Consider the following 66,653-nt stretch of genomic DNA (forward strand, 5'->3'; position numbering starts at 1 on the left):
TATTCAGACTTAATAAATTGATCAATAAAGTCAGGAAACAGCTTGGTTTTTAATGACGATGAATGAAAAGATTTTATTTTTATTTATTTCATTGATTGTCTTCAGTCTTGGTTTTAACATCTCCATCATTATGGATGTTTTTAAAGTAGGCAGTTTAAATGTTAATGGTGCTAGAGAGATACGAAAGAGGGCAGTAGTATTTGAAATGACAAAACTGAAACACATTGATGTCCTCTTTCTACAAGAAACACACAGTGATGTTGGGAACGAGGCAGATTGGAGCAGAGAATGGGAAGGAAAAGTAATTTTAAGCCATAACACAACCCTCAGTGGAGGCGTGGGCTTCCTGTTCTCTGGAGGTTTTACTCCAACCTCTCTGGAGGTCAAACATGTTGTGGAGGGGAGGTGTCTTTTAGTCAAAGCCCGTTTTGAACATTTTAATGTGGTTTTTATCAACATCTATGCTCCAAACAACGGTACAGAGAGGAAACACTTCTTTGAAAAGGTGAATGATGTTTTAAGCAGCTGTGACTCGGAGGATTATTTATTCATGGGTGGGGATTTTAACTGTACTGAAAATGAGATTTTAGATCGCAACCATGCAGAGCCTCATCCAGTATCCCAGCATGCCTTGAGGCAGCTGGTCTCCTCCTGCGACCTGGCGGACGTGTGGAGAAGGATGCACACAGGCTGCAGACAGTACACATGGTCCCACGTTAGAGAAAACAGAATCTCTTTGGCCAGACTGGATCGTTTTTATGTTTTTAAACATAGAATCGGTATTGTTAAAATGTGTACAATTTTACCAGTTGGTTTTACAGACCATTCTTTGGTTTTATGTAACGTTTTTATCAGAAACATTTTACCTAAAAGCGCCTATTGGCATTTTAACTCTGTTTTAACTGTTGATAAATCTTTCGGAGAGGCTTTTAGCTATTTTTGGAATGATTTTAGACAGAAAAAAACCGAGTTTGTCAGTCTGAGGCAGTGGTGGGACCATGGAAAAGTGCAAATTAAACTTTTATGTCAGCAGCACACGCTCAATGTCACACGTGACATCACCAGATCTATCAGAGATCTGGAGACTGATATTGTGGATCTCGAGTGTGTGAGTGAGTCCACAGGAAATCGAGGATATATTGAAATCCTCAAGACTAAAAAGGTTACTTTAGCCAACCTGCTGGACACTAAAGTACAAGGTGCTCTGGTCCGGTCCCGGGTCCAAAACATCACAGAGATGGACGCTCCATCGAGTTTCTTCTTTGGACTCGAGAAGAGACAGGGACAGAGGAGACAGATCCACTCTCTACTCTCTGCGACAGGACAAGAGCTGACGGAGCCGGGAATGATCAGGAAAAGGGCTGTCGAGTTTTATGCCTCACTGTTTAAAAGTGATTACAAGTACAATGGAGAACTGATGGACGAGGTCTGTGGAGGGCTTCCTCGTATGACCAGAGAGGCCAACTCAGAGCTCGACAGCCCACTGACACAACAAGAACTGTACGCTGCGCTGCAGAGCATGCAGGGGAAAAAGGCTCCAGGCATCGACGGCCTCACGGTAGAGTTCTACAAGGCTTTCTGGAACATCTTGGCCCAAGACATCTTGGACGTGTTTAATGAGAGCCTGGAGTCTGGATCACTGCCTCTGTCCTGTCGCAGAGCCGTCATCACCCTCTTGCCCAAAAAAGGAAACCTGCAAGACATAAGAAACTGGCGTCCTGTCTCCCTCCTCTGCATGGACTACAAAATACTGTCCAAGGTCTTGGCCAAGAGACTCAGAGGAACCATGGAGCAGATCCTTCACCGGGACCAGACGTACTGTGTGCCCGGCAGGTTTATGGTAGATAATATCTACCTCATTCGGGATGTTTTGGAGGTCTCTAGTTCATTAGGCATAAACACTGGGTTGATCTCATTAGATCAAGAAAAGGCTTTTGACCGCGTTGAACACGACTTCCTTTGGGAAGTCATGGAGAGGTTTGGGTTCAGCGCTGGTCTCATAGCCAAGATCAAGGTGCTGTACAGTGACATTGAGAGTGTGCTGAAGTTTAATGGCGGCTTGTGTGCTCCTTTTAGGGTGCATAGAGGTGTCCGGCAGGGCTGTGCTCTGTCGGGGATGCTCTATGCACTCTCCCTGGAACCCCTCCTACAAAAGATAAGATCATCTGTTCGAGGCCTGGTTTTACCTGGTTTTAACAGTAGCGTTGTTTTATCTGCTTACGCTGACGATGTCGTCGTTTTTATCAAAGACCAACAGGATGTGTGTATTTTAAACTCTGTGATCGAAAAGTTTTCTGTTGTGTCGGCTGCGAGGGTGAACTGGAGAAAGAGCGAGGCTCTTGCTGTTGGTGAGTGGCGTGAAGGCCTCCCTGTTCTCCCTCAAAGCCTGATTTGGAAAAGAGAAGGCTTGAAATATCTCGGCATACACATAGGAAACAGCGACATGGAAAAGAAAAACTGGGAAAACATTACAGAAAAAATTGACAGTAAACTAGCAAAGTGGAGATGGCTCCACTCACAAATGTCTTTTAGAGGGAGGGTCCTAGTTTTAAACAACCTGGTGGCCTCTCTATTATGGCACCGGCTCGCCTGTCTGGACCCTCCGTCGGGTCTCATTGCTCGAATTCAGGCAAAGATGGTCAATTTTTTCTGGAGTAAAATGCATTGGGTTCCACAGTGGGTGTTGTTTTTGCCCAGAGATGAGGGGGGCCAGGGCCTGGTCCACCTGGCCAGTAGAACAGCCACCTTCAGGATCCAGTTCTTTCAGAGATATCTGACTGGACCTGAGGATCTGGTGTGGAGAGACGTGGCCGGCTGCATACTCAGGCGTGTCAATAACCTGGGGCTGGATGCTGCTCTGTTTTTAACTGATTTTAAATTTCTAAAGTTAGGTGGGTTACCTCCTTTTTATCAGGGTGCTTTTAAATCCTGGGCGCTGTTTAAAAGTGAAAGAAGTGAAAAATGTGACTCTCTGTACTGGTTGTTAAAGGAGCCTCTGATCTGTGGTGCCAGGCTGGATGTGTGCTGCAGCGCCGTGCCTGGGCTGATGGGGGCGCTGTGCAGCTCAAACATCATCTGCCTAAGTCAGCTGGTAGACGCAGCAGTTCCGGCGCTCACAGACAGCCAGGCTCTTAGCTCAGTGCTGGGGGTGCGGTCTGTCCGCCTGATGCAGAGGAGCCTGGAGCTCTGGAGGAAGAGGCTAACGGGGAGGGAGAAAGTCCTCCTCCTCAAACACAGCAGGGGAGAGGCCGAGCCCGACCCGACAGACCCCTACCCAGAGATCCACCTGTGCCCCGGGTTCACTGAGCTCAGCGGCCCCCTACTGAAGCACAGCAATGGAAAAAAACTAAGCCTGCACAAGGCCGAAAAAAAGTCTCTGTACACAAGCTGTGTAAAAACTATTAACAGAACGCGGCTGTGTGACAGAGCGGAGAGCGTGTGGACTGAGAGGCTGGGTGGGCTGAGCCCTCAGTGGAGAACTTTATACAAACCTCCTCTAAAAAAGAGAACTGGAGATCTCCAGTGGAGGATTTTACATGGTGCCATTGCAACTAATGCCTTTTTATCTGTTATTAACCGTAGTATTGTAAATGAGTGCCCATTCTGCAGGCTGACCGAGAACATTTTCCATGTTTTTACCGAGTGCAGGAGATTGGCAGAGATTTTTAATGTTTTAACTCGTGTTTTTAACCTATTTGGTGTCTTGTTTACTGCCCCCGTTTTTATCTGTGGAGTTGGTTTTAAAAAAACTGAAAAAACAAAGTGTCAGCTCCTAAACTTTTTAATTGGCGAAGCAAAAATGTCGATCTACCTGACCCGTAGGGACAAACTGCAGGGTGGGCCGACTCTTGACCCTGTGATCCTGTGGAGGCACAACGTGAAGGCCAGACTGAGGCTGGAGTTCTGCTTCCACAGGATCACAGGGAACATAGATGTGTTTGAACAGCAGTGGGCTCATGAGGAGCTGCTGTGCCGGGTGACCGGTAGAGAGCTAAAATTTGCGTCATTCCTCATCTGAATGATTGATTGCACAACTGTTTTCTAGTTTTTAATCAACTGTAAATAAAGTGCTGTTAAAAATCAAAAAAATCTTCTTCTTCTCCTTCTTCTTCTTCTCCTTCTTCTTCTTCTCCTTCTTCTTCTTCTCCTTCTTCTTCTTCTCCTTCTTCTTCTTCTTCTTCTTCTCCTTCTTCTTCTTCTTCTTCTTCTTCTTCTTCTTCTTCTTCTTCTTCTTCTTCTTCTTCTTCTTCTTCTTCCTCCGAGAAGCACAAAGACACGAGGGCTTTTGTTGAGCTACCTGACAGAGTTGTGAGACAAGAAGAGCGTCTGCAGAGAGAGGAGACAGGATCTGTTCTTTAAATTCTCCTGCAGGTTCTTCATGATGGACCCGGCAGAGCGGCCCGGGCTGGTCCAGGATCCAGAGCTCCAGATGGGGAGCGAGTCCTGAAGGATGAGGCTGCTCCAGAACCGCCACATGCTGTCCATGTCCCCCTGATGTCTCCAGAACCTGCTTCATGTGGTCCACTCTGTCTTCACGTCCTCTCTCAGTGTGGACCGGAACCACTGCAGCTCTCTTCACGTGCCTTCAGGTGCTGGTTCTGTCTGCTTCCAGAGCTGGACTGTTGTGGTACAGCTCAGTGACCAGAACATTTCAGAGTGGACCAGAGTGATAATCTTAGAATTGCAGCTCAGATCAGATCTAGTCTGTGTTCTTGTCTCTGGACTCTTTCATTAAAACACATCCAACACATTTACAGTCTGAGACACCTGCAGTAGTTTAATGATGCTCACAGTGGGCCGCCGTCACTCACACCACTCAGAACCTTCTTTTATCAGGACCAGACGAGCACTAAATCACCGCTGCCCCGTCAATGTCTTCCACTTTGTGACGGAGTGAGGAGACTTCACCTTCAGCTACCTGAGCAGCAGTCACCTGTAAAGAAGAACAACACCTCACTGACAGATGGATCGTTCATGTTTATTACAAGAGTGTACATGTTCTGACCCGGCTCAGAGAGGTCCAGTCAGACTCCTGCTCTGTGTCTGATGACAGAACTGTTCTGCATTCTGTGTGAAAAACACACTCATCAGTCTGCGTGTTGTTAAATGCTCATCTGCTCTGAACAAACCCATCAGTGATCAGAACCATGGCCCGGCACAGGATGTTGGACGGTACCACATTCATTCAACACATCAGCAGCAGCATCCAGAACTTCTTCTGTGGTTCTGTGGGTCACCGGGCCTGCAGGCACCTTCAGAGCTTCATCAGATCACTTTTATCTTCCTCGTTTGGGGTTGTAGAACTACGGTGACCATATTCTGAATCCCCAAAAAGAGGACACTACTACGCGGGGTTTTTCGGGTTTTTTGGGTCGGGTCAAGTGTTTTTTACTTGCTTCTAACTCAGTTAAACAGATATTCTGAATTCCCAAAAAGACACTTAACCTTAACAAAATTATCAGTCACATACAAATATGGTCTGTAATAGTTCTGTATAAATATTCAGATTTTTAACAAAATACAATACATCTCTCTTCTACTCTAACAAATCTTAGATCTTACATTTCATCTGTAAAAGTGAATTTGTACCAAAGCGCATTGCATTCACAGGATTAGAAAAAAAATAGTCGTCTTTTATGAGAAAAGATCTCGTAATTACGAGATCAGGATCTCGTAATTATGAGAAAAGATCTAGTAATTATGAGATAAGGAAAGGTGCGTCGTTGATTGTGAATAACCTTTACGGTAATGGCACTGAAGCCGCTCTGATGAGCTGCTGGTGGTGACTGTGTGGGTCAGACTGCAGTCTCACAGTCAGACCCATGAAGCATACGAGGATAAGGATTTTGACAGAGGATTACTTAAATAGTACACAGTAGAAGTACTTCATTATAGTTACACAATAGGGAGTACTCAGTTCAGCAGTATATGAATCCTGGTCTACTCATAGAAAATACGTTTTTTAATAACACATAAAAGTTGGGCGAATGTCCTTATTCTTTTTCTCTGTTAAGGATTTTGACACAGGATTACTCGAAAAGTACACAGTGAAAGTTCTTCATATTATGCATGCAAGTAGTCTAGGAAGTGCTAAATCCATCAGTTTATGAATCTTGAACTACTTATGGAAACAATGTTTTGTTGTTGTTTTTTCTCATGTCGTCCTTTACTTTGAAATCCGGATACCTTCGTGATACGTTCAGTTTATTACCGGGAGTATTTACTGTAAAAGTATTATCTCATAATTACCAGATCTTTTCTCATAATTACGACATCCGGATCTCGTAATTACGAGATCTTTTCTCATAATTACGACATCCGGATCTCGTAATTACGAGATCTTTTCTCATAATTACGAGATCGTTTCTCATAATTACGAGATAAGGTGTCTATTTTTTTTTTTATCCAGTGAATGCAATGCGCTTCCGTAGTACATATGCGTTTCGGCATTTCTCCCTTTTCTTTCGCTCACCGGCAGACAGCGCATGCGCGCGTCGCGTCAGTGGCTTTGCTTCGAGCTGAGCAGAGAGCACTGATGCGGAGGGCGCGCAAGATGGCGGCCGAGGCGCAGGGAGAACTTTTTCACTAACAGATGGAAATGGCTTTTTTCACCCTAAAAGTGGACTTTGCTCACTCAGAACAGTTGTCGCCTGTTATTTTTGTCACCCTTTGGTAGAATAAGCAACCGTGGAGTGACTTCGACGCTTTTTTGAACTCTACCGTCAATTTGAAATGTCAACTCATATAGGAAGAAGTGGACTTTTACACGGTAGTGGACAGCTTGATAACAATGGCGGAGAAAAGACACAGAAATCAAGGTAACAAGGCATGCAAGTCGCTTTCATTCATTGAAGATTCAACTGAAAACGACATGGAAGTTGTGAAGACGGGAGACATACACTCTTATGCCGGCAGCTCCGAGATGGAGGTGGGCGGCGGCCCGCGCCCGGATTCGGCGCCAAGTACCCCAGTTACAAAGAAAGGCAAAATTGAACCGACACTCTCCGAACTACAAGACAACATTGTGAGGTTGGTGGCGGAAAAGATAAAAGAAAACGCCGACAGTCTTGCATTACTGATAAAGAAAAACACTGACACCATTGAGGCCCTGAAGGAGACGTCAGAGTTCCTCTATAAAGAAGTCCAAGACGTGAAAATGGTTGTTGCAACGGTCAAGCAAGCCAGCGACGTTCATCAGAAAAGAATAACGGCCGCGGAAGACAAGATAAACGACATGGAGCGCTATCACAGGAGATGGAACCTGAGGCTGTACGGTCTGCCGGAGCAGGAAGGTGAGGACGTTAAACAGCGCATGGTAGACGTCTGCAGAGCAGTCATCCCGGACGCAGGAGGAGACCTACGCTTCCACATTGATGTGAGCCATAGGATTGGAAGAAAAGAGAGCGGCAAGACTCGACCGGTGATAACAAGATTCACATGCAGATCGACGAAAGAAATGTTGTGGAAAGCTGCAAAGGACTCTGGCTTTCTCAAGGCTAAGAAATTGAAATTCGGAGAAGATCTAACTACAAAAGGCAAAGAAATACGCAACAAGCTGTGGCCACAAATCGAAGAGGCACGTAAGCAGGGGAAAAAAGCATTCTTTGTAGGGGCCAAAGCCATCATTGATGGCATAGAAATTAGAGTGTGAAACAGTAATACATGTTTAACATCTAAAACAAAGAAAAAGTTAAAATGATAATACCTTGCCTTACAGGTTACTCACTACCGTTCATTTGTTATTATATATGTTCATTGAAAGTATAGTATTACTCTTAAACCAGAGATTTCGAAGATATGGGCAATGTTATGGTTAAAGATACACAGTTTAATTTAGCCCATACTTGATTGTTCAGCTTACTAATATTTGGGGGTGAAAAGGGTCATTTCCATATTGTTTTGTTTTTGGAAAACTTCGAAACTATCTAGATAACCTAGTGTTTTTTTGATTCATATGTCTTTGTCATTTTGTTCATTTAATGTGAGGGGTATTCGAGAACAGACTAAGAGGAAGGCTGTTTTTTTGTTTTGTAAAAGCTTGAAAGCAGATTTTTATTTTCTACAAGAAACACGTGCATTAGCTGCAGACTTAAATTTTTGGAAAAATCAGTGGGGTGATAATATTTGGATGGCTTATGGCAATAGTAATTCTGCTGGTGTAGCTATATTGAAAGGATCCTTTCAAGGAAAAATCCTCAAAAACATTGCTCATAACTCTGGAAGATGGTTAATTTTAGTTATTGAATTTATGAATGAAATTTTCATTCTGGGAAATATATATGGGTACAACAGCAGTCATAGAAACACAATCCTCTTTGAAGAATTTGAAGAAGAAATCACTGTCTTATTAAACTCCTTCATGAATGCTAAATTGATATTTGGAGGTGACTGGAATTGCATCAATGATCCCATAATTGACTGTCACCCACAAAGACCTTTGAGGAGCCCATGTGGAGAATTTAATAACCTATGTTTACAATTAAACTGTTGTGATATATGGAGATTAAGGAACCCATCTCAAATCCAGTTCACTTGGAATAACAAAGATTTATCAAAGAGATCCAGGATTGACTTTTGGCTTATCTCAAATGATTTAATAGATAAAGTAAAGGAAACCAAAATAGAACCTTCAATACTCACGGATCACAAAATTGTTTCGTTGACATTGTATATAAGGAACCTTCCAGTTAAAGGTAATTCTGACTACTGGAAATTAAACAATACACTTTTGTGTGATAAGTCTTTCAAAGAAAAAGTCATAGAATTCATACATGATAATTGGAAGAAAGCTCAAGAAGAGAAAATATATGGCAAATACTGGGAATATACAAAATTTTTGATTCGTAACATGGCAATTAAAAGGGGAAAGGAATTGGCTAAGGAAAAAAGAACTAAACAAGAGACTATTTTAAAGGATATAATTTCTATTTATGAAAATAACACACTCTCTCAGATTGAAATCAACAGGTTAGCTGAGCTACACTCTGATTTGGACAATATATATCAAAATATGGCACGTGGTGCATTTATCCGTTCCAGACGGAAATGGATGGAACACGGTGAAAAAAATACCAAATATTTTCATAATCTAGAAAAAATAAATGCTTCTGTGAATAACATGTATAAACTCAAAGTTGATCAGCAGATCTCTGAAAACCCTCAAAAAATTTCTAAAGCTGTGGAAGAGTTTTATAAAAACTTATATTCTGAACCAAATGACATTTATAGCCCATCTCATTTTTTTTCTTCTATATGTAACAAGGCACGATGCATTGACCAAACGCAGAAAAAATTTTGTGATCAAGATTTATCCCTAAGAGAAATTGAAAATAATATTAGATGCTTAAAAGATAATAAATCCCCAGGGAACGATGGACTTACCAGCGAGTTTTATAAGGCATTCCAAGACCACATTTCTGAATTTTTATTATGTGTTTTTAAGGAGGCCATAGAAATCGGTAAGCTTCCTGCAACAATGTGCCAAGGCCTAATCACCTTGATACCTAAGCCCAATAAAGATCGACTACAGATTGAGAATTGGCGACCAATAACTTTAATTAACAATGACGCAAAATTATTGTCTCACATCTTTGCAGAAAGATTAAAATTTTGTTTAGACACACTTATAGACGATGGTCAGTCTGGATTTATGCAAGGCAGACACATAAGCAACAATATTCGTCTGATCTTAGATTTGATTGACTACAATGAATACATCGCAGACAACAGTTATATATTATTCATAGACATATATAAAGCTTTTGACACTGTAAAGCATGAGTTCTTATCGGAGGTGTTAGATTTTTTTGGGTTTGGTCAGTACTTTAAAAGGGCAATACAAACTTTATATAGTGAGTGCAACAGCTCAGTTAAACTTCCATGGGGGACCACTCACAGGTACAACATCTCTCGGGGCATAAAACAAGGAGATCCAGCAGCCCCTTTCTTGTTTCTTTTGGTCATGCAAACAATGGCCCTACATATATATAATGATTCCTTTCAAGGTATTCAAATTTTAGGTAAAGAAATTAAATGTTGCCAGCTGGCTGATGATACTGCTATCTTTTTAAAGGACGAAATGCAGATTAAGAAAATCATAAATTGTCTTAATCTGTTCTCTAAAGTGACAGGTCTAAGTCTAAACATTAAAAAGTGCACTCTTTTTCCTCTTAAAGATGGCAATATTCAATCAGAAGAAATTGAAGGTATTCCTGTTAAAGAGGAAGTAACATATTTAGGAATAAATATTTGTAAAAATCAAACAAACAGAATAGAATCAAACTTCCAAGCCCTTATTCCAAAAATTAAAAATAAATTTAACATGTGGCTCATGAGGGATTTATCACTCAAAGGTCGGGTACTTTTGTCCAAAACTGAAGGTTTATCACGTCTTGTTTATCCAGCGAAAGTATTAGATGTACCCAAATCAATTGAAAAACAAATAGATTCTACCTTATTCAACTTTCTATGGAGAAACAAGTCTCACTACCTAAAGAGGAGTGTGTTATGTAATTCAGACTGTCAAGGAGGATTAAATATGCTGGACTTTCATTCATCTAACATAGTCTTTAAGGTAAACTGGATTAAACATTACATCCAAAATAAAGATAAATTATGGTACTTATTTCCCAATCTTATTTTTGAAAAAATAGGTGGTATAGAATTTCTTCTCAAATGTGACTTTGACATAAATAAACTCCCGATTCGGCTATCTAATTTTCACAGGCAGGCGCTTTTATATTGGCTTCTTATATACAAACATAATTTCTCTCCCCACAAACACTTAATTTGGAACAATAAAAACATCAGATATAAAAATAAATCAATCTTTTTTGATAACTGGGTAAAAAACAAGATTCTGTTCATATCACAATTGCTCAATGAGAATGGTCAATTACTTTCATACGCAGAATTTTTAAAGACCTTTGGTATTCCAATACCGGCACGAGAATATTGTATAGTGTTTGATGCGATACCAACATGCTTCTTAAGACTATTACAAGGCAGCATTGTGTTTACTGAACAACCAATTTGGAAGACTGATATCCTGCTGAATGGCATCAATATTAAAGATAAAAAATGCAATAATAAATTGTTTAGACATATGTTGCAATGCTCTATTAATTCTCGTGCCAAAAGTTATTGGAATGGTCTTTTGGATGGAATTAATTGGAAATTGGTATGGACTTACTATAAAAAATATTTGATCAACAATAAGGTGAAAGATGTTCATTATAAAATGATACACCTAATTTACCCAACGAACCATTTTCTCAAAAAATACAGACCTGATCTCTCTGATTCCTGTGTATTCTGTAAAGCTGAGACAGAAACGATTGTACATTTATTTTTTGATTGTATCTATGTAAAGTTCTTCTGGATTGATGTTGAAAATATGTTTGAATTGCTATGTGGAATTAAGATCAGCCTGCAAAAAAGGGATGTTATTTTTCACTTTGGAGAAAAAGTTATGGACCAAAGTCATGTATTTTTGTTAAACCTTTTTATATCACTTGGACGATTTTATGTACATAAATGCAAATGGACTGAAAGAAAACCCAATATACACCAATTTAAAAATGAAATGAGGATATACTTTGAGGCACTATCAGGACTAACGAACAGAAAGGCCATCCGGACTGTAGCTCTCTACAGAGCCTTAAGATCCTCTTTGTGAATTTTTATTTATCCACTATATCTTCTCCACAAAGCCTTTGGATCCCCTTATTGAGTCGAATATATGTACCCCATGTTCACTATTGTCTGTTTGTCATTGGTGATGAATTTAAATAAAAAAAAAAAAAAAAAAAGAGAGCACTGATGCGCTGCACTGTTTTATAATGAATGAATACACGTTCCGGGGTTCGGCGTGGAACTCCGCCTCTCAGAGTGTGTTTCCAAATGAACCATGGAACGTGTGTGGTAAATACAATGGTCTGTGATGCGAAGATAAAGTGCACGCTACACAAACGCAAAACCCCGGACTTTTAAAGGATTTCATAAACTCCCCCCGGACAGGCCGGAAAGCCCCCCAAAAGAGGACATGTCCGGGCAAAAGAGGACGTATGGTCACCCTAGTAGAACTGAGCTGGTTCAGAAAGTCTCTTAGGAGGACTTCAGGTGGGGCCATGAGGTCAGTGGACCTCCGAGAGAGGACCAGAGGGCCGTTAGCTTAGCACGCTAACTTTATGTTGGACAGCAGGAAGTGTGTGTGTGTGTGTGTGTGTGTGTGAGTGAGTGTGTGTGTGTGTCTATATTTACTGTCTGTGGTTCTGGAAGGCAGATAAACAGTTTCACATTCAGCTCAACCTGACTTACAACAGACCGGAAACACAAACACACAGTCACACACACACACACAGTGGATGTTTGTGGTGTGACAGCGACCACACAGCTTCAGTCTGGACAGATTTACTTATTCTGTGTACAGGAGCTGCTAACAGGAGCTAATAGGAGCAGCTAACAGGAGCTAATAGGAGCTGCTAACAGGAGCTGCTAATGGGAGCTAATAGGAGCTGCTAACAAGAGCAGCTAACAGGAGCTGCTAACAGGAGCTAATAGAAGCTGCTAACAGGAGCTAATAGGAGCTGCTAACAGGAGCTAATAGAAGCTGCTAACAGGAGCTAACAGGAGCAGCTCTGAGGTCATGGTATCATGCTAACAGACAGAGGCTAAAGCCAGCAGGTCTGAGGTCATGGTATCATGCTAACAGACAGAGGCTAAAGCTATCAGGTCTGAGGTCATGGTATCATGCTAACAGACAGAGGCTAAAGCCAGCAGGTCTGAGGTCATGGTATCATGCTAACAGACAGAGGCTAAAGCTATCAGGTCTGAGGTCATGGTGTCATGCTAACAGACAGAGGCTAAAGCTAACAGGTCTGAGGTCATGGTATCATGCTAACAGACAGAGGCTAAAGCCAGCAGGTCTGAGGTCATGGTATCATGCTAACAGACAGAGGCTAAAGCTAACAGGTCTGAGGTCATGGTATCATGCTAACAGACAGAGGCTAAAGCCAGCAGGTCTGAGGTCATGGTATCATGCTAACAGACAGAGGCTAAAGCTATCAGGTCTGAGGTCATGGTGTCATGCTAACAGACAGAGGCTAAAGCCAGCAGGTCTGAGGTCATGGTATCATGCTAACAGACAGAGGCTAAAGCTATCAGGTCTGAGGTCATGGTATCATGCTAACAGACAGAGGCTAAAGCTAACAGGTCTGAGGTCATGGTATCATGCTAACAGACAGAGGCTAAAGCTATCAGGTCTGAGGTCATGGTATCATGCTAACAGACAGAGGCTAAAGCCAGCAGCTCTGAGGTCATGGTATCATGCTAACAGACAGAGGCTAAAGCCAACAGGTCTGAGGTCATGGTATCATGCTAACAGACAGAGGCTAAAGCTAACAGGTCTGAGGTCATGGTATCATGCTAACAGACAGAGGCTAAAGCTAACAGGTCTGAGGTCATGGTATCATGCTAACAGACAGAGGCTAAAGCCAACAGGTCTGAGGTCATGGTATCATGCTAACAGACAGAGGCTAAAGCTAACAGGTCTGAGGTCATGGTATCATGCTAACAGACAGAGGCTAAAGCTATCAGGTCTGAGGTCATGGTATCATGCTAACAGACAGAGGCTAAAGCTAACAGGTCTGAGGTCATGGTATCATGCTAACAGACAGAGGCTAAAGCTAACAGGTCTGAGGTCATGGTGTCATGCTAACAGACAGAGGCTAAAGCCAACAGGTCTGAGGTCATGGTATCATGCTAACAGACAGAGGCTAAAGCTAACAGCTCTGAGGTCATGGTATCATGCTAACAGACAGAGGCTAAAGCTAACAGGTCTGAGGTCATGGTATCATGCTAACAGACAGAGGCTAAAGCTAACAGGTCTGAGGTCATGGTGTCATGCTAACAGACAGAGGCTAAAGCCAACAGGTCTGAGGTCATGGTATCATGCTAACAGACAGAGGCTAAAGCTAACAGCTCTGAGGTCATGGTATCATGCTAACAGACTGAGGCTAAAGTCAGGAAACTTTCAGTAGCCCTGGAGTAGAGCTGGTAAATACGGCTCCTTTTAAGGATTCGAGTCATTATGAGTCACTCACTTAACTGAACCGGGTTGTGCAAATCACTTGAGTCACTTGAGTCAGTATTGCCTAATGACCATGGAATCTCAGTCCTAGCCCACTGTCTCTTAACCACTAACGTAGTAAAAAAACCCACAATGCAATAAAACATTATATATACATGATTGGAAAAATAAAAGAGATACTAAAATAAAATAAAACAAAACAAATAAAAATCCTGAGTTAGGAACAATGTAAATAAAGTTCTCAAATAGAGACGATAATAGCCTACTTACAATATACTACTTAATATTTATATATAATATTTATATATGAATTATTTTATTTTGCAAAGATCGACCTAATTTTATTTTATTGTGCTACATCTATACACCAAACCTACATTAGCCTCGGCTGCCTGCAGAACATGTGTAACATTATGTTATTTCAGAGGTGGAGGAATGGCTTCTGTTGTACAATGACAGGTATGTGCTTTTCACGCTAGTCTAACCCAGAGACTTCACTCGCTCGTCTGCTACCCATTCAGAACGTAGCCGGCTGTTTGCTCTGACTCGAGTCGCAGGAGTTTCTGGCATCGCGGCTCGCGGTCTAGTATGCGAGCCACGATGCTGGAAACACAGCCAACTCGTAGCTCTTCTTCTTGTTTACTGGCAGTTGGCATCCAGCTCAGTGGCGCACCCTGTGCTCTGCAGTGTACACGCTCGTCTCGTTAGTAAATGAGAAAAAGAAGTTCCGCGTGCCTATGAACCGAGCGGTATACACGCACCCCGAACCTTGACAAGCTGTAACAGTCGGAGTTATTAAATGTAGCGCCACTAGGTGGCGCCTCCTTTTGTTAATGTAACCTGTACCTAGAAGAAGAGTTGATGTGCTTCCGCTCCACCATGCGTAGCAATGCTGCCAGCGGAGTGAAGACCACCCTTTATTTTATTTTATATTGTGATGTATAGGCGTAGGATCCTCTGCCTACGTGTGTCAAGGCATGTATGCGTGATAACTAGTGCCGTAGAGACCTGGCTTGGTATGGTCTGTAAGTTACAGTGGAATAAAAGTATGTGCAGAAATCCCACATGTTGCCTGCCGTGTCGTCTGAGCTAACCGGAGCTACGGCCACTGAAAGAGGACCATAACCTTCCCCTGCACCGACCACGTTAGGTAGTTTAGTTTAGGTAGTTTATTTTGAACATGTAAAAAACAAAATGATCATACACTAATGGACAGTCATAAAGAAAGAAAAAAAAAGAGAGAAATTAAAAATAAAAATAAGAAATTGAAAATAACAAAGTATAGCAAAGTAAACATAAACTGAAAACTATAAATTCTGTTTACATATCCGAAAAGAAGTGGGAAGAAGTATAAACTTATTTTATTCCACCCTCTTTTAATAAATAATACCACTGAAATATTTTGCCTTCTATCATATAATAATAATAACAATAATAATAACTTCCATTTGTCAATTACCTTTGTTCTATATCTGACAAAACATACATCTATTACAAAATGATTTATCCTAATAAAATATTATATTATTCTTTATATTATTATAATATATAACAAACACACACATACTGAAGATGACACAGAGTACAATATATACATATATAAAACATACATACACACAGACCTACACACGCACACACATATATATATACACACATATATACATACATACATATGACATTCACACACATACTGAAGATAACACAAAGATACATAAATAACAAAATAATTAAAAATATATACAAAAATATATAAATATATACATAATTTAACCCCACAAATTGAAATACAAAAAGTATTTCCTGTTGTGCATGCCTTCAGTATTTTGAATTTAAATTATAACCCCCTTCCCTTCCAGTGAATAGTGTCTGAATATTTTCTGGTAGCAGATTATTTTAGCTTTGAATAGTATTTGTGCTGTATGAAAATCCACCATATCTTTGAATTTTATTAGTTTTGACTGTAAGAACAGTGAGTTTGTGTGATCCCTGTATCCTGCTCCATGAATGATGCGTATTGCTTTCTTTTGTAAAATTAGAAGTGGATGTGTTGTAGTCATGTAGTTATTGCCCCAAACTTCTACACAGTAAATGAGGTATGGCAGAACTAATGTATAATATAGAGTACGTAGTGATTTATGATCCAGTGCATGTTTTGCTTTATTTGATACTGCGATGCATCTTGACATTTTGGTTTGTACATGTTTAATTTGTGATTTCCAACTAATCTTCTCATCTATGATCAGCCCTAAAAATTTGATTTCATTTACTCTTTCAATACTAACCCCATCTAATTGTATCTCTAGGTGTACATTAGTTCTGTGATTGCCAAAAAGTATTATTCTTGTTTTGCTCAGGTTTAATGAGGGTTATGATGTTTATTTTTGTCCTACCATGCTTTTAATTTATTCAATTCAGTATTAATCACTTCTGTTAAACTTTGTAGATCACTACCAGAACAAAAATATTTGTGTCATCCACAAACAAAACCAACTTTTGATACCTTGCATATATCATTGCTATAAAGTATAAAGAGTTTGGGGCCCAACACTGACCCCTGAGGGACGCCACAGGTAACGTCCAAACACTCTGAACAAGCATCACCCAGTTTCACCAACTGCGTCCTTTTTGTTAAGTAGCTCTTGATCCACTCTAATGCTTTTCCCCTGACCGGTCTAGCTTCTTGAATAATATATCATGGTTTATTGTGTCAAAAGCTTTTTTTAGGTCTATGAATATCCCAACTGTATACTCATTTTGGTCTATTGAATTTGTAATTTTCTCTACTGAATCAATTAATGCCAGTGATGTTGCTCTGTTGGATCTAAATCCATGCTGACTTTCAGTGAGTAATCTGTGTTTGTTTATGAAACTGTCCAGTCGGTTATTGAAAAGTTTTTCTAGAATTGTAGAGAATTGAGATAGTAATGTCACAGGTCTGTAGTTTGTGAATTGGTGTTTGTTCCCAGTTTTGTACAGAGGTAAGACCTTTGCTATTTTCATTTTGTCCTGAAATGTACCTGTTTGAAATGATAGGTTACAGATGTATGTTAATGGTTTTGAAATCCCCTCAATCACTCTTTTCACAACAGTCATATCAATATCATCACAGTCCTTAGATGTCTTATTTGCACATTTGGTAACAGTATTTATAATTTCTTTCTCATCCACTGCTGTGAGGAACATTGAGCTCAGATTCCGGTCTATTAAACATTCACTCTGCTCCTCAGATGTTACTGGATCTGGGATTTGTTCTGCTAGGTCAGGTCCAACACTAACAAAGAATGTATTAAAGCTTTTACTACTTCATTCATATCATGCTTTTCAGTGTTATTGATAATAAAATACTTAGGATAACTTCATTGTTTAGAGCTATTTTTTATTACAGTGTTCAGTCTGTTCCATATACCTTTAATGTTATTCTTGTTATTATCTAATAGTTTGTTATAGTATTCTTTCCTAGCTATTCTTATAATATTAGTTAACTTGTTCTTATACTTTTTATATTTATTTTCTGCCTCCTTGGTTCTCTGTCTCATACATTCTCTGTACAGTGTATTTTTCTTTTTGCAGGCATTCTGCAAACCCTTTGTGATCCAAGGATGATCAGCATATTTTAGTTTCCTATTAAATTTTTCTACAGGACAGTTTTTATCATGTAGTATTTTAAATATTTTTAAGAAATCTTCATATGCACTATTTATATTATTGCCATTTTATACAATATCCCAGTTTTGTGCCATTAGGTCATTTTTGAGTGCTGTTATTGATACTTCTGTTCTCACTCTCCTATATACAGTTGTATTGTCAGGTAGATTAGTCTTGTAGTTATTGTCTTACACTGTAAAAACTGGTAGATGGTCACTGATGTCACTGATGAGTAGCCCGCTTATTGTATTGTGAATAATGTCATTTGTGAATATATTGTCTATCAGAGTAGAACAGTGCGAGGTTATCCTGCTGGGTCTGGTGATTTTTGGGTACAGGCTCAAACTATGTACTGTGTTAATAAAATCATCAGTCATTTTGTGTTTATTTGGATTAAGGAGATCAATATTGAAGTCTCCACGGATGAAAATTGTTTTATGGCTCTTATTTGTGAACATTTCCTCCATCCATTCTTTGAACAGCTCAATATTTGAGCCCGGTGTCCTACATATACACAACTAATGATTACTGGTTTATTTGTTCCTTTGCACAGTTCACTTGATATGCATTCAAGCATGTTGTCCACAACCACTGACATACTTCCCAACACCTTGAAGGTTATGTTTCTGTCCACATATATTGCAACTCCTCCTCCACCTTTATTTTGTCGATCCATATGCACAAACTCAAAACCTTCCAATTCAAAGTCCAGCCCTTTTTCTGCATTAATCCATGTTTCAGATATTGTAACGATGTTGAATGACTGTTTAAACTGATTCACGTAGTCCTTGATACTTGCAAAGTTTGCATACAGACTCCTGCTATTAATGTGTATGATTGATAGTTTTCCATCCTTATTGATTTGGTTATATTGTTCATCAGTGTAATAGCAGCAGTTATTATTGATGGTGTTGAAGAGGTAGTTGTCCGGGTCTATGTCATGTTCCACATCCAATAAATTGTGTTCCGTATATTGAAATGTTTGTAGTTCAGGGTTGTCATGATCATTGATCCTCTGTGCTGTGTTACTGTTGTCTCCAGGACTAAATGAGTGAGCTCTTTCAGTGTGCATCATGTTTATGTGTTTGTTACAGTAGCGCCAAGATCGAAAAGTGGCTGAAGGTATGTCGATTGCTGCTCAGCGGCATATACCGATCCCTAGAATGGCATACAGATTCTCTGAGTGGTATGCTGCTATTATGCCGCTGTTATTCCACTGACACATGACGGTATGTGCTGCTTGAGACTGTTACAGCACTGAGAGACTGTTGGAGGGGTGCCGCCCCCTGATGAATATGTAAATATAATGCCACTGGGCTGGTTTGACGACAAGTACTGCCGTTAACGTATACTCTTTTTTTGTCTTTATTGACAATGCTAACTTAACACTTTACCGCAAGCTTGTGCCTTGCACACAGTCTCTTATCAATATCAAGTCTCAGCCTAAAGAAATGATCAAAATGAGTAAACAAATTTAATGGTGACTTGTGACACATTCATTTTATAACTGCATCTTCAAATCAACATTTGCATCCCAGTTGGTGGCCACTGGCATCATATAAACAACATATTCCTCTGGCTCATCAGCGGTATGTCCATGCCTAAAGGCTTATACCGCTGGATCAGTTGGTATATCGATGCCCAAAGGCTTATGTGCAGGATCAGTGTGTCGATGCAGGACATCATATGGTGCTGACAATGGTTAATGTTTTGCGAAGTAGATTTTATATGAAGTAATGTAATGTTGTGTACTCCTAATAATGACAACCCGTCACTAAGTTTGGTTTTGTTGGCAGGCTCAAAAGTTCTGCTATCGATTAGTCAGACTGGCTACGGTGGCTGGGCTAATATTAGCCATGTTAGCTAAGGCTAGCTTTCATTAGCTTTAAGTAGTTTATAGGCGGACATTTAGACATATTACTTTACTATCATATCGTAAGAGTCCCACGTGTAATTGTTACTGTCTATATGCCTACAATCCCAACAACATAACAAACATACGTTTGTTTACTTGCGGTAAAGTGTTAAGTTAGCATTGTCAATAAAGACAAAAAAAGAGTATACGTTAACGGCAGTACTTGTTGTCAAACCAGCCCAGTGGCATTATATTTGCATATTCATCAGGGAGCGGCACCCCTCCAACAGTCTCTCAGTGCCGTAACAATCTCAAGCGGCACATACAGTCATGTGTCGGTGGAATAACAGCGGCATAATAGCAGCATACCACTCAGAGAATCTGTCTGTCAGTCTGGGGATCGGTATATGCCGCTGAGCAGCAATCGACATCCCTTCAGCCACTTTTCGATCTCGCCGTCACTCGTTTGTTACCTTACAGTCCAGTCCAGCCCATGTTGATCATTGGTATTTGTCCAGGTCGTTGATACTTTTAACCATCAGCACTTTTGCCTCTTCCAGCGTTCCATTTAGTTTAATGAATATTTTGCAGTTTGAAGTCCAGGTATGTTGAATTTTTTTCAGTTTTTTCAGGTAGTGTGCTTGTTTGGCGATGTCTGCGTTGTGTTTGGTCAGGTGCTCGTTGATGTATACGTTTGTCCCTTTTTAGTTTCCTCCCCTGTTCCAGCAGTGCAATCTTGAGCTTTCTGTTCACAAACCTCATGATGACAGCTGGTTTTTCTTTGGCGTTTCTTCTGGACAGAGTGTGGCAAGCCTCGATGTTCTCACAGTCCAGCTCTATGCCTCTGGTCTGCAAAAATGCAGCCACCTGTTGTTCCGTGGAGCTAACATCCAGGTCCCCGGACTCTTCCCCGTTGGTGATGGCCACCGCACGAGCGTATGACCGGGGTTTTATATTGAGTCCAGTGATGATGATGTCGTTCATCCTGGTGTATTGCTGCAGGTCGGCAACTCTGTTCTCAAGGTTTTCCTATCCTTCTCCTCATTCTGGATGTGAAGGGCTTTCACCTCCTCCCCCAGCGTCAAGATCCCCTCCTGCTGCTGCCTGACAGCAGAAACTTCTTCGGATAAGAAGTCGAGAGACTTTTTTATGTCGTCAACCTCTGGTAGCTTCTTTGGACCCATTTATTGTCCGATAGCGCTAGTTGCTAGCTGTAAACAGCAGCTGCTGTTAGCTAGCTAGCTCAGTTAGCCGACTTTCTCAGACTGTTGGTCCTCCAGTATCCCACAAACGTTACAAAGCACACCGAAAGGGACGGATTTTTCTGATGAACCGTTCCACCCCTAATATGTGTATATATTTTAAACTGCTTTGCCTGCATTGCTTGTTGAACATTTTCCAGCCAGCTCACATTAACTTTATTTTGAGCGCCAGACTGACACACGGTCAACTAATGTTTACAAGTTGAACCACATTTTAATGTTATAGAATATGTATAATAGTATAATAGTATTAGTGATGAGTGGAGGACGAAGCTGCTGCTCCTCTTGTGTTAACATGTTAGAGTTCAGAGAGAACATGTTGTCTTCTCTCCACGCTGCCTGTTAGTAAAGAGACCTGACTCAGACTGAGCAACATCTAGAAACTCAAGTTCATATAGAACACTATAACAACTCTATAATAACAACTTTATAATAACAAGTTAGTCCTGCTCACCATGTGACTGCTGTTTATTCATAACTTTACTTTATTAATAATTTCTCATCACTGACTCGTTTCTTCACTTTCACTGTTTCATCATCAAGTCCAGTGTGTGTGTGTGTGTGTGTGTGTGTGTGTGTCTGTGTCTGTGTCTGTGTGTGTGTGTGTGTGTGTGTGTCTGTGTGTGTCTGTCTCTGTGTGTGTGTGTGTGTGTCTGTGTGTCTGTGTGTGTGTGTCAGTGTGTGTCTGTGTGTCTGTGTGTGTGTGTCTGTGTCTGTGTGTGTGTGTGTGTCTGTCTCTGTGTGTGTGTGTGTGTGTGTGTGTGTGTGTGTGTCTGTGTCTGTGTGTGTGTGTGTGTCTGTCTCTGTGTGTGTGTGTGTGTGTGTGTGTGTGTGTGTGTGTGTCAGTAGATGTGGTGGTTGTGAAATGTGTTTACTGTCAGCTGGGTGTGTTGTTGTGTTGTTGTGTTGTTGTGTTGTTGTGTTGTTGGTTCACCACAGCTGCTTCAGTCTCAGCTGCAGTTTGTGACGTTCATGTGAAGCAACTTCACACTGAGATTCTCTCTGCAGACGCAGGACGACAGCAACAACAACAACGACAAACAACAAGACACAGCGACAACAACAAACAACAACAACAACAAACAACGACATCAAAAACGACAAACACTGACTCACCTGGAACATGCAAAACACACACACAGAAACACACACACATAAATCAGGTTGTTTTGGTTGCTGGGCGGCGGTCAGTAGGAGGGGGGCGGGGCGGGTGGTGAGGGGGCGGGGCCACAGGAAGACATGATGACGGGTCACTTCCTGCTGAGAGACAATAAAAGAGACGAATCACAGCGAGACTCAGTCAGAACCTGCAGGGCCCCAGACCTGGACCGACCCAGACCATCAGGACCAGTTCAGACCATCTGGACCAGCTCAGACCATCTGGACCAGCTCAGACCATCAGGACCAGTTCAGACCATCTGGACCAGTTCAGACCATCAGGACCAGCTCAGACCATCAGGACCAGCTCAGACCATCTGGACCAGCTCAGACCATCAGGACCAGTTCAGACCATCAGGACCAGCATCAGACCATCAGAGGACCAGTTCAGACCATCTGGACCAGCTCAGACCATCAGGACCAGCTCAGACCATCTGGACCAGTTCAGACCATCAGGACCAGTTCAGACCATCAGGACCAGTTCAGACCATCAGGACTTGGTGTGGACCAGATCTTTGAGAGTTTCAGGATGTGGATTTTACTGATGCTGGTCTGTCTGCTGGATCAGAACCAGGCTACACCTGTAAGAATTCTGTTTATTGATCTGCTGATCGGTTTATTGGTTCAGCATGTGATCATTGATGTGTGTGTGCGTGTGTTATACAGTTGCCATGGGAACAACTCAGCAGCCTTCAGCCCTTTCTGCAACAAGTGGGCCAGACATCAGTGAGACACACACACACACACACACACACACAGACACACACACACACGTACGTTGTGATGTCATCACTGACAACATGACCTGTGTGTGTGTGTGTGTGTGTGTGTGTGTGCAGCCCTCCCCTCCTCCTGACGCCGGTGGACAGAGGACCTCCTCCTCCTCCTCCTCCTCCTCCTCTTCATCATCAGCCTCCTCGGAGTCGAGCCAGAGTTCAGAGGTCAGAGCTCACCTGAGTGACATCATCACTCAGCTTCCACCTGAATACCACTAAATGTACCGGTTCTGTTGGAGCCTTTCAGGACCGGACGTCTGTTGATCTTTAATCTGGTCAAATATGTATAAAGCCTGGTTCTGAGCTGTGCAGAACGTTCTGGTGTCCGGTTGTGCAGAACCGTTCTGGTGTCCGGCTGTGCAGAACGTTCTGGTGTCTGGCTGTGCAGAACCGTTCTGGTGTCTGGCTGTGCAGAACGTTCTGGTGTCAGGCTGTGCAGAACCGTTCTGGTGTCCGGCTGTGCAGAACCGTTCTGGTCTCTGGCTGTGCAGAACCGTTCTGGTGTCCGGCTGTGCAGAACCGTTCTGGTGTCCGGCTGTGCAGAACCGTTCTGGTGTCCGGCTGTGCAGAACTGTTCTGGTGTCTGGCTGTGCAGAACCGTTCTGGTCTCTGGCTGTGCAGACTGGGACCGGCACCACTTACTCTTTAGTTCTGCCATGTGAACAGGTCCAGTGGGTCAGCTCAGAGCTCCACTCACTTTAAATCCGAGGCTGCTGATTGGTCAGAACATACAAGACACAGACATGATGATGTCACTGCACAGTGTGACCAGTGAGCTGCTCTGATTGGTTGATCTTTACAGGGTCCCCAACTGCTGAGAGAGCGAGAGAGGCTGGAGACCACGGTAACACACACACACACACACACACACACAAGCACACACACGGTCATGTTGTGTGATGTCATAATGTGTCTGTGATGTCATAATGTGTGTGATGTCATAATGTGTGTGTAATGTCATAATGTGTGTGTGATGTCATAATGTGTGTGTAATGTCATATCCTGCAGGCTGTGGAGCAGACAGACTCGTCTCAGGAGGTGAGTTTAAATAAAGTTTATTCAGTTTAATGTTACCAGTTTAAAGTTTCAGTGACCCTCACCGCGTGTGTGTGTGTGTGTCTCTGTGTGTGTGCAGAGCCCGGAGCTCCGCCCCTCTCTCAGCAGGTCCAGTCTGCGGCTCCAGGAACTGGTTCTGCTGGGAGAGAGAGTGGGCGAGCGAGACAGAGAGAGAGAGACAGCTGACGACAGCGTGGCGAGCAGAGAGCGCCGCGGCTGGGTGAGCGCACACGTGACATCACTGCTGACCTCTCACCTGGCAGCACAGGACCACATTTCCCACAATGCTTTAGGTCACTGACATCAGTAATCAGATTGCTATAATATTTATGTCACAATCCATTAATCAATAGAGCTCAACAGTCACCGCCCACTTTTTTAACGGCTCTGGTTCTGGAAGTGAATTCACCGTTCATTCTCTCCACAGACGTTTCATTAATCCTCATATAAAGAGTTTTAAGTCTGGAACCAAGCCAATAAACTACAGATGAATCGTGACCATAATACATTTAACTGGGTGAAAAAAAAATGTTGGAAACTGAGAAAAAAGCAAAAGTACAAGACTGTGCACATAATTATATAAGAGTAAAGGAACTACTCATCCCATAATCCACTGTGAATGTAACAGCGACGTCTCTGATTGGTGGAGCTCGCTGTTACCATGGAAATGTTTACCAAACCCGCAGATTTCATGTTCAGCTGAACCCTTAATAAACTCTTCTCCTCATCACTAAATGAACGCAGCAGGTCAGAAAGTGACATCATGGCAGCTCTGTGGTAAACCATCGTAGAGTTCAGTGTTAGCAGTAACTAGCTAACATGAAATTTGCAGGTTCAGTAAACATTTCCATGGTAACAGCGAGCTCCACCAATCAGAGACGTCGCTGTTACACTATAGGATTGTGGGTAGTGTAGTACTTCTCCATGACATCGCAAATAAAACATGTTTTTCTTAAAACAAGATTGATATCATACAGACTTGTGACTTCTACAGGATCATATATCATCGTTTGATAATCTGATAGCTCGTGGTGAGTCTACTTTGGATGGTTAAGACATTATGGCCAATAATCAAAATCCTCTATTCAGAACATGAACGGCATTGTCACTTCTGGAACCTCACTGTTGAACTCTGTTCAAGAGAAACAAGCTGCATCATGGGAAAAATAAGACCACTGATATGGACCTTCAAAATAAAAGCGGTGGGCATTTAGACAGTGTTATTGTCATCAGCCAATCAGAACAGAGTATGAGTCAAACACAATGGGCGCGTTCAAGTTGACCCCCTGCTGCCTGATCACATCAGCGAGATCTGCTGGTGACAGCAGGGGCGGGGCTACAAACGCTGCTATGAAGTCGGACACTCTCTCTTCCCGTAGACGTGACGTGACCTGGCTGAGCTTGCGGTGTTTGCCTTCCTCGTCAGGGAGGAAGTGGAGGAAACTGAAATTCCATTAATGTTTGATTACAATCAACAACGACTGCGATCAGTTTTCTTACCTGATGCTATGGGAACTTTGCTGCCTTTTTCTCATATTAATCTCCTTCAGAAATTATTCAGTCTGAGATGTTCAAAATATTAGTCAACCAAAACATTTTGGCTGAGGGAACAGAGCAGTGGAACTGCTGCTGTGTTGCATGCAGACGACGACCGGGATCAAGACCCGTGTCAAGCCTGTATTTTTGCAGAGGATGTGTTCATCTGATTACTTTTATTTATTTACTCTCTCTCTCTCTCTATATATATATATACATATATATATATATATATATATATATATATATATATATATATGTATATATATGTACGGACAGTTCATATTTAGAGACAACAGAATGTGACAGCTTTGTCACAATAACAACTTCAAATTTAGATACTTTGTAATTGCTTCACTTCAAACGGTCACACAGTGGCTCATCAAGAGTAGATGAAGAGCCTAAATGTTGTCTTACTGTAAATGATCATGTTCTGTTTTCCTTGTAGTGTCACCATTAAATACATCTGAACTGTGTCTATCTGGTACATTATAGTAAGTCTTGCACAATAACAATACAGTACAATTACAACAGTTATTAATTATTATGATGACAACTGTGCTTATGTGCATAATTATATCACAGCTGAGGGGAATTTGCTGACTACATTTAACAAATAAGCATAACTATAGACACATAAGATGATGCATTTTCTCATAGCAACATTATTCACAATGAATGAAATACATTTCAGTGAATGAATGAAATACAATAATCAGAACAAATGACTGAATCAGATGCCTTGTCCCGCTGCACCATCTCATCACACGCAGAATAGCTCAGGATAATTCTTTGTATTGTTAATGTGACGGGAACAGAAAGGGTTAATTAATAAGAGTGGATAGTACAGATAACACTGGACACAGCAGTGAACCACTTCTCCATCATCACCACAAGCTGACAGAACTGAGCAGTTTATTGACGACATCTTTCAGGGTTGTTGTGTTACATGAAGGATTTTATAGGTTTATTCATGGTGACTATCCCATAGCTGCAGCCACACGGCTGCTACTGATCTGAAAGTATTTGATATTTGAGTAGAAAAGAGGCAGAGGCCTTATGGATATGGAAATTCATCGAAACACACGTCATATACGTCAGCGTAGATGAGAGCCAATTAGGGCAAAGTCCTGACGTCATGGAGGTGGGTCTGGGGTCGCGCAGTACCTGGAGAGCAACTGCTCTGCAGCCGCCTCGCTCCCGCGATAACTTAAGGTCATGTGACATCAGATGCGGAGCAGAAACCATCCAGGTCATCATGGACACATTTTAACCAGCATGCATCACGATTTAGGCAGCGCTGCGCAGCACTGCGCAGCACTGCTTGATCTTGAACTCGCCTATTGATCTTTGATGACCTCATTCTGACTCCGCCCCTTTGGCCCCTTCAGGCTCCTGTAGTTAAAGTATCATATGAGAAAGATCATCAGACATCATGAGTAAATGGTCACATTCAGTCTTTGAGTGTAATTCAAATGTTTCATTCATTAAAATGATGTGCTCAGTTTGTAAACACATTATAGATTCTGACACAATTATAATGTATTTTTAAAATGATCAATAATCAATGTTTTCATTTGAAAGTATAACTGCAGCTGATTTCACAGTTTTAATATTATATGTATGTATTAATATACATTATCACATATTTATTGACTGTATTTTTATTAAATCATGCCGAGGTAACTTTCAGAACAGGTGAGCAGGTCATGTGACATCATGTTGTTTGGCCCCGCCCCCTTCCTCAGCCCGTGTTGCTGACCTTTCACCACCTCATGGTCCGACCTCGAGGAGTCGCTCTCACTGCAGGCGGAGCTGCCGCCGACCTGGGCGGAGCCACTAGAGAGGAGGGCGTGTTGGGCGGGGCCACCATGGCGGGGGGCGTGGTGGAAGCGATGATGGGCGGAGCCACCAGTGATGGGGACGTGGTTGGCGGTGTGGTGGGCGGAGCAGAGGAGGGTGAAGAGGCGGACGCAGCATCTCCTCGACTGGTGGACACCAGCACAGAGCGAGCAGACGGGCTGACCCTGGACTCGCCAGGCCACGCCCACCACCACGATTACCATGGAAATGAGGTGGGGTTAGAGCTGGGGCTGTGAGGCCCCGCCCCCTACTGACAGCTATCAATCACTAGTGAAGTTATATTATCGTTTTTGTGTGGAGTTTGATTTTTATTCAGTCACATTCCACCGTGTGGACAGCCATTAACCCGACAGGCCACGCCCATTTACCCAACAGTCCACGCCCACTTTAAATGAATTACTGATCTTCACTGAACTAATCACACGTTTGAACTGTTTGATCTCATCCACAGGTGGCGCTGCGATAAGATCAATCTTATATTTCTGTCAAGAGGTGCATGCTGGGTAACGAGTGGCTGTTTGTACAGAACAGAGTCGATGACAACGTCTGTAACATGATGTCACTCAGAGGAGGCTCGTCCATAGAGGCAGAGGAGGTTGGTCCTCCTCTATTTTTGGGAGGCAAGAGGAAGATCCATTTTTTTTTAAGAGAGAGTAACTGGTTGAAATAAATCATTACCAAATCTCAGTATCATTTATAAAATATTGTATATATATATTATATCATAAAAAAAGTTTCTTCTTTGGAAGAAAATCCAGTTAAAACGGTTGAACAGCGACAGCTGCAGACGGAGGAGACAGAGCAGTCTGTGAGAGGAGCAGGGAGCAGGAAGGTGGGGGCTAGAGGAGGACGGAGTGGGAGGGATCTCCTTCATTCACTCAATGCATTCAGGATTTTTTCATTCTGATCCATGATTGGCTAAGACACGTAATTTGACGCGCTAAGGGAGGACGTCCTCCCTTAGCGCGTCAAATTACCAATCAGCAACCAGAATATAAGATTGACAGCAGGTTGGTCCAATAACAGTTCCCAAATTTCATTCTCACGTTTATACAGCCGTAAACAAAAAATACTTCTATGTACCGTATTGACCCGAATAAAGTACGAGTTTTTTATTTTTTTTTTTATTAAAATTATGTGAAAAAGTGGGGTCGTCTACAATAATAGAACGTCTCTGGTCGTCTTATAATCGGGGTCTAACCGTTGACACATGCTGATAGTTGTCTGTGTCGCTACACGACCGCAACAGCAGAGGGCGCCAGCTTATTGTAGAGACGTCACTGACACTGTGGCTGCGGTTATCTGTCAATCACAGCGGAGAAGAAGTGACAGGAGATGAAAAATGGAGAGACGCGGTGATTTTACGGAGCAAAGTGGATCAAAAGTGTGGCAAGTTAACAGACATCTGAGGCGGAGCTATGATGCTGATTTTAAGATAATGAGATCAATGCAGCGGAGGCGTCAAACAACTGTCAGCCAGCCAAGAAATATGGAGTAACGGAGTGTAACATCCGAAGATGGCGGGTCCAAAAAGATCGTCTGAAAACACTAAAGGGGCGTTCAGACCAAACGCGATAGACGCGAATACAATCGCTTCAGACGCTTAATTCGCGCCGCGCCAGACGCTCCATTCGCGCCGCGTGATCATTTTGGACTATTCGCGTCATTCGCTTCATTCGCGTCATTCGCGTCATTCGCGCTTGCCCGCTTGCCCGCTCATTTTTGAACCGGTATTTCTCAACCCGCTGTCTTTCCACGTCTATCATGGCTGATATCACCACCGTTGCTGTACTGTACCTGCTGTACAAGTCCCAGAAACGCCGGAAAACCACCCGCCGTCGTGTCTGGGTTCATGAAGTCCTCCGAAGACACACAGAGCTGGGGGAATTTCACTGTCTCCTCCAGGAGCTCCGTCTGGATGACGACCGGTTCCAGCGGTAGCTCAGGCTGACTGGAGCCCAGTTCGAGGACCTGTTAGCTCGGGTCGGTGCCAGGATCTCCCGCCTGGACACCAACTACAGGCGCTGCATCTCAGCTGTGGAGCGCCTGTCCATCTGTCTGAGGTGAGCTACAACTAGCTTCTCCTCCACCGTAAACAACCGTACGTGATGGAAGTGACGTCGTCGGCTTGAACTTGTCGCTGACTGGATGTCGCGGCGCGATGCCGCTTGAAAAGTTGGATATTTTCAACTTTATTCGCGCCGCGGCAGACGCTTCATTCGCGCCGCGCCAGACGCTTCAGACGCTCCAGACGCTTCATTCGCGCCGCGCCAGACGCTCCATTCGCGCCGCCGTCGCCTGAATCGCGTGTAATCGCGCCATTTACATTGATTTTCAATGTAGAGTAGCCGCTCCATTCGCGTCTATCGCGTTCGGTCTGAACGCCCCTTTACAGTAAGAGACAAGCTTATCGTGGTACTCTAAGCGGCCGCTTCCAAGAGATTGACAGGAAGGTGTGTGAGTTTGTTACTGAGAAACACATTTTGGATATCAGAGTCTTTTTCTGAAGATTAGTCTTGAAAAGAGGGGTCGTCTTATTATCAGGGTCGTCCTATATTCGGGTCAATATGGTATTTTACAGCTTTCACTGCCCGCCATGCTCGGACAAGAAATATGGAGTTTTCAGCGACATTGGAATCGGTTTCAAAGGAAATATAAGCACATTTCTGATAGAAAAAAAACTATTGGGAGAAATCAGAGCGAAGCAGTCAGAAAAATAATTCATAGTTTTCGTTTCGTTCGTCCTGCTGGAGGACATACCGTTAACGGCACGACCGGGCGATTGTGATGAGTGATGTGTGTGATGTCCTGTGCTGTCCTGAAGTATGTACATTGATTGCTGTGGTAGCACAGTGAGTAGAGCAGGTGACTGGGGATCAAATTCCGGAAGGGGTATACAGTGGTATTTTTTTTGTCTTGTATATTAGCCATTTAATAAAATGTTTTTTAAAGAATTCTTTTAAGTCATTGTTTTATTGCTTAGTTTTCATTAAATATAAGAAAGTAGGGATAAGTAGTTGTCTTGTATAAAATAACATGACACCGTGGACTGGTTTTCCTCCTGTCCTCCTCAATTTTTTCCGTCACCAGCCGCCACTGATGTCACTGTTTATATTCAGGTCTCGCATCAGAGTGTCGACTGTAACTAACTTTGCTCTATAATCATTTTCATTAAAGACTTTTATTTTGAAAACTCCCTGAATCTGTTTCCTAGATGTTAAATCTGATTATATATATAAAAAGTCTTCAGAAGCTCAAACTTTGTTGATTAAACTCTTTATCAGGCTGAAATCTTCACCGGACCTGCTGAGAGAAAGTGTTGGCATGCACCCCGCCTGAGGTGAGAGAGGAGCTCCATCACAGGTCGGATCAATAACCTACAGATCAATAATAAAGATCACTAACCTGTAGATCAATAATAAGGGATCAATAACACGTAGATCAATAATAAAGGATCAATAACCTGCAGATCAATAACCTGTAGATCAATAATAAAGGATCAATAACCGGTAGATCAATAATAAAGATCAATGACCCGTAGATCAATAATAAAGGATCAATAACCTGTAGATCAATAATAAAGGATCAATAACCTGCAGATCAATAATAAAGGATCAATAACCGGTAGATCAATAATAAAGATCAATGACCCGTAGATCAATAATAAAGGATCAATAACCTGCGGATCAATAACCTGTAGATCAATAATAAAGGATCAATAACCTGCAGATCAATAACCTGTAGATCAATAATAAAGATCAATAACCTGCAGATCAATAACCTGTAGATCAATAATAAAGATCAATAACCTGCAGATCAATAACCTGCGGATCAATAACCTGTAGATCAATAATAAAGGATCAATAACCTGCAGATCAATAACCTGTAGATCAATAATAAAGATCAATAACCTGCAGATCAATAACCTGTAGATCAATAATAAAGATCAATAACCTGCAGATCAATAATAAAGATCAATAACCTGTAGATAAATAATAAAGATCAATAACCTGCAGATCAATAATAAAGATCAATAACTTGTAGATCAATAATAAAGATCAATAACCTGCAGATCAGTAATAAAGATCAATAACCTGCAGATCAATAATAAAGATCAATAACCTGCAGATCAATAATAAAGATCAATAACCTGTAGATCAATAATAAAGATCAATAACTTGTAGATCAATAATAAAGGATCAATAACCTGCAGATCAATAATAAAGATCAATAACCTGTAGATCAATAATAAAGATCATTAACCTGTAGATCAATAATAAAGATCAATAACCTGTAGATCAATAATAAAGATCAATAACCTGTAGATCAATAATAAAGGATCAATAACCTGCAGATCAATAATAAAGATCAATAACCTGTAGATCAATAATAAAGATCAATAACCTGTAGATCAATAATAAAGATCAATAACCTGTAGATCAATAATAAAGGATCAATAACCTGCAGATCAATAATAAAGATCAATAACCTGTAGATCAATAATAAAGATCAATAACCTGCAGATCAATAATAAAGATCAATAACCTGTAGATCAATAATAAAGATCAATAACCTGTAGATCAATAACCTGCAGATCAATAACCTGCAGATCAATAATAAAGATCAATAACTTGTAGATCAATAACCTGCAGATCAATAATAAAGATCAATAACTTGTAGATCAATAACCTGCAGATCAATAACCTGCAGATCAATAATAAAGATCAATAACTTGTAGATCAATAACCTGCAGATCAATAACCTGCAGATCAATAATAAAGTTCAATAACCTGCAGATCAATAATAAAGATCAATAACCTGCAGATCAATAACCTGCAGATCAATAATAAAGATCAATAACCTGCAGATCAATAACCTGCAGATCAATAATAAAGATCAATAACCTGCAGATCAATAACCTGCAGATCAATAATAAAGTTCAATAACCTGCAGATCAATAATAAAGATCAATAATCTGCAGATCAACAATAAAGATCAATAATAAAGGATCAATAATAAAGATCAATAACTTTATTTTCACAGTCAACAATGAAATGTTGTTTGAAAAGAAAAGAAAAACAAAAAACGCTGACGTGTCACTTTCTGTCAGTGTCCAATCAGAGTCCAGGACCACAGGTCCCAGGGGGCGGGACAATCCCCCACAATCCTTTGCTTTGGTTTACTGAGCCTGTCTCAACCAATCAGAGTCACAGACACCCTGCTGTCCAATCAGATGAAGTCTATCCTCCTCTGTGCCGTGATGTCATCCAACTGACTCAACTGTTCAGCCAATCAGGTGGAGAGAGGACGGAGCTGATTGGTCCTCATGACTGCCAACAGCTGTCAGTCACAGTCCAGGCATGTTGCTGCGGAAACAGGATGGGACGCACTTCCTGTGCAGCCTCAGAGAAAGACGCGTCACTTCCTGTCCCGGTGACCTCACTTCCTCTGCGTGAGGCCTTTGTGGAACAGGTAGACCGGCCGCTTGTTACCTGGACACACACACACACACACACACACACACCAAGACCTCTAATCTGACTGTATACTGTGTGTGTGTGTGTGTGTGTGTGTGTGTGTGTGTGTGTGTGTGTGTGCCTGTGAGTGTGTGTGTGTGTGTGTGTGTGCCTGTGAGTGTGTGTGTGTGTGTGTGTGTGCCTGTGAGTGTGTGTGTGTACCTGTGTGTGTGTGTGTGTACCTGTGAGTGTGTGTGTGTGTGTGTGTGTGTGTGTGTGTACCTGTGTGTGTGTACCTGTGAGTGTGTGTGTGTGTGTGTGTGTGTGTGTGTGTGTGTGTACCTGTGTGTGTGAGCAGTCTGTATGAGGTGAAGCCCACGCTGTCCGTCAGGTAACAGGTGAAGTGTTCAGGTCTCAGTCTGAGCGTCCTGTAGTGACGACAGGTCGACTCCTAAACAAACAAACAAACAAACACAGCTCCTTTACCTGTGTACAGGTGTGTGTGTGTATCTGGGTTTCCGTTATCCGGTAATTACTGGACTTTATTTTTATATGGAGCCAGAACGGTGACTTTAAAATTTAGCATCCAAAAAAAAAATTGGCATTGAAAACAAAACCAGTACTGAAAAAAGAAACATTGTCATTGAAACATTTGTATTGAAAACAGTTGTATTGGCATTGAAACAAGTATTGGCACTGAAATAAGAAACTAATTCAAATAATTCAAATCCGAAAATCTTATCATTTTATTTTATTGGGATTTTTTTTGTATTTTTCAATGACAATCTTCAGATTTTTTTACAATGTCAGTTTTTTTTCAGTGTCACTGATTTTCAGTTTCAACTTTGTGTCACTGTTTTGGCGTCGAGAGGGCGGGGCCTGAGGGGAGGGGCAAGTAGAGCGTGGTTTACATATCATTTGAGAAGGTGATGGCAGCAGCCTGCGGGAAGGCGGGGCTGGACGGTCCAGCTATAATACACCATGTTAGGGCCCGTGTGCCGGCCGTCTCTGGGCAACACAGAGTCCAACTACCTCACGGACTTTTCTTCAAGCTCTCTCCTGATGTGTCCAAGTCTCTGTGTATCTGGTTCTGTCCCGCAGCTCCAGAGCCCCGCTCCTAAATGCGTATGGAGTGTGGTGGTAGTACCGGAGCGCCGAGCACGGAGCGTTAGCCACAGTTAGCACAACAGTACAACAGCCTGTTGCTCTGAGCCGTGTGCTGTAATATATTGTTTTAGTTTTTTCTGTTTTGTTTTTTAGGGTGCCTGTTGTCATCTGGCCGGGGACTACAGCAGGATACTCGCCATGTTGGCTAAAGTTGCCCTTTTTACTGTTGTTGATGCAGTTGATTCATTGGGATTGTCTTTGATATAATAAACTAATAAACTAAACTAAACTAAGCTGCAAAGACATCATCCCAGTGAGACAACTGGCAGCACAAGGAGGAAAGAGAGAGTCGACAGGAGAACTTCTGCTCCCCGCAGCCTTTAAACAGCCTGACAGTGACGAGTCAGACGGGCAACATGCAGAACTAAAGGAAAGAAGTCGTGTTTCATAGCCTAAGGTATGCAGCCTTTTGCCGTGGTGGAGGGATTTAGTTGTATGATTAAAACACTCGAGCCACGATATAAAATAAAATCCCCTCCAGCCAACACTAAAGCAACACGGTAATTCCTGCACTTTAATGACGAGGAATTGTTAGAGTTGTCTGACAGCCTCTGTAGCTGTAACTAGTGATGATGGACCTCCAGCTACTGAAAGTTTCCTGCTGTGACTGCCCATTACATTACATTAGTGACAGTGAATAACTATTTGTTCTTAGCATCTGTTAAAGATAACTGTCTCTGCCAAATAAATGAAAAGCATGTTGGAACTAGCATTGCTCCTCTCTTGCAGTGCCAGAATCGACCTAGTTTAACCTCAGACTGTCACATGATGTATGAGATGTCAGACTGCCTCATTCTTTCAGGTTTAACCTGACTGTACAAGACATCATTGATTCTCCTAACCATCAGCGAACCGAACAGAAAACCGTGACCACAAAAGTGTGATATGAACCGAACCGTGGATCTTGTGAACCGTTCCACCCCTAATATATAAACTGCATATCATTTATCATTCTAATCTCAATAAATTGAGGAATAACCAGCAGGAGGCCACTGATGTGTGGGGATGTATATCGTTAGGATATTATCGATACCGATACCCCTTATTGGTACCGATACTTATCGATACTACAACATGTAATCTTGTGTAAAAAAATAAATACTTTACGAGATGTTAAAAGATTGAACCTTCTTTTTATTTCCACAAGGTAATAATAAGGCTTCAACAGAACAGAAGCTACGCAATTACAAATACTCCGCAACAGATAACCTTAAAGCCCCTGTACAGACTTTTCATTTAGTGTTGATTTTGGCGGCCCCGCTGGACGAAAGCGGTAGTGTTTTGCCGGAATGGAGACTGCATTTCCCATGAGCTCTAGCGCCCACTGTCGTGAAGACGTTTGTCTGGCCGGCGCGTGTAGATTTGTTTTGGATACGTCGGAAAGACGACGGGACTTGCTTTGAAAACTTTTTTTTTTATTATTATTATTTTTTAGCAGCTATCTGCAGCGTGCATATGGACGAGGTAATGTGTCTATTTGTATTTCTACTTAATATAATATGCCGCCGGTGAAACAAAGTAATGCTGCTGTTGCACTGCAATTTCCCAGCTATATATATATTACCCACGGTGCTACAGAGCTAGCGTTACAGCAAAGTCACAGTGATTGTGATGGATGTTTTGTTCTAAGTAAGAAACTGAATCATTTATAATGACAGAGGATATTACCCATGCATCGTTGCAGGTCGGCAGGGCTGATACACACAGCTGAAATGGATGCGTGATCTAAGACGTTTGTTGTCGTTTTCACGAGTGTAGTATCTAGAGCTATTCATGTATTGCTGTAAACTACGTCCCGCATTACATTTCATAAATGAAATAAAATGTACAAACCTGTCTAGGAGGAATCGGGCGAATTCTTGATCCGACTTGAATCCCTTCAAGCCCCGCAACTCTCTCCATCTCTGGAAGGAATCGCCAATGTTTATCCCTGTTTTAGCCCTAGCTCGATCGGATTCCCTCTTGGCCTTTCGTTGGTCTTCGGTTCGAATTCTTTTTCTTTTCTTTGTCTCATTATCAGCCATGACAGAAGTTTTAGCTCGGTTAGCACTGGCTAGCGTAGCAACAAAACAGCTATGCCGTATCCTGAATGTCGTCAGTTCCGGTCTGACTGCCGTAAATCGTTTCGTCAGTGGTCCGACCCGACCAAGGCCTTTCAGAGGTATAGAATTAGACTACTTAGAAATAGCGTATCTTCACACTGATGGGCTCATTTGCTGTTGTAGGTAACAGAGACACATCAGCAGAAACCAGAGACTTTTCTATATCCAGTTAAAAACTCCGTACAGGTGCTTTAAGGACTATTATATCTGGTGGATGTCGGAGCACAACGCAGCAATTCAGCTGAATTTAGCACTGAGCAGACGGAAACAATATAACATCAGGTTATTTTTCAAAATAAAACACTCCGTGTTGACACCAGCATACAAATCTCAAAAGAGAGACAAACACAAGCTCTTCTGCTCATCCTTGGGTCGGGAACACTTCCTGTGGTCGTGAGTGATCATGTGATTATCACGGACACTCTTCACGGTCAAATTCGGGGTTAGCAACATCATCAAACACTGGGAGCGTGTGCCCATTATGAAGATAAAGGAGTGCGGTGTGTTTGATTGCTATACAAAGCCAGTAAAGTTAGCAGCCCGGCTAGCGTCGCCGTGGCAGCGGCGCCCGTATTTACCGCGTATATCGGTTTCATTTCTGCGACGTCACGTTACAGAGTTTGTTGTTAAGTTTGTAGGCATTACAGTTGGGTAGACGTTCAAAAACCATCCATATCAATAACCGATAACAAAATCATCAAAAAAAAGTAAAAAAAAAAAAAAAAACAGATAACAATACCGTTTGTCCAGAATCTTAATGGTACCTTGGTACCAACCCAATTACGAGCCGGTACCTAAAAGTACCGGTCCTCAGTATACATCCCTAATAGTGCAGTTATTGAATATTTTTTGTAGTATCTCTTGTCGGTGGTCAGAGGTCCCTGTGCCCTCGTCTCACAGAGTTAATGTCCAGCTGGAGGAGCTCGTATAATGAAACTACGGTTGTAGCTCGTTGTCTCGTTACCTTACTACGGTAGGAAAGAGCCGTCGTTTCAGTTTCAACAATGTTTCACTTATAAGTTATTGATCTGGGAAGTTCGAATCTGTTCCTAACTTTACCAGACTAAATCCTACTACATAAGTCAGTTACGTATCATGTCAAACCGGCTGCGCTCGCTCGCTGTGCTGTAAGTTTCCTTCTTCTGTTTTGAGACGCTGCTGCTGTTTGAGAGGCTTTCACGTGAGATCATCGTGATGATGAGACTCCACCTGCGCGAACCGCGGACTCACTGAAGTTACTGTGAGTGACTACTGTGCACTCAGGTGGCTGTAATTAAAGGCAAGCCCGCTACGCTGACCGGGCCAGGAGCACAGAGGCCACTGTGGCCGTACCATGATTTCTTATTTTCACGGGGCATCAAGGCCAAAGTGCAGGGCAACGGTGTACAGGTGTGTGTACAGGTGTGTGTATGTGTGGTCCAGGTGATCCAGGTGTGTGTACAGGTGTGTGTATGTGTGATCCAGGTGTGTGTACAGGTGTGTGTGTATATGGTCCAGGTGATCCATGTGTGTGTACAGGTGTGTGTATGTGTGATCCAGGTGTGTGTACAGGTGTGTGTATGTGTGATCCAGGTGTGTGTACAGGTGTGTTTGTACCGAGGCTCTCTTGCTGCGGCTGTAGCTGCTCCACGGTTGAGGCTCCAGGATGAATAATCCGCCCAGCGACAGGCTCTGATAGGCTCGTCTGAACAGTCTGACCACGCCCGCGTCACCCGACTGCAGCTGCACCCACTTGGTCACGCCTAGACACATGATGACATCATACTGACCCCGGCCAGGCCACGCCTCCTGCTCTGACACGTAGTCGCCCTGTGGGAGGAGTCACAGTGGTGATGATGTCACAGTGATGATGATGTAAGAGGAGCTGAAGGAGACTCACCTGGATGAAGGTGACGTTGCTGGGGAACCTAGATGCTGACGACGACGATGATGATGACGATGATGATGATGGGGGGAGGAGGGGCGGAGCCGAGAGAGGACCTCGACTCACCCTGAACGACAGGGGCAAGGAGAGGAGAGACAGAGCCTGCTGGACCTCCTCCATCATCTCCTCCTCCTCCTCCATCTTCTTCAACTCCACCTGCTCTCCGCCCCTCCTCCTCGTCCTCCTGGCCTCCACCACCAGGTCATGTGACAGGAAGTGCCTAATGTTCTGCTTGGCGGCATGGACCAATCGCTCATCTAGCTCCACCCCCAGGATGTGGGCGGGGTCAAACCTGCGGGCGATGGCGAGGGTCATGTGACCGGTGCCGCAGCCCACGTCCAGCACCCTCTTGTCTCTGAACCAATCTGCTTCCAGGAGGCGGAGCCTTGCGTCCTCCTCCGCCCCGACCCGGCCCTCCCAGCCGTCGCCGTAGAAACCGTGGTAGCCGTAGTAACAGCTGTTGTTGCCGTACTGGTAGCGGTGTTTGTTCTTCTTCTTCTTCGATGGTGGCTGAGTGGAGCCGGGCTGTGGTCCTCCACATCTGCAGGGGGCAGCACACAGGTGAGCAGGCAGCCAATCACTAGACAGCGTTCACATTCAGCTCTGTAGGAACACCAGCCCTTATGTCTCCATCACGAGGCTCTGCTCCCTTTCTGCGTCCTCTGACCTCTCAACCACAAGACAAGACTAATTTAACAAACAAAGCATATCTGTTTGACTGAATATTTGCCTCTTCTCCCCCCTCACAAAGAAGATGAAGTCCTTCTTCCTCAGGCCAAACTATGGCCTCTTCTCCCTATAGATTAGGACGGTGTGTTGCTCTTGCTATAAACAGATCATTGGAGACGTTTTCTTATCAATTTTAACGACTTACTACAATAGAGTCCTCTCTCTCCACATCAGATGACAAGAAGTGGGGGTTGATGTTGGTTGGGGTAAAGATGACCCAGTCCTCCCCCCTCACAGGCCAAAGTGTTTTACGACCCTGTCTGTGACATTCCAATCTTTGCTGCATCCCAATCCTATACTCATCCACATTTCAATATGTTCTGAATAACTATTAACTACAATTTCATCTTCTTAATTTTATCAGATTTCCAAATAGCCAAGAAAGTCATACAGTAGATATTTTCCATGTTATTGTCAAGCCCAGATGAAGTTTATTACTTAATGAATTTGGGGTTTGAGAGAAACCAGCCCCCACCTTTGCGATGGGCACAGACTTGCATATCATGATCCTCTTTGTGTGTAATGCTTGTGTTATTCACCAGTTAAATGTCTGATATGTTTTCTTAAGATAGAACTACAAGGAATATGTATAAGTCCTTGGTCCTACTGTGTATTGTATTGTTGGGACCCACAGATGAAGTCATTCATTGTGGGTTTCAAAATGGACTCTGAAATGAACTCAGTGTCCCAGAATTCCCCATTCTTCACACCTAGGTGCAGAATTCAGGTTTGAGCTACTATTGGTCAGGGTGACAGACCCCCTGCTGATCAGGTAGTCAAAACCCCAGAGCATTCAATGTTCTCTCTCTCACTCAACACGCTCTACTCCTTTAACTTTGGATCTTCAAGGGCTCCTCTCCACCTCCCCCCACGGGGCTGCCTGCCTTCTAGATCCCTTCTTCTGGGCCCAACAAGCTGTGGAGAGCTGCAAGCTGCATTGGCAGCAGGCCCAAAAGAACTTCTCCTCACTGCAGCGACACGAGGTCCTGCCAATCTGAGGATCTAAGGAACACCAATCCTTACATAGTAAAGGAGCGACCAGTTTCCTCCTCTGCCGACTTTCATCAAACCTTGCACAGCAAGAGCAGCTTGTTCAACCTTGGAGCCCCAACTTTCTCCTGCAACCACCAGCACCTTCTCCTCAAAGACTGGTAACGTTGAACTGGGCTTAGATAGCAAACCATAGCACGGCTAAGCACAGGACTTTAAACTCTGGTTGATGTAATGTGTTCAATTGATGTGTTTGTTCAATGTTTTGGTGTTATGGTGACCTCGAGTCAAGTTATTGGTAGTTTGCTTTCCTAGACGGCTAATTCGACATTAGTTGAATTATGCTTCACACAGACTCAGGGTCTCTGCATGCAACTAACCATCTTCTATAACCTGGCACCACGTCACACACACATACATACTCACAGACACACACATTCCTGGAGGCTAGAGCATATCACACCCACATGTGATATCATTGACCGCCATTGTTCCTTTGTTCTGCCAGGCACTCACACACACACACACACTCGCGCGCGCACACACACACACACACACACACACACACACACACACACAGGTATATAGTACATGTTAGTTAGATTGTGTGTTTCCATTTTGTGTTAAATAAAAGATCTTGAACCTTCTTGCTGTCTATTTAATATTGTACATGAGTGAATGTTGCCAACCTCTACACTGTCAAGAACTCCAAAATCCTTCAACCATTACTAGCTGTTATGGTGAATTTGGTTGTAGTTATTAAGTTAATTATTAACCAGAGTTATAAACAGTTCAGTACGTTTTTATGAGACTGATTTAGTAAAATTGCTATCTTTTTCCCTTCTTCAAGGGTGGTGCCCCGAGGTGATCTAATGCAAATTGGATCATATTATTTATCATAATTAATAATTATCCCAAATAATCATTAATTATTATTGATAGCCAAATTTAACCTAAATCCCCCTTTTATTGTTGTTAAACACACCTTAACCGGGCCTTGTGTAAGGTGAGGCCCAACAGTATGCTTTATGGTTTATGTTGTATACTATTGTTTTATGACTTAATCATGTTTTTAATTCTTTAATTCTTGGATCATAACCATGTTACATCTTTTAACGAAGACAAAAATTCGACTTTTAAGATGGTAAAGTTTTTGGGAAGTTAAATTTCACGATTAAGTTCACGATTTCGAAACATTAAGGCAATATAGTTTATTTGAATTAAAGTGTCGTGGGTCACAACTCCGAGCACAGAAGGAGTATTATCAGCCAGCCCCACCCCTGTTCTCGATGTGTCTGCTGCAGCTCATAAAAACAGAGAAGATGCTCTGCACTTCACTGGTCTTCTCTCATGCTGAGGCTTCGCTCTCACTTTTGGGTCCTGACTTCGGTCATGACTTGGAGTCTTCTTCTCCGGGCTCTCTTGCCCCCCTGTTTCTTCTCCTGACTTCTTCTCCTTCTCTCTTCTCTTCTCTTCTCTCAGTAATCTTTACTTTTATTTTTGCAACAAGCTCTAAGAAAGCGAATTGAATAACTACTTTAAGTACTCTACTTTTATCCAAGTCTTTAATAGAACAAATTCTTTTCTTTTTGATTTTTGATTTGATTTTAATATAACTTTAAAGTATCACCGCCTGATCCAGAAGAAGTTGAATTAGTGAAAGGATCAGAACTTGAGAACCACCTTGAAACATCAAAGAAAAAGTATTTTTCAAGACTGTGATCATCTGATGAAGAACGTTGCAGTCCATCGTCTGCCTCAGAAGTCGTGCAAGGAGTCTCCACAAAGGACACTGTGGGTGTTCCCAGCCGAGACCGACTCCGCCCCCAGCGCTCCCAAGGCGGAAACCCCGCTGGGCCTTCGGACCAAGAGTCCCTCAACAGAGTACCGGCCTTCCCTCTGGCTACTGGACCGACGCGCTGTGCCGTGGTCCAACCCAGAACTCTCAAAGAGACCAAGCTTCAGTGCCTCCTGACGCCCAGACAAAACAGGCTGAACGTCTTCATACAGCTGGATCCACACACGTGAGAATGAGTAGTGTCTAAAGTTCTGACTGCTGTCTAAAGTTCTGACTTCTGTCTAAAGTTCTGACTTCTGTCTCAGGTTCTGACTTCTGTCTCAGGTTCTGACTTCTGTCTAAAGTTCTAACTTCTATCCTATGAACTTAAGAAAGTTGAGGTTAGGGTCTCGTTAGTATTAAAAGATTACTCCTGTAATATTTAATATATAAAAACCCAACCCTTTAACTTTACCATCTACCGACGGTCACGTAACTTTATTACTTTGCTTATTACATTCTTTACCTTTTCGTTATCTGTTGTTCGTCTAAAATTGTCATGTCATTTATGTTACCCCAAAATTATTTAGTCAATAAACATATATAATCATTTGTTTGTCTGGAACTTAATTTTGATGTGGAGAATCGATGGATACGTGCAAAGAGTTCACTGCTTCAGAATATTGAGATTGAATAAATTGATTTGAAATTGATACTCTAGCTGTCCAAGTCAAACTGGTACAGTTAGATGTTTGGAATAGTTCCCTCCAGCCTATTCTAGTAAATCAAACAATGGAGGTGGTGCCCTTCTACGAGTGTAAAATTAATCCCCAGTGATTAATGACCTTGATTATCAAGCAGTGATAGTCCCCTACATTTATATCCATTGTGCCATCCATGGGAGGCCCGCATAGCCTACCTACCTGTCCTGCAAATTCGTGGTTCCCCATGTGAGGCATAGTTGATTACCAGTGATTAATTAATTGCCAGTAATTATCCCTTATTATCAAAGTAGTGTCTCCTACAGCTCCAACAAACAGGTTTATCCAACTACTGAACAGTTGGACATGTTGTGTTACACAAGCATAATGCAATGCTTTTCACACGTGGCTGCTGATTGATTGACACCTGACACGCCCATCACATGACACTAAAGCTCAGAGCCTGCTTCTGTTGTCAGACTGAACTCACCTGCCAGCTTTTGCCCCTCCCACCAGCGGCGTCTGGAACTTGGTTGGCTGAGCTGTGGTCACCATGGTATCTGCCGACCTCGCCGAGGTGGTGCGGCGCCGTCTCCGTTGGCGACCATCGCGCTGGTTACCAGGCTTGTGGGTGTGGCCTGGTGGAGGGTGGGTGTGTCTCCTGGGGAGGATGGGGGGCGGGGCTACGTCATCTCGACAGGTGATGGCCGTGTTGAGTTCACAGGGGAGAGGAGAGGCTGAAACACTGCCCCCTGTGGTCAGAGGAGGAACTGCACAACCACAACAACATAAGAACAACTAACGCCACAACAGCACCAGACTCCATTAACAAATGTAGTGATTCTAAGAGTTGTTGAGTTAAAACAAACTTTCTAACGTAGTGAAACTCTGTCTCTGACAGATTCTAACTCATGTGTCCTTCTTGTTAATTCAGCAAATGTTCTACATGAACTTCTTTCTGTCTTTGGGTGAATTCCTTCAGTCTGGGTCATAAAAAAACAGAACAGTGACATCTGGTGGATTGCAGAAATCATAGCAGCTCAAATTACAGACACTGTTCAGGCATCACTTTATGTTTATGGGATAAATTAAACTTATACAACTTCTTTTGGTCAGTAAGATGTAAATATTAAATGTATATTAATGTAATTAAAGTGTCATTATTTAACTTTTCTGTCAGCTTCATCACTTCTCATGCCACAGCAGGCATGGACTGGCCATCTGGCGTACAGGGCAATGCCTGGTGGGCCGACGCACAGTTTTGGTCCAGGCTGTCATAATTTAATCCAAAAAGTTTATTATAAATCATTTTTATCAAACGCGACGACCCATTGGTTGAATTTCTAGAAGGACAGTGGGCTAATCCAATGAAATCGCTCAGCCCTCCTCTCTTTTTTCCTAAGTGCAAAGTTTAGAGGGGGCGGCCCATTGGTCCAACTTCAATATAGACAGTGGACTGAACCAATCAGGATATAGTACGACAGCGGCCACACCCCTGTCTGAACTGCCTCCTGTAACTTCTGCTCGTTTCTAAGTGTTGAGCACGAGGAGTGACAACATGGAGCAACCAGAGAGAGAGAAAAGTTGCGTGCTAAGAGAAGAATCTCACTCAGTACGTTTACATGCACAGCTGAGTCAGATTACAGCCATAGTTCGACTCTGCTACTCAATCTGACAACTGCTCTTGCGGTGATTTCGGAGGAAAGGCGCCGCCGTCCGTGTACTTCCGGCTCACGGCCCCGGGGAAAAAATGATGGAGGGAACATTAGCTCTATTACATGAAGTGTTATCAACGAGTCGGGCTGGCCTGACAAACCCGACCAGACCCGAGGGCTCAGGTTCGGTCAACGTTAAACATGATTTATAAAACTGCTGAATGAGAAGTAAAAGCTTTGCAATTTAAGCATTACTAAAGTAAGTGTAAAAAATATATAAAAGTATTATTAGCAAAAGGTTTGCCCACACTGAATAAGAGTAAGACAGTTAAATGCTTGAAAGACGAGTTGCCTTGCATGAGTTCATACAGCAGCCTGTCTTTAGCCTGATACAAATGCATGTTATAGCTTTATAAAGGAGGGAGCACCTTTAACCTGAAGAATTAGAACTGAGCTGCTTTATCAGGGAAATTCAGTAAATACATATTAGAGATGATTTCAGTAAAAAGGATAAAAGAATCAATTGAACTACACAGAGCAGATAAAAGTGGAGGAGTTAACAAAAGACACTAAACCTCTGAGATTTAGGATGCTGATGATGCATTCTGCTTGAGATAGAATATAAGGAGGTAGAACCATATGTTGAGTACATTTACTTATTTGCTTTCCACAATGGTTATTTGATAGACTTCTAAAGTAATGATAAACTGTACATTTCTAATAAGCCTAAAGGTAACAAGTTATGGGTTTTTTTCCGGTTGTGCTCTGCTAATTATGAGGGGCCGGTCTAAGCCAAAAATGCCAGGGCTGATTTTCTGTCCCAGTCCGGCCCTGTGCCAGAGTGAAACCACCTCACCTCCCTCCCCCTGTGTCCCCCTTTAACTCCCCCTGAGTCATCAATCAGTGGTTGTAGTGTCAGCAGTGTCTCACCTGTGAGTCCAGCTGTGGAGGGAAACAGTCGGGCAGGTATCACCTCCCTCTCTCCTCCCCCTCCTCCCCCTCCGTGGTGTCTGTTCCTGTGTCTCCTCCTGGACTTCAGGGGGGACAGCAGGACTCCGCCCTCTCCCTCCCTGTCCCCGCCCCTTCCCTTCAGGTTCAGGGGGTCGGTGATGTCACGGGGAACCAGGATCTCTACAGGGTCTCCTCCACGTGACGGCAGGGGCGAGCACTGTGGTGTCTCCTGATTGGTCGCTCTGAGGAAGAGAGGAGGAGTTTGAGCCTGATTTTACTGGACCGTTACTGGACAGTTACTGAGCCGTTACTGGGCCGTTACTGGGCCGTTACTGAGCCACTATTGGACCGTTACTGGGCCTTTACTGAGCCGTTACTGGGCATCAACCAGCTACTATTTTTAATGATTGATTAAAGTATCGTCTTTAAAGAGCTGTTTGAATCTAAAAGTGGTTTTAAAGGAGTTATCACCTGGTTTTTTACATATCCAGTCCCTCTTGGATCGCTTTGGATCAATTCTTAAAACTTATTAGAAATTTTTTTTAAAAAAAATCAAACATAGAGCTTGTTCTGACCCTTTTTCATACCGCGACTTTCTCTGGTGAGATTATGCGCGAGGTTTTGACCGGTCCGAATGAGGCGTGTGTTTTACATGTAAGACCTGAGTTTTAATGCTGGCGGTCACGATGTATGGCGTGAAAATGACAGAGAAATAAGCAGATTCGGCGTGCTCACTCTGGCTGAGGACGACTGTGAGCTGATGCTTAATATGCAAGTAGCCTCCTGTGGTAACGTCACCACAGGAGCAGAGTCAAAATCTCCTGCTTTAGGAACGCGCACTACTGTGCGCTATTCCTGTTCAGAAAAAGAGCCAAAGCGACAAAAATAAGCCACTTTCAAACTCCAGCTTTTCAGGCAAGTTTCAACAGAGGTCCAACACCAATATGCATGATTCAACGAGAGAAATTGAGATTTCCGGGTGATGACTCCTTTAATGAATAAATCTCCTGAATCGTCATGGCAGCAGAGTTTATCACATGATTGAAGCTTAATCAATCAATCAATCAAACATGGTGTCTCACTTGTTGACGTCTTCGTCCAAGAGCGAGTTGAGGTTCAGTGGGTCAAAGATGTTCCCACCCAGCAGGAAGTGACTGGGCAGAACGGGCTCTGATTGGCTGTCACTGTTGGCGCGGCGCCGGCGCTTGGCCAGCCCCTTGAAGCCGACGCCCATGGAGTACCGCCTCTTTGCGATTCGCTGAGCTGGGACAGCGGGGGCGGTGAGGGGGGGCTGACCGTTGCCGGGCGGATGGAGGCCATTTTTTGGGCGAAGGGGGTGTGGCTTAGCCAGCTGTGGCTGCTCTGATAGGCTGATGGTGGCGGGGAAGGCGGGGCTGATCTCGCGAGGGAGGACAGTCTCTTTGTCCAATGACATCCTGATCATCTTCCACGTGGAGACAGATCAGCCAATCACAGGCCTGCAGAGAGAGGGGCGGGGTCAGGAGGCACAGCCAATCAGATTCACCAGCTCATCACAACACAGAAGAGCTGAAACGATCAATTAACTCATTATCCAATCACAGAATTTCTGTTTTCTATCACAGGAGCGACTGTGACAGAATTCAACATCTCCATCAGACAACTCAGGAAGAATTAACATTAACAACAACAACAACAACATTAACAACAACAACCATAACAACAACATTAACAACAACAACAACATTAACAACAACAACAACAACCATAACAACAACATTAACAACAACAACAACAACATTAACAACAACAACAACAACATTAACAACAACATTAACAACATTAACAACAACAACCATAACAACAACATTAACAACAACAACAACATTAACAACAACAACAACAACATTAACAACAACAACATTAACAACATTAACATCAACAACACAACTGTCCTGAGGTGAGTATTACAGGGAGTCCTTGTGAGTTCTGTACGACACTTTAATTTAGTTCATGTTGGTGATTCGTCATGTTTCACTTCTTCTTCAGGGGCTGATTTATAGTTTCTATGATATAAAAATGTTGCCTGACTCCAAACTTCAGCTCAACATTCAGTGTGATTAACAGCTCAGTGACACTGTCTGGTTCAGCCTGTGACAGCAGATGAAGAGTCTGAGTTCATCTGAAGATGTCGCTCTTGATATTCACACTTTTTAGTTATTAGTCTAAAGAGCAGATTAATGGATACTGAAGATAAAGTTTCAGCCCTGCTGCTCACCAGACTGAATGTGCTCCATGTTTTTACATATGTGATCTTTTCTCCATCACAGATTCTGACACACGTCAGCAGCCACACGTCAAACTACTGACTGTAAATATCTGAATTCATAAGTGTTATCAAGTGTGATAAATAAATACATTAATAGTGCAGCAGCGACACACACACTGCTCTCCTCCTCAGTGTATTGACTCACATCATTTAATGACTGATATGTAAAGTTACAGTCCTGCTGTCGAACATTGTCTCATGTCATAGCTTCACTTTCTTACATTTACCTTTTAATACAATTATATATATTTATAATCAATATTTTCAATGTATTAGATGAAAATGAGACGTTCCAACATCATGACAGAACTACAGCAGCCTGAACGACCTGATGTGATGGTGGAGTTATTGGTTGGACCAGGTTTTATTGATCAGTTCACCTGCAGGTGCTTCACTGATTGATCGTTGTGGACTCAATGTGTTTCTGTACAAAGAGACATGAAACACACAGATTCACCATCACGACCCAACTCCATCAGACTGATGGTTTCATCACACTGGTTCTGAGATCCAAACCAAATCAATCAGTACGATCACTGATAACATGATCAATACAGCGGTAAGGTCCGTCACAGGCTGCACTGACTCAGGTATCAGTGTCACCTGTCCTCAGCTCACCCAGTGTTCAGGTGCTGTACTTCACTACATTACTCTGACAGTTTAGTTACTTTATGTTCACAGTAATAACACAACCTGTCATCAATACATTAATATTGATTATAGGTGACAATCAAACTGATCAACTGTCGAGTCTTTGAATCAGCTCCATGACCACATCAATGCATCAGTGACTACCACAAAGTAATAGATTACAGTTACAGTCCAAACAGTGAGTACTCTCATTACTTTGTGAGTACTTTTGTACTTCTACCAAAGTAAAGACTTATTAACGATCAATAATCGATCACTGATACTCACTCAGTGTGCAGTCCACCCGTCCGTCCAGACCTCCACCTCACAGTGTGTGTGTGTGTGTGTGTGTGTGTTGTTGCCAATATTATCCACACACACACATACATGGACCTGTTTATAACTCCCCCTCCCCCCTCTCTAGCCCCGCCCCTGGCGCCCTCTCCACCAATCACGGAGCGCCGTCATGAATAATTCAAACTGACCGAGTAACAAACTGGTAAACAGTTAGCTTCTCCAACTAGTCACGTCCGGCTAACATGCAGGAAGTAGCTAGCGTGGCGCTAACACACACACACACGTACACACACACACACCCTGAAGATAAACAACTAGCAGAACTCGCGCGAAAAACACGCTGCATGCGTCAGAACGAGGTCCCGTGCGTGTGAGTGCGCGTGTCAGTGTGTGTGTGCGGCTCGATGCGTGATGACTTCATCCGACCCGTTAGCTTTTAGCCGCTGCTAGCTGCTAGCTGCTAACTGTTGGTGTCTTCTCACCGTGCTCCTACTCCAAGCCCGCGGTTTTATACTGCAGCCGCGGGGCCACGTGAGCGACGACACAGCCCGCCAATCACATGCCGAACTGCAGTCCCCGCCTCTCCCGAGCTGCGGCCAATCAGACGGCCGCTCCAACCAGGCGGCGGTGTGATTGGTCGCCGCTCGGGGAGGCGGGAGAATGCTCGAGGAGAGAGGCGTCCTGAGCGGTGCCTGACGGGAAACACGAGCACGGTCCAAACTAAACTGTTAAAACAGAGAAAATAACAACATGTCGGGGAACATCGAGTGGCTGCGAGTCTCCACACGCTCTGTGAGAGAGTCCAACAAAGTTCTGACCCACAGCTGTGCTGTAGAGCCCGAACTCAGTGGTGCCACTGGGCCCTGAGCGCTGCCTGCAGGTACCACCGAACTCCTGCTGCTGTCTGTGTCTTCTGACAGGTTCTACCTGCCACACACCTGCACCTCACCTGTATCCATGCTCAGTGAACACGGAGTAACTGTTAGTGTTCATAGTAACTTAGAGTTATAAACTTGTAACGGATGAAGGACAACGTCAGCCTGAGAGGCAGCACCGAGGGCTTAAACACCATGCTGGTTAATCCATAAACAATAAGTAGGTTATTGATCCTCCTCACTCAGACTGATCACTGATCACTGCTGGTCACTGAACATGTCTGAACATCTACCCAGTGTTCAGCCTGAGAGGCAGCACCGAGGGCTTAAACACCATGATGGTTAATCCATAAACAATAAGTAGGTTATTGATCCTCCTCACTCAGACTGATCACTGATCACTGCTGGTCACTGGACATGTCTGAACATCTACCCAGTGTCTCAGTGAGCTGCAGACATCATCACCATCATCATCATCATCAGGTTATTGACTGTATTAATTATAATAGAGACTGCACCACACACACTTTGATTGATTGTATTAAATGATTGATCAAACCTCAGACATGTTTCCATCCAGAAGCCGGCAGTAAGTAACTTTAAATCAGAGCAAAATGTCTTCATCAGATCCTGATGAAAAATATGAGATTATTACTCGGAGTTGTTACATTTGACACAATCTGTCTGTTTTCTACAGGTTCTAATCAGCTTCTGTTGTTTTAGACAAGTTTTAACTTTAACTTCCATAAACCACATTAAATACACATTAAATACACATTAGCGACACTTAATGCTGAAGAGTTTTTAGTTGTTTTTTAGTGGATTCCATAGAAATATGAGCCTCATTATTACATAATTTATTTATGTTATCTCTTATTTTTTCATCGCTTTATTGTTTTACTTTTATTATATTATTTACTTGTTGTTGTTGTTGTTGTTGTTGTTGTTATTATTATTATTATTATATTGATTCTCTACAATGTGAAAACAATGAACACAGCTGTCAATCACACTTTGACTGACAGCTTCGTCCGATCCTGCGGGCAGAACACAGCAGGAGGGCGGGGCAACAGGAGGGCGGGGCAACAGGCGGCCGATGGGAGAGGAGGGATTAGGACTTCATTACCCAGCATGCACCGCCAGTGTTTGTAAAATCCCTAAAGAGGATTTGTGTGGATCAGAGACGACATGCCGCTGAAGAGAGAAGGTGAGACATTTTATCAGCAACTATAACTCTCACACACACACACACTCTCACACACTCACACACACACACACACTCACACACACACACACTCTCTCACACACACTCTCACACACACACACTCTCACACACACTCTCACACACACACACACTCACACTCTCACACACTCACACACTCACACACACACACACTGTTTGAGTAACAGTTGTTTGTGTGTGTGTGTGTGTCTGTGTGTGTGTGTGTGTGTGGGTGTGTCTTCTTCACTCCTCACTTTGTCTCGTCACCACTCATATTTACTCTGTGATGATGTCATCGTCTGACCTCTGACCTCTGACGGACGTCAACAGGACGAGGAAGCTGCTCGTTGTCAGTTCAGAGTGTTTGTTTGTTTGTTTGTCAGCAGCTTCAGCCCGACGCTGCATCATGTGATTACAGACGATAACTGAAGTCTGATGAGCTGCAGTGTGTGTGTGTGTGTGTGTGTGTGTGTGTGTGTGTGTGTGTGTGTGTGTGTGTGTGTGAGAGAGAGCGTTGACAGCAGCCAGTGATGTAGAAAGTACTCTGAGGTCGTAAAGTTACTGTGTTATAAAGTTACTCTGGTAAAAGTGAAGTCACTCGTATGAAGAGTACTCGAGTAAAAGTATCAAAGTAACTCATATCAGAGCACTGAAGTATGAAAAGTATCATTAAAAGTAAACTAAACTAATATTTACACTTGCTTTATGTCGTTTTAAAAGGGTGAAATAAATAAATTAAACATGCACTGATGCAGAAAGTAATCTGTAAAGTAACTAGTAACTAGGGATGCTCGATATCGGCTTTTCTGCCGATATCCGATATTCCGATATTGTCCAACTCTTAATTTCCGATACCGATATCACCCGATACCGATACATGCAGTCTTTTTACAACAAAACTGTTAGGTAACAACATAACAGATCTCCTATTGTGGAATTAACACACTATGCCTAATTATATTGTGATGACCCACTGGATGCATACATAAATGCAACACGCCTTTCCAGATGTAAACACTGTCTGTGATAGTTTAGCCTTTTTCAACACAAAGTCTTCATCTAGCCATCGTGCAGTCAAACTCAACATGCTAACCTGGTTAACGCTTGAAGACGCTTATCTGTAGTGAAGCTAACGGATACAGCACCAGAAGTTAGCTTCTCGACGTGGCTGTAAACAATACTGTACAACTCAGGTGAGCACTGGTCTGAGAAGTACTTCTGACTGGTCATAACGCGGCTCCAGGAACTGCACAAGTTTGGTGAATCCGGCGTCTTGAACGATAGAAAAAGGCTGGTTATCCAGTGCGATACACTCCAGTTCACTCTTTAAGCGACAACTGTGGGGTTCTGTTCCGTGACGGCTGTTGCTTCTTTTCATCACTTTGCTGCACAAATACAGCGTGTAACTCTGCATGATTCTTCTTGAGGCGGGTGATCAAATTTACTTATAGGTGACACTTGGAAATAGTTCCAAACCACAGATGTCTCGTGCACCAGGTGAGCAAGCTTGTTAGCTACGGTTAGCAACCCACGAGTCTAGCATAAGTTGTTGTTGTTATATGTCATCAACTGCACGCCTGTAAACATGCTGCGTTCATGCAGGCTTGGAAATGCTGAAGCCTACAGAACAAACATCGGTTACAAAAAACCCGATACCAATAATTCCTGATATTACATTTTTAAGTCAACATCGTCCGATAATATCAGAGGACTGATATTATCGGACATCCCTACTAGTAACTAAAGTTACACATAAATGTAGTAGAGTCCAAGTAGAGTGCAGGTACTTCAGGACTGTACACAAGTACTCAAGTAAATGTACTTAGTTACATTCAATCTGTGTCAACAACCAGGAAATCAAACCTGTGACGTTGGTACAGTCAGGTCCAGCAGACTACAGCAGAGTCCAGTAGAGTCCTGTTGGGTCCAGTCAGGTCCAGCAGACTACAGCAGAGTCCAGTAGAGTCCTGTTGGTACAGTCAGGTCCAGCAGACTACAGCAGAGTCCAGTAGAGTCCTGTTGGGTCCAGTCAGGTCCAGCAGAGTCCAGCAGACTACAGCAGAGTCCAGCAGAGTCCAGTTAGGTCCAGTCAGGTCCAGCAGACTACAGCAGAGTCCAGTTAGGTCCAGTCAGGTCCAGCAGACTACAGCAGAGTCCAGTAGAGTCCTGTTGGGTCCAGTCAGGTCCAGCAGACTACAGCAGAGTCCAGTAGAGTCCTGTTGGGTCCAGTCAGGTCCAGCAGACTACAGCAGAGTCCAGTTAGGTCCAATCAGGTCCAGCAGAGTCCTGTTGGGTCCAGTGAGATCCAGCAGAGTCCAGCAGAGTCCTGTTGGGTCCAGTCAGGTCCAGCAGAGTCCAGCAGAGTCCTGTTAGGTCCAGTCAGGTCCAGCAGAGTCCAGCAGAGTCCAGTTAGGTCCAGTCAGGTCCAGCAGAGTCCAGCAGAGTCCAGTCAGGTCCAGCAGAGTCCAGCAGAGTCCAGCAGAGTCCGGTCAGGTCCAGTCAGGTCCAGTCAGGTCCAGCAGAGTCCAGCAGAGTCCAGTCAGGTCCAGTCAGGTCCAGCAGAGTCCAGCAGAGTCCGGTCAGGTCCAGTCAGGTCCAGCAGAGTCCAGCAGAGTCCAGTCAGGTCAAGTCAGGTCCAGCAGAGTCCAGCAGAGTCCGGTCAGGTCCAGTCAGGTCCAGTCAGGTCCAGCAGAGTCCAGTTAGGTCCAGTCAGGTCCAGCAGAGTCCAGCAGAGTCCAGTCAGGTCCAGTCAGGTCCAGCAGAGTCCAGCAGAGTCCGGTCAGGTCCAGTCAGGTCCAGCAGAGTCCAGCAGAGTCCAGTTAGGTCCAATCAGGTCCAGCAGAGTCCTGTTGGGTCCAGTGAGATCCAGGAGAGTCCAGCAGAGTCCAGCAGAGTCCGGTCAGGTCCAGTCAGGTCCAGCAGAGTCCAGCAGAGTCCAGTTAGGTCCAATCAGGTCCAGCAGAGTCCTGTTGGGTCCAGTGAGATCCAGGAGAGTCCAGCAGAGTTCAGTGGAGTCCTGTTGGGTCCAGTCAGGTCCAGCAGAGTCCAGGAGAGTCCAGCAGAGTCCTGTTGGGTCCAGTCAGGTCCAGCAGAGTCCAGTAGAGTCCAGGAGAGTCCAGCAGAGTCCTGTTGGGTCCAGTCAGGTCCAGCAGAGTCCAGCAGAGTCCTGTTGGGTCCAGTCAGGTCCAGCAGAGTCCAGCAGAGTCCAGCAGAGTTCAGTAGAGTCCAGTCAGGTCCAGCAGAGTCCAGCAGACTCCAGCAGAGTTCAGTAGAGTCCAGTCAGGTCCAGTCAGGTCCAGCAGAGTCCAGCAGACTCCAGGAGAGTCCAGCAGAGTTCAGTAGAGTCCAGTCAGGTCCAGTCAGGTCCAGTCAGGTCCAGCAGAGTCCAGTAACGCCTGTGTTGCCTCCTCAGATACTGAGCGTGCTCTGCAGGTGATGGAGGCCTGTCAGGCCGGAGCTGCTGAAGGGGTCAAAGGTCGCGCAGAGAAACTGCTCAACATCTTCCAGAGTGACCTGTTCCAGGCTCTGCTGGGTAACACACACACACACACACACACACACACACACACACACACGGACACACACAGAGACGCAGACACAGACACTCCCTTACAGCCAATCACATGAGTGCCTCCCCACGAGGGGTATTGAACTGACACCATTACAGCGCGCAACAGATCTGGGAGTTTACCCATGGTTCATAGCGGTAGTCGGCTTTGCTCTTCCGGTTGAACTCTGTGTTTACGTTAGCGTAGCTGTCATGCTCGCTCTAAAAACCGGCTTTTAACACAAAGAAAGCGACAGAATGGACAAAAATCGGAGGTGGATACACAGAATGGATGTTTTAATAAGTCGTGAGGACAGTTCTCACAGTGCCTCACCCGTCAGTTCTCACGGAGTGGGCAGATGACATGAAGCAATGGCCCGACGTTAGCTAACTTACATCGACATAGTTAATTATCTTATATTTTCTGAAGGTGTTGACGTCGGAGAATTACGTTGTTACAAAAGCACAGAAGCATAAAACTACCTGCACAGTAACAACATAGGGAAAGTACTGTTGAAGAAACACAGCGAGTTATTTCTGAAGGCAGCAGTAGCGCCCAGCCAGAGTGTCAATCAAGCTAAACATACAGCGTGGATAATGCTGAAGGAAAGTGAAGTCGTGGAGACAGGCGGCTGCTCGGACGTTGCCGGGTTAGGAAAGTCATAAAGTCATGCAGCAGCTATTCTGTGGAAGATATTCTTAAACCCAAATATTTATTTTAGTGTCAAAGCTGCGAGCCGCGCTAGTCTCTGTTCCTCCTTCCTCAGCATGGCGTGTAGGGTGCAGGGCTGGACAAGTTTGTCTCAGTGGTTGATGTACTACACGAGATGTTTCTGAAAAAAACTTCAATTTTCATGAATTGTTGTGGCAACCAACAATAGCACATGTTGTACCTGAGCTCATGTTTAGGGCTAGCTTAGCGGCAGCAGTCAGTCATGCAGTTGCAGGCAACCGGACACAGGACACCGCCAGCGGAAGTAGTTATCTGTCATGGCCGCCCCCAGAGGCTGGACTCTAGATCTGTAGCGCGCTGTAATGACGTCAGTTAAAACCCCTCGTGGGGAGGCACTCATGTGATTGGCTGTAAAGGAGTGAGACATCTGATTGGCTGCAGACGACCCCCTTGTAGAAAAAACACATTTGTGAATCGGAGTCGCGCTAGATGAGTCTCATGAGGTTTACAAATTAAAAGCACTGAGACAAATGTGCGTTTAACAATTCATATATCAATGTAACAACTTCCAAATATGTATTTGGTGAAAATTGCAAATAACTGACGATTTGTACATTTGTGAATTTTTATTGCACATATTTAAAACAAGAAATATTTGTGTGCGCATCACAAATATGTTTACAAATCTGATTTTTATATGTGAATTTCCTTTTTACTTATATATGGATTGAAGCATATTTGTGTTTGCATTGAAAATGCACTTGTGTATCGAGTCATATATAATCACAACTCCCCAAACACATTTGTGAGTCCTTTTTCGTGCATTTATCCATTATGAGACTGTTCTGGCTCCGTGCACACAGACACATTAAAGTCTTCACTGTGGAGACGTTTGGTTATTAAGCTCCTGTTGAGACAAACGAGAAGGTTTTCTGAGGCGCTGCAGGTCTGGAGCCTCCACTCGGTCCTAATCTGGTGTTAATGGTGTCATCAGAGTGACATCACTGACACGTCACTGCGCTGTGATTGGACAGATCCTGACCACGTGTGAAGGATTAGTGTGTGTGTGTGTGTGTGTGTGTGTGTGTGTGTGTGTTGTTAACTCTTTACACTGATCTGTTTGCTGCTCTGAGCAGAAAAGACAAAACAAAGCGACTGAGTTCAGATCTGAATGTGACCGTGTGGATTTAAAGGTTATTAAATCTGCTCAGATTAAATCAGCAGGATTCAGCTACACACATGTATTCAGGTGTGTGTGTGCAGTAAGTACACACAGTGTACAGCGAGGTGATCAATGTGAGCTCAGAGTTATTGATCACCACATGTGGGGCTCCGTGTTCGGCCTGCTGTTGATCTTCTGTGTGTTTCTATGCAGACGATACGTTCCTCTGTGTTTCTGTGGTGACAGTTTAAAATAACTTCTGGTTGGATTTTAACAAACTGTCACTGACTTTAAGACTCAACTGTGCAGAGATGCAGCCAGGCAGAGTTTCACAGGCAACACTCATTATCAACATAGATGATCAATAACTTTCAATCAATCAGCTGGTACTGTAACGAGAGCTTTAAAATTTGATTTGATTTGTTTTGAAATGTTTCTGTCTTTTAATGTAACTTGTATGCGCCTGTAAAGCACTTTGAGTTGTCTTGTGTCTGAATTGTGCCGTACAAATAAACTATAAATCAACAACAGCTCAAACTCAACTGCTGCATTTAGTACAGAAGTACTCTGACACTCTCTATTTCTACTACATTACATTTATCTCATCTCTTATCTTTAGTTACTTTAGTTACTAGTTACTTTAAAAGTAAAGATGTTTACACACAAACATGAGAAGAGTTTATAAAATCTGATGTTTGTTATAAATCAATCAGTTTATACAAGAACATCTGAAACCATCAGTCCATTATTCAATAAGTAGACTGGAGTGATGGAATGTAACTAAGTACATTTACTCAAGTATCTGAAGTAAACTTAACTATTACTTGTTCTTAACGCTGATGATTATCAGAATGATTGTTTTTATCTGATTGATGATGAAATAAATTGATTTAAAAATGAGTTACTTTGGCTCTGATGCAGCATGTAATCTGTAAAGTAACTAGTAACTAAAGTTATCACATAAATGTGGTGGAGTAAAAAGTACAACGCTCGTCTTCAGAATGTGTTGGAGTGGAAGTATGAAGTAACAGACACTGGAAATACTCAAGGAAGTACCTCTAAGTTAAGCCTGTTACTTGAGTAAATGTACTTTGTACTTACATTCCATCACTCCAGTCTACTTGCTGATTGATGGACTGATGGTTTCAGCTGCACGTCAGACTCGAGTCTGTAACTAAAGTAACTAAATTAACTAAAGTAACTAAAGTAACTAAAGCTGTTAGGTAAATGTAATGGAGTGACATGTAGAGTAGAAGTACTTCACAGTGTTCAGACTGCATTAGCTGAGTATATATACTTCAGTACCTCCCATCAGTGGAAGGAGCGCTGTGATTGGTCAGAACATCACGCTCACACACACACACACACACATATATATATCTGACTGTGTGTGTGTGTGTGTGTGTGCAGACATACAGGAGTTCTACGAGCTGACGGTTTGTGAGAACCAGACACCGAGCCGACCACACACACCTGGACAGGTACGAACACACACACACACACACACTCACACACACACCTGGACAGGTACGAACACACACACACACACACACACACACACACACACCTGGACAGGTACGAACACACACACACACACACACACTCACACTCACACTCTCTCTCTCTCTCTCTCTAATCCACATGGCAACACCCATCACTGTTACCTAGCAACAGCTGCAGCAGCATTACCGGGGCAACAGCTGCATAACACCATGGCAACAGGAGCCCTGCCCCCACCTCCTCTCTCTCTCTCTCTCCCTCTCTCTTTATGTCTCTCTCTCCACCTCCGTTCCCCCGAATAAAAACACACCAGTCTTCTTCATCTGTCTTGCTCGCCCTCCTCTCACTCTCTCTCTCCCTCTCTCTCTCTCTCTCTCTCGCTCGCCCGCTCAATGCTGACAGACGGAGAGATAGAAGAGGCGAGCGAGTGAGCGAACGACAGACGAACGAGTGAGGGAGAGAGAGAGAGAGAGAGAGAGGGAGAGGGGGGAGGGCGACAAAGAGAGAGAGTGAGAGAGAGAGAGAGAGCATGAGTGTGTGAGTGTGTGTGGAAATGTGTGTGTGTGAGTGTGTGTGTGTGTGAGTGTGTGTGTGTGTGTGGATATGGACTGCCTCTGCATTGTCACCACCAAGGTAAGAGCAGACCGCCCGCATGGATCCACTAACACACACACACACACACATATACACACACACACACACACACACAAACACACACCATCGTTAACCATGTGTGTGTTTGTGTGTGTGTGTTCTCATAAACCATAAAAGCAGGTGTTCGTGTGTGTGTTTTATGCTTCCGTCATGTTTTGATTACTCTCTCTCTCTCTTCACGTGTGTGTGTGTGTGTGTGAGGTTAGCGTGGCCACATTAGCGTGTATGTGAGCCGAGGTTAGCAGTGGTTAGCAGTGGTTAGCAGTTAGCGTGGCGGGGACATGTGAGGCAGCAGGACGTGGTGTCATGCGATGTTAATGTGAACACAGATCAATAAGTGACGGCTGTGATCGGGTATTGATCAGGTCGATCTCCAGCAGAGGAGCAACAGGTCGAGCGGCGCCTCGTCAGTAAAGTGCAGCGTCACTCTGATCAACACGTCCTCACACCTGGACCTCTGAACCGGTCCACCGTCAGCAACATGTTGGCGTCCAGTGACAGATGACCCAGACGTTCATAACACAGTCACAGTCTTGTTCTGGTTCTGGTTCTGGTTCAGATACCGACAATAACTCTGTGACTTCAGTCTCAGTCGTACCATCACGTAGGTAACTGAAGTCACGTTACGTACGTACTTGTCGTGTGTCAACACTTCTGTCTCCGTCACATCACTTCCTCCGTTGCTGCAGTGATAATCTCTAAGGCCACTAGAGGTCGCCACCCAACCACAGAGATCAATATGAGTCACAATGAGCTGCCACGACACGGCGACTCTGTGACGATCATCTGACAAAACATCACAAACATTCTGCCGTCAAAATGTTTAAAGGAAGGAGAAAACTCAGCTCCGTCTCAATGAATTTTGTTCAGTGTGAATCAGGTTTAACCCACGAGGAGTCAGGGAGCCTCTCTGACTCCACTGTGTCAATACCAAATGTTACCGTATCAATAACTTGTCCAGCCCAGCTCATCGTTGTCCTCTCAGGAAGTCACAGTACTAAACTTTTTAATATCTGAAACATTTACTGACAATCTCTGTACGGCACTTTGAGTTACTCCTCTGTATGAAAAGCGCCATACAAATAAAGATTGATTTGATTTGACACAAAAGCTTGTTTTAATCAGTGAACACCGCAAACTGTTTCTTATTTGGTCCAGTAGTTACTGGTGTTGTAGCTCTGGTTTGGACCAATATTTACTGGTGTTGTCGCTCCAGTTTGGTCCAATATTTACTGGTGTTATAGCTCCAGTTTGGTCCAATATTTACTGGTGTTGTCGCTCCAGTTTGGTCCAATATTTACTGGTGTTATAGCTCTGGTTTGGACCAATATTTACTGGTGTTGTAGCTCTGGTTTGGTCCAATATTTACTGGTGTTGTAGCTCTGGTTTGGTCCTATATTTACTGGTGTTGTAGCTCTGGTTAGGTCCTATATTTACTGGTGTTGTAGCTCTGGTTTGGTCCAATATTTACTGGTGTTGTAGCTCTGGTTTGGACCTATATTTACTGGTGTTGTAGCTCTGGTTTGGTCCGATATTTACTGGTGTTGTAGCTCTGATTTCTTCCAATATAAACTGGTGTTGTAGCTCCGGGTTGGTCCAATATTTCCTGGTGTTGTAGCTCTGATTTCTTCCAATATAAACTGGTGTTATAGCTCCGGGGTGGTCCAATATTTACTGATGTTGTAGCTCTGGTTAGGTCCAATATAAACTGGTGTTGTAGCTCCGGGTTGGTCCAATATTTACTAGTGTTGTAGCTCCGCTTTGGTCCAATATTACTGGTGTTGTAGCTCTGGTTTCGCCCTATGTTTATTGGTGTTGTAGCTCTGGTTTGGGCCACTATTGTTTTAACTCTGGTTTGGTCCAATATCAATTGGTGTTGTAGCTCTGGTTTGGTCCAGTATTGGTTTAGCTCTGGTTTGGTCCAATATTTACTGGTGTTGTAGCTCTGGTTTGGTCCTATATTTACTGGTGTTTTAGCTCCAGTTTGATCCAATATTTACTGGTGTTGTAGCTCCGCTTTGGTCCAATATTTACTGGTGTTGTAGCTCTGGTTAGGTCCAATATACTTGTGTTGTAGCTCTGATTTCTTCCAATATAAACTGGTGTTGTAACTCCGGTTTAGTCCAATATTTCCTGGTGTTGTAGCTTCGCTTTGGTCCAATATTTCCTGGTGTTGTAATTCCATTTTGGTCCAATATTTACTGGTTTTGTAACTCCGTTTTGGTCCAATATTTAATGGTGTTGCACTTGTTTGGTCCAGAATTGACTGGTGTTGTAGCTCTGGTTTGGTCCAGTATTTACTGGTGTTGTAGCTCTGGTTAGGTCCAATATACTGGTGATGTAGCTCTGATTTCTTCCAACATAAACTGGTGTTGTTGATGCAGTTTGGTCCAATATTTACTGGTGTTATAGCTCCGGTTTAGTCCAATATTTCCTGGTGTTGTTGATCCAGTTTGGTCCAATATTTACTGATGTTGTAGCTCTGGTTTTGTCCAATATTTAATGGTGTTCAGGGTTTCCCCTACATGTAATTGACCATGGCGCACCGCCACGGCAAAATAAAAGCCGCCACACCTTAAAAATTCAGGCATAAATAAATCCACCGTTAGAGAAAGGAAATATTTTACCATTGTCTTCCACCGCAGTCTTTGACGTTAACAAGCATGTTGGATATTTAGCTAGATAATTAGCTAGAGGATTAAAATGGTCACTTAGACTCCGACTTTAGCACAATTTACATACCGTACCCGAGCCGACCCGCTATAAATTGATACCAACGCCAGAAGACAAATTGGACGGACGCAATTTTTAAAAGTGAAAGTAAGACAGCGTGGGGAATGGGAGTTCTGGGAGGGCGCAAGCACGCATGAATGAGCTCATATGAAAGATAAATGCTTATCATTTGTGTCGCTAATGATGACTGATGATAAGTGACGCCTTGAAAATGGCAATCGTAAAACCCTACCCGCCTCTCCAGGCGTCCGACCCGATCTGCATCTGTGTCCGACACAGTACATTATTTTTCACTTTTTTTTTTTTCACTTTTTCACTCCTCTCTTGAAACAAATAATAAAAATAGTATTTCTTTACAATGTTAGAGTTCATGATTGCTGTGGGAGAGCATTATAACCAGAGAAAAAAAATTAAATTCCCTAAGTAGCCTATGACATAGTGCCCCCCCCAGCGCCACAGTCTCAGAAAATTATAAGGGGAAACACTGGTGTTGTTGCACTTCTTTGGTCCAATATTTACTGGTGTTGTAGCTCGGATTTGGTTCAGTATTGTTTTAGCTCTGGTTTGGTCCAATATGAACTGGTGTTGTAGCTCCAGTTTGGTCCAGTATTGTTTTAGCTCTGGTTTGGTTCAATATTTACTGATGTTGTAACTCTGGTTAGGCCCAATATTTACTGGTGTTGTAGCTCTGGTTAGGTCCAATATTTACTGGTGTTGTAGCTCTGGTTAGGTCCAATACTTACTGGTGTTATAGCTCCGGGTTGGTCCAATATTTACTGGTGTTGTAGCTCTGGTTTCGTCCTATATTTACTGATGTTATAGCTCTGGTTTGGCCCTATATTTATTGATGTTGTAACTCTGGTTTGGTCCAATATTTATTGGTGTTGTAGCTCTGGTTTTGACCTATATTTATTGGTGATGTAGCTCTGGTTAGGCCCAATATTTACTGGTGTTGTAGCTCTGGTTAGGTCCAATATTTACTGGTGTTGTAGCTCTGGTTTGAACCTATATTTATTGGTGTTGTCGCTCTGGTTTGGCACTATATTTATTGGTGTTGTAGCACTGGTTTGGTCCAGTATTGTTTTAGCTCTGGTTTGGTCCAATATTTACTGATGTTGTAGCTCTGGTTAGGCCCAATATTTACTGGTGCTGTAGCTCCGGGTTGGTCCAATATTTACTTGTTTTGTAGCTCTGGTTTGGTCCAATATTTACTGATGTTTTAGATCTGGTTTGGCCCTATATGTATTGATGTTGTAACTCTTGTTTGGTCCAATATTTACTGATGTTGTAGCTCTGGTTAGGTCCAATATTTACTGGTGTTGTAGCTCCGGGTTGGTCCAATATTTACTGGTGTTGTAGCTCTGGTTAGGTCCAATATTTACTGGTGTTGTAGCTCCGGGTTGGTCCAATATTTACTGGTGTTGTAGCTCCGGGTTGGTCCAATATTTACTGGTGTTGTAGCTCCAGGTTGGTCCAATATTTACTGGTGTTGTAGCTCTGGTTTGGTCCTATATTTACTGATGTTGTAGCTTTGGTTTGGTCGAATATTTTCTGGTGTTGTAGCTCTGGTTAGGTCCAATATTTACTGGTGTTGTAGCTCTGGGTTGGTCCAATATTTACTGGTGTTGTAGCTCTGGTTAGGTCCAATATTTACTGGTGTTGTAGCTCTGGTTTGGTCCTATATTTACTGATGTTGTAGCTTTGGTTTGGTCGAATATTTACTGGTGTTGTAGCTCTGGTTTGGTCCAATATTTACTGGTGTTGTAGCTCTGGTTTGATCCTATATTTACTGATGTTGTAGCTCTGGTTTGGCCCTATATTTACTGGTGTTGCAGCGCTGGTTTGGTACAATATTTATTGATGTTGTAGCTCTGGTTTGGCCCTATATTTACTGGTGTTGTAGGTCTGGTTTGGCCCTTTATTTACTGGTGTTGTAGCTCTGGTTTGGCCCTGTATTTATTGGTGTTGTAGCTCTGGTTTGGTCCAGTATTGTTTTAGCTCTGGTTTGGTCCAACATTTACTGGTGTTGTAACTCTGGTTTGGTCTTATATTTATTGATGTTGTAGCTCTGGTTAGGCCCAATATTTACTGGTGTTGTAGCTCTGGTTTGGTCGAATATTTACTGGTGTTGTAGCTCCGGGTTGGTCCAATATTTACTGGTGTTGTAGCTCCCGGTTGGTCCAATATTTACTGGTGTTGTAGCTCTGGTTTGATCCTATATTTACCGATATTGTAGCTCTGGTTTGGCCCTATATTTACTGGTGTTGTAGCTCTGGTTAGGTCCAATATTTACTGGTGTTGTAGCTCTGGTTTGGTCCAATATTTACTGGTGTTGTAGCTCCGGTTTGGACCTATATTTACTGGTGTTGCAGCGCTGTTTTTGTACAATATTTATTGGTGTTGTAGCTCTCGTTTGGCCCTATATTTACTGGTGTTGTAGGTCTGGTTTGGCCCTTTATTTACTGGTGTTGTAGCTCTGGTTGGCCCTGTATTTATTGGTGCTGTAGCTCTGGTTTGGTCCAGTATTGTTTTAGCTCTGGTTTAGTCCAATATTTACTGGTGTTGTAACTCTGGTTTGGTCTTATATTTATTGATGTTGCAGCTCTGGTTTGGCCCTATATTTACTGGTGTTGTAGCTCTGGTTAGGTCCAATATTTACTGGTGTTGTAGTTCTGGTTTGGTCCTATATTTACTGATGTTTTAGCTCTGGTTAGGTCCAATATTTACTGGTGTTGTAGCTCCGGGTCGGTCCAATATTTACTGGTGTTGTAGCTCTGGTTTGGTCTAATACTTACTGGTGTTGTAGCTCTGGTTAGGTCCAATATTTACTGATGTTGTAACTCTGGTTTGTTCCAATTTTTACTGATGTTGTAGCTCTGGTTAGGTCCAATATTTACTGGTGTTGTAGCTCCGGGTTGGTCCAATGTTTCCTGGTGTTGTAGCTCTGGTGTGGTCCTATATTTACTGTTGTTGTAGCCTTGGTTTGGTCGAATATTTTCTGGTGTTGTAGCTCTGGTTAGGTCCAATATTTACTGGTGTTGTAGCTCCGGGTAGGTCCAATATTTACTGGTGTTGTAGCTCTGATTTGGTCCAATATTTACTGATGTTGTAGCTCTGGTTTGATCCTATATTTACTGATGTTGTAGCTCTGGTTTGGCCCTATATTTACTGGTGTTGTAGCTCTGGTTTGGTCCAATATTTACTGGTGTTGTAGCTCTGGTTTGGCCCTATATTTATTGATGTTGTAGCTCTGGTAAGGTCCAATATTTACTGGTGTTGTAGCTCCGGGTTGGTCCAACATTTACTGGTGTTGTAGCTCCGGGTTGGTCCAATATTTACTGGTGTTGTAGCTCTGGTTTGGTCCAATATTTACTGGTGTTGTAGCTCTGGTTTGGCACTATTTTTATTGATGTTGTAACTCTGCTTTGGTCCAATATTTACTGGTGTTGTAGCTCCGGTTTGGACCTATATTTACTGGTGTTGCAGCTCTGGTTTGGTACAATATTTATTGGTGTTGCAGCTCTGGTTTGGCCCTATATTTACTGGTGTTGTAGGTCCGGTTTGGCCCTGTATTTATTGGTGTTGTAGCTCTGGTTTGGCCCTGTATTTATTGGTGTTGTAGCTCTGGTTTGGCCCTGTATTTATTGGTGTTGTAGCTCTGGTTTGGTCCAGTATTGTTTTAGGTCTGGTTTGGTCCAATATTTACTGGTGTTGTAGGTCCGGTTTGGCCCTATATTTACTGGTGTTGTAGGTCCGGTTTGGCCCTGTATTAATTGGTGTTGTAGCTCTGGTTTGGCCCTGTATTTATTGGTGTTGTAGCTCTGGTTTGGTCCAGTATTGTTTTAGGTCTGGTTTGGTCCAATATTTACTGGTGTTGTAGGTCCGGTTTGGCCCTATATTTACTGGTGTTGTAGATCTGGTTTGGCCCTGTATTTATTGGTGTTGTAGCTCTGGTTTGGTCCAGTATTGTTTTAGCTCTGGTTTGGTCCAATATTTACTGGTGTTGTAGCTGTGGTTTGGTCTTATATTTATTGATGTTGTAGCTCTGGTTAGACCCAATATTTACTGGTGTTGTAGCTGTGGTTTGTTCGAACATTTTCTGGTGTTGTAGCTCTGGTTAAGTCCAATATTTACTGATGTTGTAGGTCCGGGTTGTTCCAATATTTACTGGTGTTGTAGCTCTGGTTTGGCCCTATATTTATTGATGTTGTCGCTCTGGTTTGGCACTATATTTATTGGTGTTGTAGCACTGGTTTGGTCCAGTATTGTTTTAGCTCTGGTTTGGTCCAATATTTACTGATGTTGTAGCTCTGGTTTGGCCCAATATTTATTGGTGTTGTAGCTCTGGTTTGGTCCAGTATTGTTTTAGCTCTGGTTTGGTCCAATATTTACTGGTGTTGTAACTCTGGTTTGGTCTTATATTTATTGATGTTGTAGCTCTGGTTAGGCCCAATATTTACTGGTGTTGTAGCTCTGGTTTGGTCGAACATTTTCTGGTGTTGTAGCTCTGGTTAGGTCCAATATTTACTGGTGTTGTAGCTCTGGGTTGGTCCAATATTTACTGGTGTTGTAGCTCTGTTCCAATTTTTACTGATGTTGTAGCTCTGGTTAGGTCCAATATTTACTGGTGTTGTAGCTCCGGGTTGGTCCAATGTTTCCTGGTGTTGTAGCTCTGGTGTGGTCCTATATTTACTGTTGTTGTAGCCTTGGTTTGGTCGAATATTTTCTGGTGTTGTAGCTCTGGTTAGGTCCAATATTTACTGGTGTTGTAGCTCCAGGTAGGTCCAATATTTACTGGTGTTGTAGCTCTGATTTGGTCCAATATTTACTGATGTTGTAGCTCTGGTTTGATCCTATATTTACTGATGTTGTAGCTCTGGTTTGGCCCTATATTTACTGGTGTTGTAGCTCTGGTTTGGTCCAATATTTACTGGTGTTGTAGCTCTGGTTTGGCCCTATATTTATTGATGTTGTAGCTCTGGTAAGGTCCAATATTTACTGGTGTTGTAGCTCCGGGTTGGTCCAACATTTACTGGTGTTGTAGCTCCGGGTTGGTCCAATATTTACTGGTGTTGTAGCTCTGGTTTGGTCCAATATTTACTGGTGTTGTAGCTCTGGTTTGGCACTATTTTTATTGATGTTGTAACTCTGGTTTGGTCTAATATTTACTGATGTTGTAGCTCTGGTTAGGTCCAATATTTACTGGTGTTGTAGCTCCGGGTTGGTCCAATATTTACTGGTGTTGTAGCTCTGGTTAGGTCCAATATTTACTGGTGTTGTAGCTCCGGGTTGGTCCAACATTTACTGGTGTTGTAGCTCCGGGTTGGTCCGATATTTACTGGTGTTGTAGCTCTGGTTTGGTCCAATTTTTACTGATGTTGTAGCTCTGGTTAGGTCCAATATTTACTGGTGTTGTAGCTCCGGGTTGGTCCAATATTTACTGGTGTTGTAGCTCTGGTTTGGTCCAATTTTTACTGATGTTGTAGCTCTGGTTAGGTCCAATATTTACTGATGTTGTAGCTCCGGGTTGGTCCAATATTTACTGGTGTTGTAGCTCCGGGTTGGTCCAATATTTACTGGTGTTGTAGCTCCGGGTTGGTCCAATATTTACTGGTGTTGTAGCTCTGGTTTGGTCCTATATTTACTGATGTTGTAGCTTTGGTTTGGTCGAATATTTTCTGGTGTTGTAGCTCTGGTTAGGTCCAATATTTACTGGTGTTGTAGCTCTGGGTTGGTCCAATATTTACTGGTGTTGTAGCTCTGCTTTGGTCCAATATTTACTGGTGTTGTAGCTCTGGGTTGGTCCAATATTTACTGGTGTTGTAGCTCCGGTTTGGACCTATATTTACTGGTGTTGCAGCTCTGGTTTGGTACAATATTTATTGGTGTTGCAGCTCTGGTTTGGCCCTATATTTACTGGTGTTGTAGGTCCGGTTTGGCCCTGTATTTATTGGTGTTGTAGCTCTGGTTTGGCCCTGTATTTATTGGTGTTGTAGCTCTGGTTTGGCCCTGTATTTACTGGTGTTGTAGCTCTGGTTTGGTCCAATATTTACTGGTGTTGTAGCTCTGGTTTGGCCCTATATTTATTGATGTTGTAGCTCTGGTAAGGTCCAATATTTACTGGTGTTGTAGCTCCGGGTTGGTCCAACATTTACTGGTGTTGTAGCTCCGGGTTGGTCCAATATTTACTGGTGTTGTAGCTCTGGTTTGGCCCTATATTTACTGGTGTTGTAGCTCTGGTTTGGCCCTATATTTACTGGTGTTGTAGCTCTGGTTTGGTCCAATATTTACTGGTGTTGTAGCTCTGGTTTGGCCCTATATTTATTGATGTTGTAGCTCTGGTAAGGTCCAATATTTACT

The 66,653-nt window shown here is 43.1% G+C and overlaps 2 protein-coding genes and 1 long non-coding RNA gene across 3 annotated transcripts; 2 read left to right on the forward strand and 1 right to left on the reverse strand.

Moving 5' to 3' along the window:
• Nucleotides 1-6,871: 6,871 nt before the first annotated feature.
• LOC115577684 (uncharacterized) lies at nucleotides 6,872-27,476 on the forward strand. Its single transcript, XM_030410592.1, has 8 exons — nucleotides 6,872-7,375; nucleotides 22,119-22,592; nucleotides 22,676-22,735; nucleotides 22,849-22,950; nucleotides 23,588-23,629; nucleotides 23,794-23,823; nucleotides 23,921-24,061; nucleotides 27,126-27,476. The coding sequence occupies exons 1-8, from the start codon at nucleotides 6,872-6,874 to the stop codon at nucleotides 27,474-27,476; spliced, it is 1,704 nt and encodes a 567-aa protein (XP_030266452.1).
• A 4,821-nt stretch (nucleotides 27,477-32,297) lies between these two features.
• Nucleotides 32,298-48,419, reverse strand: LOC115577698 (7SK snRNA methylphosphate capping enzyme-like). Its single transcript, XM_030410604.1, has 8 exons — nucleotides 47,919-48,419; nucleotides 45,775-46,170; nucleotides 44,672-44,934; nucleotides 42,577-42,856; nucleotides 37,845-38,430; nucleotides 37,562-37,774; nucleotides 33,039-33,147; nucleotides 32,298-32,732 (listed from the first exon to the last, which is right to left on the reverse strand). The coding sequence occupies exons 2-8, from the start codon at nucleotides 46,134-46,136 to the stop codon at nucleotides 32,680-32,682; spliced, it is 1,866 nt and encodes a 621-aa protein (XP_030266464.1). The 5' UTR covers nucleotides 46,137-46,170; nucleotides 47,919-48,419; the 3' UTR covers nucleotides 32,298-32,679.
• A 1,466-nt stretch (nucleotides 48,420-49,885) lies between these two features.
• Nucleotides 49,886-56,887, forward strand: LOC115577693 (uncharacterized). The gene is made up of 3 exons (XR_003983246.1): nucleotides 49,886-50,009; nucleotides 53,437-53,556; nucleotides 56,817-56,887. It is a non-coding gene; the product is annotated as an uncharacterized LOC115577693 (long non-coding RNA).
• The last annotated feature ends 9,766 nt before the right edge of the window (nucleotides 56,888-66,653 follow it).

This window comes from Sparus aurata, unplaced genomic scaffold (assembly GCF_900880675.1).
Source record: "Sparus aurata unplaced genomic scaffold, fSpaAur1.1, whole genome shotgun sequence".
In the NCBI taxonomy this organism is placed as follows: domain Eukaryota; kingdom Metazoa; phylum Chordata; class Actinopteri; order Spariformes; family Sparidae; genus Sparus; species Sparus aurata.

What these genes read in the sequence shown, in the direction of transcription:
- LOC115577684 (XM_030410592.1), top strand. Translation starts at nt 6,872, where the DNA reads ATGGAAGTTGTGAAGACGGGAGACATACACTCTTATGCCGGCAGCTCC. An exon ending in AGTCGAGCCAGAGTTCAGAG is followed by an intron (nt 22,951 to 23,587) that starts GTCAGAGCTCAC and finishes TGATCTTTACAG; the next exon opens with GGTCCCCAACTGCTGAGAGA. An exon ending in GCAGAGAGCGCCGCGGCTGG is followed by an intron (nt 24,062 to 27,125) that starts GTGAGCGCACAC and finishes CCCCTTCCTCAG; the next exon opens with CCCGTGTTGCTGACCTTTCA.
- LOC115577698 (XM_030410604.1), bottom strand. Translation starts at nt 46,136, where the DNA reads ATGATCAGGATGTCATTGGACAAAGAGACTGTCCTCCCTCGCGAGATC. An exon ending in GCAACGTCACCTTCATCCAG is followed by an intron (nt 37,775 to 37,844) that starts GTGAGTCTCCTT and finishes CTCCTCCCACAG; the next exon opens with GGCGACTACGTGTCAGAGCA. An exon ending in GCCGCAGCAAGAGAGCCTCG is followed by an intron (nt 33,148 to 37,561) that starts GTACAAACACAC and finishes TTGTTTGTTTAG; the next exon opens with GAGTCGACCTGTCGTCACTA.